This window comes from Ochotona curzoniae, unplaced genomic scaffold (genome assembly GCF_017591425.1).
Source record: "Ochotona curzoniae isolate NIBS_2020 unplaced genomic scaffold, NIBS_Ocur_1.0 contig_1855, whole genome shotgun sequence".
NCBI lineage: Eukaryota > Metazoa > Chordata > Mammalia > Lagomorpha > Ochotonidae > Ochotona > Ochotona curzoniae.
Window position 1 is genome coordinate 204,318 of NW_024465226.1, and position 72,089 is coordinate 276,406.

General features: G+C 43.8%; 1 protein-coding gene and 2 pseudogenes across 1 annotated transcript; 1 reads left to right on the forward strand and 2 right to left on the reverse strand.

The window, feature by feature from the left end:
* Positions 1–5,503: 5,503 nt before the first annotated feature.
* Positions 5,504–18,874, reverse strand: LOC121148898 (annotated as a pseudogene).
* A 14,276-nt stretch (positions 18,875–33,150) lies between these two features.
* On the reverse strand, positions 33,151–38,037 carry LOC121148902 (annotated as a pseudogene).
* A 3,947-nt stretch (positions 38,038–41,984) lies between these two features.
* LOC121148911 (protein FAM170A-like) lies at positions 41,985–46,691 on the forward strand. The gene is made up of 4 exons (XM_040969283.1): positions 41,985–42,054; positions 43,717–43,848; positions 44,899–45,039; positions 46,084–46,691. The coding sequence occupies exons 1-4, from the start codon at positions 41,985–41,987 to the stop codon at positions 46,689–46,691; spliced, it is 951 nt and encodes a 316-aa protein (XP_040825217.1).
* Positions 46,692–72,089: the final 25,398 nt, after the last annotated feature.

Genomic DNA, 72,089 nt, shown 5'->3' on the forward strand with positions numbered 1-72,089 from the left:
TGTCCATGTATATATGTATATAAATGCATATACATATATGAGTAGATGTTTTATATGTATTTACTTACTTGTCGGGGATATTCTTAATGTCTTCATCCTGTAATTCTAAGATTGAGATGGACTTTTTGTTTTTTTGAGAGAAATACTGGCTTTCCCATTTGTGTTGCTGGCAGTTCTGACACCCTTGACCAGGAACTTTCAGACTGGTGCATTTTCTCCTCCAGCAGATTCTTTCATTACATTGTGTCTGTCACTCCTAATTTTGTGAATAGATTTATTGTTCACATACTGTATGAACAGTTTCTTGTTTGTTTTTTACTTGGGATTATGTCTAACTATTTTGCTCATTGCTCCCGGGGACTTCAGCCTCAGTCACGGCAGGTAGTGCTGGCCTAGCTTCATTCCCAAGTCAAAGCCTTTATATGCCTAGCTTCTCTGTTGTGGGTTCGATAGTGTCTGGGATCATGGCCATTTCTGCCACTATTCTAATCAATGTTGTTTCTCTTCTATTACTCGATTCTTCTTTGAGTAGAGAGACTTGATGGGATTAGAAGTAAGGATTTGTTTCCCTCCCTTCCTTCCTTCCTTCCTTCCTTCCTTCCTTCTTTCCTTCCTTCCTTCCTTCCTTCCTTCCTTCCTTCCTTCCTTCCTTCCTTCCTTCCTTCCTTCCCTTCTTTCCCTTCTTTCCCTTCTTTCCTTTCCTCTCTTTATCTCTCACTCTCTCTCAAGTCTATACTCACTTCCCTTTATTTGTTGCTATCCTTACCAATGTCTTCTGCTGTGCTTCTGTGAGTTTCATTCAGATGCTGACACAGCACATGATCATTGTTTCACTGGTATCTATGATGTGGAGACAGGGCTGTGACTGATGTTAGGACAGCAGCAGAACCACAGAGCTGGATGCCAATTTGGCAGGGCCTCACTCTATCTTACCCCACCCACAGCCCACAGCCTGTGCAGCAACAAAGTCAAGCAGGTCAGTGGATTTGTTCATTCCTGCCTTTCCCAGGGGTGCATCAATCATCCATCTGCCAGCTGCTCATACTTCTCTGATCCCCTTCTGTGGGGTGCTGGACTACTCACATGCACTGGAATATCCCCACTGCTGATGCAAACTCCATATCCCTCCTTGCTTGCAATGCATTTGGGCTTTTGTTATGGCTTCCTCCAGAATTCAATTAGCTGATTCTGTACCAGTTTCTTCACACCAGTGTAGGGAGCCTGCAGCCCACACCCTAGATGGATGGCGCCGAACTGCTGCTTCCTCCTGTGGTAGAAAAAACAAGTCTCAGGAAGTCTGCTGTGATTGGCCCAGGGGTGCGTGGATGGCGCATGGACAGAGCATGATCTGAGTGAGGATTGGCCTGCCCGCTGCCTGCAGAGGTGACCTTTACGCTGATAGGCTGTGTTACCCAATATAAGGGAGCCAGAGAACCTGGAAGGAGAGAGCGCACGCCTTGTGATGCTGTGGCTGCTGCGTGGCTGCACAGCGGCTGCTGCGCGGCTGCCATGCGCCGGTTTTGCTGTGTCTTCTCCACAATAAAGGTTCCACAAAGACAACAAGTGTCCGGGTTTGACTTGCTGGCCAAGGGACCCTGACACACCAGGTTTCAGAATCCTCCACTAAGGTAGTCCTGGTGTCTTTCAGGGTGTTTAAAAAATGAACCTTTTGGGTGTGGAATGGACTCTGCTCTCGCTTCCTGGGTTCCCCCCTTGACTAGCTTGCAGTGGCTTACTCCCCAATGACTTGCTCCACAATAATCTGATTTCTCCAATGTGGGGAAAATAAATCAGGAACCTGTTGGATTTAACTCAGCTTTGCATCCTTTCACAGGTGTTGGAGCCAATCAATCAGTACTTTGTCCTACGACTTTTTACCAAATGTTATATCTTTGGAGGCACTCATAGGGGTCTGGCTGCTCTGGCTCCCTTTGTGCTGGGTCCAAATCCAGTAGGCTTTTGTGTGTGGGTTAGGCTGTGTTTTCATAGGTTGCTGTGCTCACCTTTCTCTTGTGCTGCAGGCTGCAGCCTCTGACATTTTCAACAATGTTTCTTTTCTCCACAGCTCCCAGTTCTCTCCACAGTTCCCACTTCTCTTCACCGGCCTCCTGCCAGCTCTGCTCACCTAGTGTGGAATTTTCATTCCTAGCTCTGCACTGCACCTGCTTTGCCCCTAATAACCTCTGTACTCCCATACAGCTCCTGCCCTAATCATTCATCTTGTCCTACCTCAAATACACATACTTATGCATTAACATATGTTAGTTTTTGTTTTCCATATACATTTCATTGACTTATTTGTTTTAAAAACAATTCCAAGCCTGAGGCTTACATAATGTGGAATTTAATTTTTGTTAATGTATTTCCTGTGTGAAAAATAATATAAAAATGGATTTTCACATGCGACAGATATCACCTTTATTGCTTGCAGGTAGTTATTATTTTTTTTCTCTGTCTAATCTGGATAAACTAGCTGGATTTGTCATTTTTTGATAATTATTTTATGAATTTAGAAATTTCTTATTTTGTTTCTTCAATAGATCATTTTGTTGATTTACTTTTTGTGTGTTTCTTTAATATAGTGAAATATCCCTTCTTATTTACTTATAGAGAATTTACTGGGTTTTGAGTATTTTAAACTTCTGCACTAAATGTTGTTCCATTGCATAATATTTTCCCCCAAAAAACACAATGTTCAATAGTATAAACCATATGTTAGATAATAAAGCAAGCCTGAGAAATTGAAAGAAAAATTAAATCTGTATTGCTACCATGTTTATTTTAGGACAAAAAAATTGAGTAGAGAAGCAAATCAACAACTTAAGTAAATATGAGAAATTCAAGAAAATTTAAGAAAATATTCAAACACATGAGAATAAACCAGAAACTTCAGAATGAACGAGGGTTTTCAAATAAATAAAACATGAAATAAAAAAAATCTTGGAAATTAATGAAGATGACAGCACAGCACATCAACACTCCTGGGTATAGAAAAGGAAATTTTAAGGAAATTCACATCAATTAGTGTCTACTATTGAAAAGTTGTCAATGTCTCAATGAATTGTGGATCAATGCTTCTCAAGCACCTGACAAGCAGCACAAACTCCACTCACAAATAGCAGGAGGAAAGAAAGTTAAAATTAGAAAAAAACAAAAAACCTAACAGCATTGACATCAAAACAATCAGGAAAAGATCAGTGATATGAACATTTGTGTTTTTAAAACAAACAAAAAACATTGATACATTAATGCCAGAAGTAACCAAAAAGGGACAAAATCTAAATCAGCGAAATCAAAGGTGAAAAAATTTGTAACAACAGAAATACAAAGAATCCGAAGGAATTACGTAAAGCATCAAATAACAAACTGTAAATCCTTAAAGAAAGGAATAGCTTTCTGGACATGTACAGCCGACAGCAACTGAGTGAAGGAGACAGAGAAGTCTAAATAAATCGATAACTAAGAGTGATTGAATCACTAAAACAGACCCTCCCAACCACAAACATGAATAGACTAGCTTTCCTCACTGCTAAATTCAATCACTTAAAAAAAATTAGTTTCACTTCTGAAGCTATTAAGCATTTGAAACTTCTGTGAGGCCACAATAACCTTAATTCCAATACAGAAAATCATAAAAAAGCAACTGTCAAACAATATCCCTCATGAACACAAAACGCTGTCTCAGAGAATTCATAAAGCACATCAGAAAGATCGCTCACTCACAGCAAGGGAGATTGATCCCTTATACACAATATGGCTCAATACATGCAAGACACAATACCAAACTGAAAAATAAAACCAGGATGGCTATGTCAAATTGATAAAGAAAAAAACGATAAAAAATACAACATAATTTCATCTCAAATCTGTAAGGAGGGGCTGTCACGTAGCAAGATAGTCTGCTGCCCTCTGATGCCAACATCCATGGTTGCCAATTTGAGTTTCAGCTGTTCTGCTTCCACTGCAGCTCTATTCTTTGGCCTGGGGTAACTGCAGAAGATGGCCTGAGTCTTTGGGACCTTGTACCCACAAGGGACATCTGGAGCAGCTGTGGGTTCCAGGTTTGGGTCAGCTCACTTTTGGCTGTTGCAGCCATTTGGGGAATGAATCACCAGACGGAAGACCTTCTCCCTGTCTCTCCTTTTAGCTCTACAAAATCCACCTTTCAAACAAAAATAAACAAATCTGTTAAATAAAACCCATTAAGCAAACAGTATAGAATAAATATTCCTCAACACAATCAAAGCAACAGATTAAAACCCGTAGCTAGCATCATACTGAATGGAGAAATATGGAAAGCATTTTATCAAAATCCGAAATGAGCAAAGGAGGCCGGCTTTCATGCCTCTATTCACTACAGCCGTAGCAGTTTTAAACACAGTTCCTTGGTGACAAAAGGAATGGAATTTGGAAAGGAGAAAGTCACATTGCTTATACATAACATGATTCCTTACTATAGGGGAGCAAAAAATTTACTACAGAGAAACAACTACAACTCACAGGAGAGTTTGATAAAATTGCAGTATATAAAATCAACATACAAAAATCAACAGACTTGTATAGAAAAATAATGCAGTAGTCAAGAAAGAACTGTTAAGAGCAGTCCAAAAAACAAAAATTAACCACAAGTGCAATACCTTGAAATAAACGTAGCCAAGAATGTGAAAGAAAAAATGGAACATGACAAAAGTAGAGAGTCTTCTATATTCATAAACTTCATCAGTGTCACTTAACATCCACATTACCCAAAATAATCTACAGGTCAAGTGCAATCCCAGTCAGTATATTTCGCACATTCTTCTCACCAAGCAGCTCAGTTGTGACCATTGTAACCAGCTGAATAGTGAACCAGCATCTGTCCTTCTCTGTAAAACTTGTGTCTCAAGTAAAAATACTTTAAAGATTGATGCTGAAATTTTAATTCTAGTGATCCTGAATTACTAAAGCAATCTTAAACAACAAAAACAGGGCCAGAAAATGCCACAACAGCTTACTTCAAATTCTAATACGTGCAGTTCTCATTCAAAATAGCTGGGTACTGGCATAAAAAAAAAATATCCCTGCAGATGAACAAAGCTGAGCAGAAGTCTGAGAAATCAACCAACATGTATCTAAAGCCAACTAACTCTTGAGAAGGGAATGGAGATCACTGGGGATGAAGGACACTCTTCAAAATATGGTGCTCCGAAAACTGCACATACACATGCAGACGTAGGAAACAAGGAGCTTACCTTGCACCGCATCACAAAAATCAACTCAAATGGATTGAAAATGCAAATCTGTGACTGGAGACCATCAAACTCCTACAGGAAATCCGTTGGGAAACACTGAAAGGCATAGGTACAAGCAACTACATCTTGAAAAATACACCAAATGGACAACTAAAGCAAACATAAGTAAATCGGGTTGCAACAAGCTAAGAAAATTCTGTACTGAAATGGAATTTTTTTTTCCTTCCAACGACTACTTTAAAGAGGCAGCCACAGGAGGAGAAGGGATGCAGGCTGGTGCTGTAGCAACTCCAGGAGTCACAGAGGAGGGACAGTGTGAGGCAGGCGTGTTGGGAAGGGTGGCACCAAGTCTCTGGGTGCTCCACGCGGCTGTCCGACAGTCCCTGGGAAATCTGCAGGGTGGCCAGACTGTGAACTCTCATGTGGGCCCTGGGCAGCCCTTGCGTCAGGGGCCTCAGGCCCTGGTCCTTAGGTAACCCTGACAACACGGGATGTAGTCAGAGCCCCCAGAGCTCAGAGGTCTGAGGGTCCAGTATGGCCTCCTTGGCTTGGAGCTGCCCGTACTCCTGGTAGGGCCTGTCTTCATCCTCTTCGTCATCCCCCAGCTCCCAAGGGTTCTGTGTGAAGGGTAGGGCGCCCTGGGCCTCGGAGAAGCGCAGGCGGTACATCAACCACACCCACTTGCCGAACTCGCGTTTGCGGGTCTCAGGCAGGTAGAAAGTGAGGCCCATGCAGAACTTGACCTTCAGTTGCCACAACCTCTCCTTGTGGATGAAGAGCTGGATGAACTGCAGGGGGAATCGTCTGGGCCAGGGAAAGGGCAGCCTCAGGGGCTGACATCTCCCTCTCCTTCCCCATCAGGAGCCATCCCTTCTGGGTCTTCATTGCCTTTGGCTCTGTTCCTTAAACAAAAACAAACACAAAAATGGGAGCCCGGTGTGGTAGCCTAGTAGTTAAAGTCCTCGCCTTACATCCACCGGGATCCCATATGGGTACTGGTTCGTGTCCCAGCTGTTCCACTTCCCATACAGCTCCCTGCCTGTGGCCTGGGAATGCAGTGGAGGATAGGCCAAAGCCTTGGGACCCTGCACCCATATGGGAGACTCGGAAGAAGCTCCTGGTTCCTGGCTTCAGATCAGCTCAGTTCCAGCCAATGTGGCCACTTGGGAGGAAGGTGAGCCAGGGACGGACGATCTTTTCTGTCTCTCCTTCTCCCTGTAAGTCAGACCAGGTCCGTCCATTTCTGGCCCTGTGGACCCCTTGGTTCCCCACCCAGGGCTGGTCGCGCTGAGGAGATCAGAGGTCGGAGGTCAGGCAGGGGCGGGACAATCACCATAGGAGCTGCAGCTGTCTGTCTTCCTTGGCGGGGCTGGCCAGCAGCAGCAGGTCTGGGAGCTCCAAGGCCAGGCTGGGGACTGCCACCTTCATGGTCACCTTGTTGGCGACTTCTCCCGAGCGGGTCACCGCTCAGGAGGTAGTGCTGCAGCGGCCCGGGGCTGGCCTGTGGGAAGGCTGCATCCAGGGGGCACTCTGCTCCATCCAGGGCTGGCTCAGCCTCCAACCCCGCTCCATCGCAAAGCCCCCGCCCCTGGCAAGCCACAGAATCAAAAGGAGTTTCAATGTTTGCACCATATAGAGAATTAATATTCAGGATCTATAACGAGCTGGAAAAACTCAACAAACATAAACGGTTTAGTTAAGATATAGGTAAAGGACATGAGCAGTCATTTTTCAAAGGATGAAATACAAATGACAGACAGATACATGCAAAACATTCATGCTCACTAGCCATCATAGGAAAATGCAAATAAAAGTGTCTCTGAGGTTTCCTTACATTCTATTTAAAATGACCATCTGCTGAAAATAATAATTTCAAAAAAAAAAAAACACAATAAATGCAGTCAAGAATGTGGGGGAAATGGCACCATAATCCACTGTGAATGGGGATGTAAACTCGAAAAACCATTATGGACCACACTTTGAAGATGTCTCAGAAATCTGAAAATACATCTGCCATGTAATCCAGCCACTTCACTCCTGAAAATTTACCTAAAATGAAATCGTCTATGAGAGGATATTTATACACCCAAGTTTATTGCAGCACAATTCATGATCGCTTAGACATGAAATCAACTCAGATGACCAACACTGATGACTGGATTAAAATATGTGTGTGTGTGTATGTGTATACTTGAAACACAGCTCAGTCATAAAAAAAGTCTAAAAGTCTATCTTTAATCAGAAATGTATTCAACTGGAAATCATTATGCTTAGTGAAATAGGCCAGTATCAAAGATAAAAAATCATGTGGTTTTTCTTTTTTCTGATTTGTGGCAATTAAAATAGAACATAATATAATGTAAGAATGAAAAGGTTATGTTATGATATGTTGTGATATGGTTTATTTTTTGCCATATATTTACACTTCATTAGAAATGTGGTGATCTGGTCTTATTGTTTACTCTTGTGATTTTTGGCAAATTAAGCTTCTGAGAAGAAATTGTATTAAAATTACAGGCTATTTAAGACATGAAAGAGAAGGTGATTTATTCCTGTGGAATGAAGACAGTGAGGGAAATGTGCTTGTCTTTCTGAATGCTCGCCTTCTATTATTGATGGTGGGAATGTAGTCTAGTTCAACCACATGGGAAACAGTAAGGAAAGTGCTCAGGTATTTGAACATGCCCCTTGTGATACAGTCATCTCATTAATGGGAATTTATACTACCTTAATAGAATCATCATATTAAAGTTAGTTATATCCCCATGTTTAATGCATATTATTTTCACCATAGCAAATATTTAGAATCAATTCACACTTCTATCAATGTGAAAATCTATAATGTGTCATAAATATGTATTTAAATACATAGATAGATATTTATATGTATATAAGTGGAATATGGAACACTACTAAATCATAATAAAAATGAGATTCTCTTGCATTTTAATGAACAAAACTGAAATCCATTATTGTAGCACTCAGGTATGCTTTCCTCATACGTGACAGCTGATATGCAATACAAAAATGTATTAGAATCAGGTAATCTCTTTGAGATATTATTTCAATTCTCCCCATATTTATATTCCAGGAAATTGTGACCCTTCTAGTTTTAGTTTTGAAATATTAAGAGCATGGGCCCGGCACGATGGCGCAGTGGTTAAGGTCCTCGCCTTGCACGCCCAGGATCCCATATGGGCGCCGGTTCTAATCCCAGCAGCTCCACTTCCCATCCAGCTCCCTGCCTGTGGCCCGGGAAAGCAGTCAAGGATGGCCCAAAGGCTTTGGGACCCTGCACCCACATGGGAAACCTGGAAGAGGCTCCTGGCTTCAGATCGGCATAGCACCGACCATTGCGCTCACTTTGGGAGTGAATCATCAGACGGAAGATCTTCCTCTCTGTATATCTGCCTTTCCAATAAAAACAATAAATTAAATCTTTAAAAAATATTAAGAGCAATCAAAATTAAGCCACTAAAACTGAAGTGGATTAAAATTACATGTTTGAACATCTGATGAAGATAGGAGAGGAAGAAAGAAGGAGAGTTGTAAGAAGGGTTGTTTCTTTCAAGGACTTTGCCTGTGGACTGCATACAATCTGTTTTGTTTACAAACGTTTTTGTTATAATAAAATGATAAAATTATACAGTATGATGTCACAAGAATGTTTTCCAATGTGCTATTCAAAGCTTAACGCAGTTAACAAGGAATGCATTCCACAGAAAGTACAAGTCAATCACAAAGTAAATGAGTTTGAAAAATACTAAAGTCTAGCTCTTCAACTAAGGTGGAGACAGACTTTGTTCAACGTGAAGCCTAACTGAAACTTGATCTAACTTTATACTAGAGGTTTTGGAAACAGAGGATTTGATCAATGTGTGGACATCTGCGGGGATAAATAGAAGCACTTGAACCTAACAAGGAGTGCCACTGATGGGCATTAAGCCTTTTCAGATTAGACTGAATGCAATGTGATGGCCCTATCACAACATGGAAACCCCAATATTCAGAAAAGTAACTGACAACATCTTCACCATGCCCTTAGCACTTAAAGTGTCTGTCCTACTGTTGGGTTTGTTCGTAGTTTTGAATTCAAATAATAGAGGTCCATAGCTCACTTATGAGATCTGATAAAGAGTGATTGTGAGAGGAGTAAATGGAGGTAATTATCACCACAAAACATTTCTTATGTAAGCATTTGGAGTCATTTCATATCCAAATTACATTACATCTCTCCTAAGCACACACACTTTGGTTTACCAGAAGGCACAAAAATGGTGAGTTAACTTCTTTAAAGTCTCAACACATTAGGTACATAGACAAAATTTAACAGATATTGAGATAAGACATTTTGATACAATTAAATACTTTAGAAGATAATGTTCCTGAAAGCCCATTGGACTCCCATTACAGTACACTGGAACAGCCTGCTGTTTACTGAAGTCAGGACTATCAAGGCAATCTCCCTGCTGTTGATGTAACTTAAGGATGCTCTCACAGAACTTGTGAGGTGAGGACCACCTGCTTTCCACGGTGAAATGCAGCCTTTTACTCTCTTCAAAGAAATATTGTTTCTGAAGCAGAAAATCTTGCTTCGTGTCTGTCTTTCTCATTCTCAGATCAGTGCAATCCAACAGAACTTGCTGTTACCCTTAACAATATTGATATGTTTGTTGCCAGTGTGCATGTCACCAGCCTCACACAGACATTGAACACTAGTACTGTGAATGTGACAGAAAATATAATGTTATTTTCTATTAGATGATTAATATTGAAGTTAAATTTGTCACATATGGTCTCTAAAAAAATGAAACATTGGATTTAAACTTTCAGGTGATATAGTATGTACACTCCCTTTGTATTAATGAATAGCTTGAACAGTATTTTATCAAGTTAAAAAACAAAGAAAGCTGCATATAAAATTGGTATAATTAAACTGCTTGTAAATTTTAGTGGTTTTTTGGTTGATTAGTTTCATGAATGCTTAAGTATGATTGTTAAATGATATACTTGCTGATGGTCACAATTTCATTGCTTAACTCTTTTTTTCAAATTTAATTTTTAAAAATATTTTGACAATCTTTATATAGTTAATTAGGGTAAAAAGTTTCAAGGGCTACAGGAAAGTGGGCAAGACTAATATTTTTTCCATATTGTTTCCTTCATCTTTAAAAGGGGGGTATTAAGGGCGAAGCACCACCCAATTTCCCACCCTCCCAGGTCCCGGATGTAGGGTATGTTCTGAGGTTCTTGCCCAAGTGGTTTTGGTATTCCAACAGTTACGAATCGCTGCCAATCTTGCCACTCTAAGCACTATGAGGTCCTTGAAGAATTCACTGATTGACATAGTCCATCATAGCTGAGATGGTTGACCTGTTCTGTCTTCTCTCTTTTCTTGGTTAGGGTTCTGAGTCCACATTGCTTAAATCTTAATTAACTTATACAGAATCCTCAACACAATAAATGTCAACATACAGCAAAGCAATTAATAGATAAGAAATACGTTATTATATATGCCAAATGTTCATGTCATCTGGTTTAATGCAAATCTTGTTTTGTGAGTGAATTTCTTTTTTCCTAGTTTAATGTTGTCAAGAGTAGGAATTACAAACACTTTCAGATATAACAACTGTTATAAATCCTAAAACAAGGATCATTTATAGAGAGGATTAGATGAGACAGATAACAATCTTATGTCTCATTTCCAAATTTCACAGGCACTCAGAAGATCCAGAATTGCTTTATCTATACACATGGTTGGTTTCAGAAAATTACTAAGCATTAATTCAGTTCTCAATTTTATATGTCACTAGAGAAAAGTATGTCCCAGAAGGCTAAAGCATATTATGGTGTTTGAGAGTCTGTTTCCCTGTCTTGAGCATCAGTAGCTCTACAGCTGATTTGACTCAGGGCTTAAAATGGAACAGATTTGCTGATTTCAATCACAGGAGGATAACAGGGAAAAAGGAAGAAACTTCAATCCCAGTGGAGAGCTGCAAAAACAAAAACAACACAAACAAACAAAAAAACTATGGTAGAATTGGTATAGGAAGCAGTGTGGTGCTGTGGAGAAGCCAAGATGATGAAACCGTTTATCTGAGTGAGGGATATCTCCAGTGATTCCTATAGATGCCACCATTTTGGATTAAGGTGAGAGGAAATTATGCAGTCTTTGTCAATGGTGATGTTGCCTGAAGTAGAATCATGGACCCCATTGATTTTAGGTCAAGCCTAAAGCAGTAGTGGAAGACAGATACCCACCTAACTCCCTGAAATTAGAGCATATGATTCCCTCCTTCACTCAACCCTAATGTACATAATTGAATTTTAAGGTAACTTATTAAAAATAAAATGATAGAGGCTGTTGTTGCTTCCCTCTGAATATGAATCTGGCTTGGGGGAGGTGGAAGTCAGGGCACACACTTAGAGCAATGAAGCACTCCTCTTCTTATTCCATTAAGGTACCTAGACTCTATTAGTCAAGGTGGAGTACCCAAAATTTCTTTAGGGCAGGAAGCTTATACTAGAATTTTCACACTCTCCATAGAAGGTGGAGGTTTATGTGGCAGAGTGAGTACAATGCACCTGCGACTGTTGCAGTATATCATTTTGTAACTGTCGGGATACATCTGAGTAGGTTGTGGGGCAATGTCTGTTTCAAATTTCAGAAGCTCAGAGTCTCCTGAATAACCTGAGAGTCCTCTGTGAGAAGGCTCTATGCTTATACTGAAAAGAACAAAGATCCTATGTGTGCTTCAGGGGGCTGCATGGGTGGGGTGCATAATCAATGTGGGTTCATGCTGTGCAGTCACTTCAGCTTAGAGGAGAGCAGTTGTGGGTGGGGCCCTATAGACTAGTGGCTAAAGTCCACACAATGCCCATGCCAGGATCCCATATAGGCACCAATTATAATCCCAGTGTTCCTACTTCCCATCAGCTCCCTGTCTGTGGCCTGGGAAAGTAGTCAAGAGCGGTCCAAAACCCTGAGACCTTGTACCTGTGTGGGAGACCCAGAAGAAGTTTCTGGCTCCTGGGTTTGAATTGGCTTTCACTCAAATGCGGCCACTCCATTGTGCAATCAGCAGATGGAAGATCTTCTCCTCTGTCTCCCCTCCTCTCTGTATAACTGACTTTCAAGTAAGAAAAAAGAGAGGAGTTGTATCTGATCATATAGGCTGACATGAGGATATACTTCTTACTGGTCATGACAGCAGAGAGCTACAACTAGCTTGGGTGTTGTCTGGGAACTTGTCCTACTTTCAAACACTGGCCATTGCTCGATGTCCACACCCAGCACACCTTTTTGAATACCCTCTGAAGTAACAGTCATCTTACTAGGCACAGAGTTATATTTCAAAGAACAAAGCAATCAGAGGACAAAAACCAGTAAGTGTTTCCACAAATGTCAATAGGAAAGCAAAAATAAAAGAAGACATTATGATGCCAGAAAGATAATATAAAAACATTTTAAAATGTGATGTGACATAATAGCATCATGGGCATAAAATGACTGCTCATGAAGAGCCACTCATTATAATACTAGAAGGGAAATCAACGGAGGGTGAAGGGAACTTGGAACTGTATCACAGAACAAAAAACTAGTATGAATACAAACAGATGAATGAAACGCCTGCAAAGGAAATCAAAGGAAGGATGATATGGTCACTCAACAATACAGAGAAGCAAGTGCATGAGCTGAAGAAACACATACATCACATTTACGAGAAATTCTCTTGGAACATATATTGATGTAAAAATAAAACTGAAATATTAGAAATAAAGAATTCCTATGTCAAAAATATAATGGCAAGCCTTCACATACACCATGGACAGGAAAAAAAAATGAAACTGTAGCTTACATATTAGAAAGCATATCAATCATATCAAAAGTAGAAAAGTCAAAAAAGTTATTTCCGATTATTTTGCTCTACCAAACATACATGTCTTAGGAGTTCCTTAATTGTGGATTAAGAATGCCTTAAAAAAACTATTGAAAGAGATAATAGCAGGTTTCTCTAATTTGAAGAAATATAAGCGTATCAAAGTAAAGGAAACATATTACACAGAACTCCTAACAGACATGACTAGAAAAGATCTTCACCGTGATGAAGTCATTTCAAAGCCTCTGAAAACATTTTAAAGTAAAATATAAATGAAAGATTTGAAGATATATGTAAATGAAATATTAGATTCTCTACCATGAGGCTCACAGTTGATTTCTCATAAGAAATTGTACAGGCTAGGAAAGAATGGAGAAATGCTGTCCACATACAAAAAGAAAAAAAGAAAACTGTCAACACAGAATACTGTACCTGGATAAACTGTCATTTACATACAAAGATTAAATAAACACCTTCCAAAACAATGAAATTTAAAGAACTTCTCATCACTGATCTAACCTTACAAGTGAATCTTAACAATATGCCTGAGACAGAAGACAATGGTCAAGATCATTTAAGGTGTGCAGGCAGTAGATATCTATATAAAAACTACCAACTACATACAAGGGAAGAATTCCTATACCTGCACAACTGTATTTCAGAAACGATTTAAAAATAAATGAGTAAGCTCAAAAAGTGGAAATGTTACTGTTTCTCAACAAAATGTTGTATATAAATAGCCTGAATTCTTAAATGAAAATATACAGACAGGCCAAATGGATCAAAAGAAAAGACCCATGGATTTGCTATAAGCAAGAAAATACCACACTAATAAAGACACACAGAGCTTCTTTATTAGTATACATCAGTGAATGTGAAAGGTTGGAAAAAGATGTTCCATGCTAGCAGAAAGCCAAAGTAAGCCGGAGAAGCCATCAAAACATCCAGCCAAACAGGTAATTATCAAGTAACTCTTATATTTACCTTTACCCTGAAATTACTCATGTTTTTCAAAAACCACTTTTTTGGCTTAATGGGTGAAGACAGTACATTTTGAATTTGGAAAACTTGCGGCTCACAATGCTAGATTCTTGAAAATAGACTCATTCCTCTAACCGACACTTGCCTTTGGTGAACTGCCTATCCAAGTGCTGAGCAACAACAGCCTGATTAAGTATCTGATAACACTCTCACATAGGAGACGTCACAATTGAGATGTCAGGAATCAATTTATTCCTGTTTCTACCGCAATAACACCACACTCTGGCAAGGGTGGCATGCTCATTCAGTTGTGTAAGAACGAACCTTTTGCTTTCTTATTACTCTTATAAAGAAATCCAGACATTCTAAAAAAAGCATACCACTGAATAACTTATCTCCAATCTTGTGGACATGATCTTCCATGTAATACAAGACAGGTTATGAAGGCTCTGAGAAACTTGAGAGAGAACGTGGAACAATGGTCTTACCCACTTTCCTGTAGCCCTTGACCCTTTGTGCGATAATCAACTATGTAAAGATTGTCAAAATAAAATAATTAAAAAAGAAAAAAGTAAATTGACCTAACTCAGCTCTAGGGGGCAAAATGGCTTGTGAAATCCACCCTGTTTGCACATTGCCAGTCTGTGATCTGCTGCCCTGTCTCTCTGCTCCTGATCAAATCAAATAAACCAGCAGGATAAACAGTTTTTATTTGGGTTCACTGACTTAGCTCTAGATAGACTTCCTTTCCCTCCTGTTTGCTGGTGTTATTCCGGCTGCTGGTGCAATTTGGATTGCCACTCACCTAATGCTGCTGGAGTACCAGCCACTGCAACATCACACCATTGTTTCTGCTCCTTCCCTGTCTTTCTCCAAGTACCCCTCTGCTGTTGTTGTTCTGTCCTCCCCTATTTCCTGGAATGTGCCCTCTCTGCTAAACACTGGCTAATATTTCTCCATCTTTTTAAACATGTCCTTACCCTATTCCACCATCTTGATTCTCTCAAATTGGGAAATTTAAGCAAGATCTATGTAACTCTACCAATGACCCAGATAAGTACATCAGCATCTGAGAGAGGATCTATGCCCTATATAATATGAACAGGAGGAATTTTAACTTGTCTTAAATGAAACTAACTATCTGATTGAGAGAAATAAGATGGGATGTGCAAATGGGATATGCAGGATTGCTTATGCTTTTGTGCATTCTAACCAAGGAGAAATATCCCAACTTGGGGAAATGTCACTCCAACCATTAACACTGAATGGGAGCCTAAGGAATCAGCTTAACAATTGGTGCCAGAAGTGCTTTCTCCCTTGTATTATACAAGGCCTGGAGGTGCTCCAATAGAACATGTGCCCAGCTCTCCTTGTGATATCAAGGAGCCAAAGAGCTGCTGTCGTACTCAAAACAAATATAAACACCATAACTAAATATACTCCGGAATGGGTCCCTGAAACCTCAGAGGGAGAAAATTTGATTAAGAGAAGATCCTAAACTAATCTTCCCCACATGTACAACACAGGCTCCAAAGATCTGTTAAAGGAAGGAAAACAGACAAGGTTTTCTTTTCCACAGGCACATTGTGGCTGCAGGGTACACTGCCTGCACCTGATTCTTAATATCCCTGTCACTTTGTGTAACACTAAAGACATCCTGTAGCTGTTGACTCCAGAGGGAAGGATGCATTCAGCATGGGCCAGGGCAGTGTCAGGGACACCTCTGGCTCCTCCTGGACAGCCCCACAGAGCAGCACAGGCCCTGACCTCCCTGCCTCAGCTCTGGGGACACATGGTATCCACTCAGGACCCAGTGATGTCAGTGATGTTTCTTTTTTTTTTTTTTCTTATCATCATTTTTATTTATTTATTTTTTTTTATTGTTGCTTACATTATATTATGTAGTAGAGTTTTATAGGCGCTGGGGATCCCCCCCACCCCTCCCATACCCCTCCCCCCATGGTGGATTCCTCCACCTTGTTGCATAACCATAGTTCAAGTTCAGTTGAGATTCATTGCTTGCAAACACATGCCTAGCATAAAGTTCAGCGTCTTATTGTCCAGATAAGTTCAGTGGCCTCTTGGGGAGACCTTCTATGGTCTGAAGATAGGTCTAACAGAGTAAAGATCCAGTCAGTTAAAAGCCCCAACAAGGCCTCAGTATCATTATACAACATTATGGAATTAGTTGACATAGTATTGGGTAAACAATATGTTAAAAATAATGCAAGTTCCTTTCTTCGAAACATCTGGGTTGAGACAGTATCAATGACAGGTTCAAAAAATAACAAACAACCAAACAAAAAATTACAGGTTAAATCAAGGCAAACATGTGGTATCTAATCTTTTGGGATTCGCTCATTTCCCTTAGCATTATAGTTTCCAGTTGTGCCCATTTAGCCACAAAGAACTGCATTTTGTTTTTTTTAATAGCTGAGTAGTATTCCATGGAGTAGATGAACCAAAGCTTTCTTATCCAATCTTCTGCTGATGGGCATTTCGGTTGCTTCCATGTTTTTGCAATTACTGATTGTGCTGCAATGAACATAGGGATGCATGTTGGTTTGTCGTAAAACAGGTGTTTTGGATATATTCCTAGGAGTGCTATTGCTGGGTCATATGGTATGCAGATTTTGAGTTGTTTGAGTGTTCTCCAGACTGATTTCCATAAAGGCTGTACCAATTTGCAGCTCCACCAGCAGTGGAGTAGGGTTCCCTTTTCCCCCCGCATCCTCGGCAGCAAGCGTCGTTGGTGTTCTTGTTTATGTGGGCCAATCTTACTGGTGTTAGGTGGTACCTCATCGATGTTTTAATTTGGATTTCCCTTATTGCTAGGGAGCTGGAACATTTTTTCATATGTTTGTTTGCCATTTGGACTTGTTCCTTTGTGAAATGTTTGCCCATTTCCCGTGCCCATTTCTTGAGTGGCTTGTTTGTTTTGGTTTTTTGGTTGTTTTGAAGTTCTTTGTATATCCTGGAAATTAGCCCCCTATCGCCTATATCGTGTGCAAAGATCTTCTCCCACTCTGTGGGTTGCTTTTTTACTTTGTTGATTGTTTCCCTTGCTGTACAGAAGCTTCTTAGTTTGATGAGGTCCCATTTGTTTATTCTGTTCTCAACTGCTATTGCTTTTGGTGTCCTTCTTAGAAAGTCGGTACCTACTCCTAGGTCTTGCAGGGTATTTCCTACATTTTCTTGCAAGAGTTTGAAGGTTTCTGGATGTAGGTTTAGGTCTTTTATCCATGTAGATTGGATCTTAGTGTATGGTGATAGATGTGGGTCTATCTTTTTGTTTCTACAGGCTATCAGCCAGTTGTCCCAACAATATTTACTAAAGAGTCCTTCCCACTTGCTTAAGCTGTCATTGGTCTTTTTGTCAAAGATTAATTGGCTGTATCTGTGTGGATTCCCTTTTGGTGCTTCTATTCTATTCCATTGATCTTCAAACACCTTACCCCCGGCTCCTGTGCCCCAACATGAGAACAGATGAACTGAGCATTAGTGTACCTCCTAGATGGCTAGAATGAAACTGACCCCTCAGGTGATGATGGTAAGAACTGAGACTAGGGGGCATAGATGAGGTCACCAGCAGGGTCCCTGGGGACAGGGGATGCTCTCCAGAAAAGTGGTGGCAGGACATGCCCTGTGTCTTTTACCCTTAGGCCTCTTGCAGCTGAGGACACAGTGCTGGACCTTTCTGATGGGAGATTCAGTCACCACCACCTCTCCCCAAGAGGACACATGCAAGGCACCAGCTGGGAGGCACAGCTTGGCTTCACCAGTCCCTGCACACGCCTGCACATGGGTCTGCCTCTGCCACTCCTACAACTGGACAAACTCACCTCTGTTCCGCAGGGCTGACCCAGTCTCAGGTCATCTACAGCAGCAGCTACTGTGCAGGGGCCCTGCTCATCACCACATACAGCAGGGTGGTGCTCCAGGTCATGCTGCCCTCTGTGCCCACAGACATATGGGCACCAGGTTGGGCCTAGAACCTCCACACTCAGCTGCACTCTGGGTTCTGCTTGGGTCCACAGTCCTTGCCTCTGCCCCTGCCCTGCTCACACATGTGAGATTGAATGCCCATAAAAGGGTCTTCTGAGCCTTGCTGGTGACCTCAGGTGGCTGGAGGGGATCAAACGCCCATCCAGGGGTTGGCCACAATCCCCGGGACAGTCAGGAATGTTGGTCATCTGCGTGGAAAGTGGGGGTTGCAGGTGTGCTCGGCTCCTGGGTGCAGTGAGCCAAGGGCAGCTGTTCAAGCTGGGCTCTGAAGCTCCAGGCATGGTCTGGTCTCTGACCAAACAGTGACATCAGCAGAACACCAAGGACTACAGCCCAGCCTGCCTCCCCACCAGACGCACATCTGGAGGCTGTTATCTCCCCACAAGAGCACATCTGGAAGCTGCCCTGCCTGAGGCTAAGCCAAGCCTTGTGATTCGAAGCTTTGGAGGCAGAACTGAGGAGAAGGGGAGAACAAGGTGATACAGGAGAGGTAATAGATCCTGCATGGGTTGGAAATTGGAAGGCCTGGGCCCTCCCACTGCTGACACATCCCTTCCCTTCTCCTGCCCCATGCAGAATGGGCCCACCTTCAGGAGGCAGGAGGCAGCGTAGTTTGGCTACTTCATGCTTGGAGGCCTGCAGCTGCTTGACTACGAAGTTATTGTCCTGGGCCAGGCCTGCTTCAGGGTCTCCTGGAGGAACTCTTGGAGGTGGCCCTGGAGCATTTTCAGCAGGCGCTCTAGGCAGGAGGGAGGGTGTCAGGCTGGGAGGGGCCATGGGGATGGTCTAGCACCCATCGCTGCTCCAACCCCTGTCCCTGTTCTAACAAGTGCTGGCTGCGGCCCTTCTCAGACACCTTCCCAAGGGGCCCAGAGCTTGCCAGGCCTCCTCATCCCCACCTAAAACCCTGTTCACTGTACATCATGGTACACTGGCTACTCTACCCCCAGCATCCTGGCATCTTCAGGTCCTGAGTACTTACTTCGGTTCAATTTCAAGGTCACATAGGCCATGGTGGTGAGCATGTGTGCCCTTTCCAGTATAAAGTTGTCCCAAATCCATAATGCCAGAGGGAACGGCACCTAAAATAGCAGGTATGAGAGGACCCCACCCATCCAGTCCTGAGCAGGGCCCCGGGGGACTGTATGGTAGGCAGTGACCCTGTTCCGAGCACAGGCAGAGACCCCAGGAGGCTGCCTACATGAAGCCATAGCTCCTATGTGAGGATCTCATCTCATCAGTAGTTGGGGCCCTGTCAGCCACATCTGAGCCCACTGTACATTGGGTGTGAAGAGCGTTCCTTCTGTGTCTACTGGAGCTAGGGGAGCTCAAACACACTGTGGGCAACTTGACACGGGAGTGGGAGAGCCAGGCAGTAGAGCAGGAGCTTCCTGTGCAGTGGGTTCCCCATGGACACTTACCACATCCAGAAAACACTGTGTAAACCAGGGTGCAGTGCATTCCTTGAGGATCACTCCCTGCTTCTCCCCCGTCACTGTGAACAGAACCCCCACTGGAGCCAAGGAGGCACTTTACTCACCAGGTCCTGCTTGAGAGCAGGGAGGGTGTACAAGATCTTCCAGGTGGTTCTGGAGCATCTTCAGTTTCGGGAGTCCCGGTTTGTAGAGATCTGAGTAGGATCAGCCCCCAGTCCTCGGATCAGAGCCTCTCCCCAAGAGGGCTGCAGAGCCACAGGCAAGGGGTTAGGTCTTTCTGAGCACCCAGGGGTGTGTGGGGGAATCTCAAGGGGACAGGTGGGTAGACACATGGCCAGGGCAGAGATGCCACAGAATGTCGGTGTGTGCAAAACTGTGTGGGATTGAATTCAGGCTGCCCCCAAGTGACCACTAGGAACTCTGCAGCCAGGCTGGGTAGATGATGATGATGCCAACATGCGGGAGCGAGGATGGGGTGAGCCACAGAGGATGTACTGGATATGGCTCAGTGGGTGGGAGTCTGTGTAGATCCATGTGAGACCTGAGTTACTTGGACACAGATGGGACACATTGACCTATAGGCTCCCCCACATGACAGCCTGGACAATGTTGCAGGGCTTAGATGATAGGGATGGGGTGTATAGCTCAGTATAGGTGTCCTGTGGCAGCCCCCACTTCTAAGGAATCCTCCAAAGGGAGAGTGTCCTCCACACCCAGGAGCCAGTGAGGGACAAAGACTCATTCATGTGGATTCATGACTATGCAGACTTGCATGCAGTGATACAGTTCTCTGTCCACCTACCGGACATCATTTATTTCTCCTTCTCCATGAGCTGGACCAGAGCGCAAAATGCATTGTCCTCACTGAGCCACATCAGCAACAGTGTCACTATATGGGTCAGGCCCTGGAAATGGCCCACCTCCTGCAAGAAACCAGAGCGTCATTTAGTGACCTCTTGGTTTGGGTGATCTCAAGTGGATTCGGTGACCCCCACGGGAGGGCTTGATCATCCACTGAAGGGAATACGGAGATGGAGGAGGGAGCACCTGGGCCTCTCTTGCCCCTGGAGGTCAGGTCTTTAAGAACTAGAGCATGAGCCAGGTTTCCATATTCCTGAAGAGAACCCTTCAGGGCCTCAGCTCAGGGCATGCAAGAGAAAAGACCAGAGGCAAGAACATGTGTGAACCCCCTGGATCTCAGTGTGGGGCAGGAATCCAAGTTCCAACCCATGGCTTCCACTGGAGCTCCATTTTAGATAGGAGGAGGAAGCACCAAGGTTAGGCTTAACAATGAAGGAATAGAGAATGGGCAAGTCTTGGATGTGGATCCAGGATGCCTGAATACTACTGCTATAGGCACCAGGCAGGGTGCATGGGAGGCCAAGATCTTGTTGGGGTGGACTGAGGAGTCTGGCAGCTCTGCTTTCCTCATGGGAAAGGTCTGAGTGGGTTTGTAAGGAAATGGAAATGTGTGGAGTGGAATTTAGCCCACTGTACCAGCCACATGTCTTATGAGTGCCATCATGCCATGGCATCAAACAGCCCAGACCACAGCAAAGTCACGCTACTTGTCTATCCTCTTGTAGAGTGCTGGTACTCAGAGTAGCATGCTTCACCTTGCCTGATCCCAGAGTGCAGAAAGCAGTACAAGAGGAAGGCACCCCTTCTGTTCTCAGAACTTGAGATTGAGTCCAGGGAGACCATTTGCCTGACCTCTACACTTGCTGTCTCACTTGCACATAAGAGAGCCACCCAACAAGCCAGCCTTGGCAATCTGTGACAAGGGGCATTCTGGACAGATGTCAGGAACAGGAACTGGGAAGTGCATTCCAGAATACTCACAGGGTTGTACATGCTGTAGGCCATCAAAATTCCAAACAAATCCTGCTGCCTGGAAGAGAGAGGATGAGCAGAGCTTCCTTCGCTGCTGAGGCTCTCAGTACAGCTCTGCCGCCCTACCCTGCCAGTCCACTGACGGCCCAGGTCAACTTTCTGCCATTTGTCCAGGGTGTGCTCTGGGCACCTGCTTGTTCTGAGCTGTCTGGGTAAAGCTGCCCACCAGAACACACAGACATTTCATGGTACATATAGTATGTACACTTTTATTATCCTTCTGGTGGATTTCCACTTTGCACTGCTGGACATCTCTGTTGAGATGCACTATGAGGGTTTTCCATGCCACAGAGAGTCATCACCCCGTAAGTCAGTTCAGCCATATAAGGAGCAGCTCCAGCACCCAACTATTTCCTGTGGGTTCTTTTGGCCATACTCTCCACATTCCACCGGCCAGGGTCACCCTTGCCTCATCCTTGCCTCTGGGACCTGGACTCTCTTAGGTGTCCCTGAGTGGGTCACAGATTGGCTAGGCTTTGAGGGCCAGCCTCCTTTCTGAGCATAATGTACCTGAGATCCATTCAGGTGAGCCTATGGCTTCATACTTTCCTGCTCACTGAATCCTGTTCTCTGATTCAGATACAGGACAGAATACCCTTGATCTTATCCAAAACGCTGAGAAGCAATAAGACAGAATGCTTATCAATTTCCAGCTGACCATCACCCAGGTTACTTCCACGTCTGATGATTGTGGACATATCAATGGATGCTAGCGTGAAGGATTACCCTTACAGTGGTTTCCTCAATGGTTGGGGAAGTGTGCATGTGTGGGCTGGGTTCATATGGCACATGAGTGTTTATCTTTGTGAAAATCTGCCCTGCTGTGCTGTTGAGTGCCAGACCACTGCCCCATCATAGCAATGACCCAGACTTGGGTCTGCATCCTATATTCCCTGGGAGCTATGTTCCACATTGTTTCCATATCACCCTTTCTAACAGCATGCACTGGCAGCCCACGTTGGTTCAGGCATTCAGCCTGTGTTCATATGTTGAAGCAATGAATAATCTGTGCTTTCTAGATGTGTCCCTCCTGAGCCTGTGTCCCTTGGGTGCTGAGGGCCTGTCCATTGCTTTTGTTATTAACAGTTCTTTGTGTATTCTGGAAGTAATATTGTTACTAGATGTGAGTGAAAATAAATTCTTTTCCCCTGTGTTCCTTTTTTCATGTAATCTTAGGAAAGTATATACGATATAAATAAAGGTCCATGGATAAAAAAGAATTTTTTTCTTTTTTTTTTAAGTAACAAATGACCTGTGTGCTGAGCCTGTACCCAGTCTCCTTAGGCCCCTATCTCTGTACCCTATCCCTTAGGCCTATCCATGTGCTGGGGCCACTGCCGCCCAGAGGCCTTAGTTTATTCCATAGCGGTCTCGGAACATCAGATGATTTTGGAAAGTACACTCTACCGTGGAGTTTGATTTCATGGAATTGTTTGGACTGCAGCCTGGCCTGCTCCTTTAGCTCATGCAGAAGGGACCGCTGTGGTCAACATCAGGCCAGGCAATCTACCAAGGTACCTATATGAACTCTCCTGCCTGCCCACAGACCTTCTCAGTAATAGCCTCAGCCTGGGCCCCAACCAGGCCCCAGATTTCCCTCCCTGGGGTCTCAGTCTCACCCTCATGAGCCTCAATGCTTCCCCCTCCAGCAGGGCCCATCTCCAGCCAGACATTGGAAGCCACTTTTGGCTTTGACCAGACACTGGGCAATTAATTTCTCCAAGCCCAGCTCCCAGGGGCAGCTACAAACTCATGATGTACATAGGGGGTGGCAGGGTTGGCAAAGCCAATCAGGCTCTATTTCTTAATGGTACCCTGGAAGGTGACAGTCAGTAGTTTTTGCCAACCCTCTGAAATTCTGACTCCTGCATTTCCCAGAAGCAGCTGAGTGCTGAATGTGGCAAGAGCACCAGCCACTTTGGGAGGGGGCATTGCTGGGGGATGCAAGGCCAAAAGGCAGGTCCAGGTGAGGGTTGGGTATGTTAACACAGATTCTGTCTAAGGTTAGGGTCTCATTCCAGGAACTTCCTGCCTATCATGGACTCAGCCACTGCTCAGCACCTGCTGTGTCAAGCAGCCAGGATATGCCCAACAGGGAGAAGTGCAGGGACCTGGTCAGAAGCACAGATGTCCAGGCCTATTTGGGTCTGGAGGTCCTAGAAGCAAGATGCAGAATGTTCAAGTCCAGATGATGAGATGGCCCTGGACCCTAATACTGGACTGCCCACCCACTCTCCTGTTTAAGACCTGAGCAGTGCAGGTTGCTTGCAGGAGGAGGTTGCAGCCATACCATGTACTTCCCCGGATTCTGGGCCTTCTTCACATCGACATCCAGCATGACCATCCACACTTTCCCCGCAACTTGCTGGGATGCCTTTGAAACTTCTTTGGTAGAACTGCAGGAGAGAGGAGGCTCAAGTGAGAGGCACCATGGCCACTCTAGGGAAGGAGTACAGGGTGGGGTGTCAGGACTCTATGCTGTGTCAGCAGAGGGAAGAGCTGCCTGAGCTTCATGGGATGCTGGCATTGTAGGTGGTGACTTGACCCCCTATACCAGAATGCCAGCTGCTGGAGTTTCTGAAACCCACCCATAACCATAGATGAGCTGGGGTGCCAATAACTCACCACAGGAACCCAAGCCTGTCTGGCACAAGGTCTTCACTGTAGTAGTTTCCTCATCCTCTATAAAAAAGGGGCCTTTGATAGGGTCGTTGCAGTCAAGAGAGCGGACCCAGGTCAGAAGTCAAAGATTGATGAGCCATCCCTCTTTCTGTTCCATTGAAGCCAGGATCAGTGATTATACACATAGCCAATAAGGCAAGGGACCCACACCCGTCCTCCAGAAACCTGGCCTGTACCTTTTTATATAGACAGATGACCGGACCATGCTCCTTGTCCCTCAGATTCTTCAGGATGGCCCAGTCATTTCTATAAGATACACAATCAAGTATGACCCAACACAGGTGAAACTACAGCACTCCAAGCCCCAGGATTTGTCTCCATAGACAGAGGCAAGGACCCCAGGCTGAAGGCACTTGTTGGCCAGTTCCCAGAGGACAGGGCAGAGGGGAACTGATGCAAGGACAGCCTCTGTCTGGCCTCCTAGGAATGAAACTCCTCTTCTAGCTGGGCATCCACAGCCAGGAGTCACCCCGCCACTCTCAGGCTTCCTGCATCCCTGGGGATCTCAAAGCCAGACCCACTGCCCTCTACTGTACCCCCCGCTGATGATAAGAGTGGAGCAGAATAGGTGATTTTGGACCCACCCAGACCCACATGCACACACATCCAGACTCAGCGCATAATACAGTGTAGAACTGAGGTGGCTGTATACCCACTCTGCCCATAGGGGCACCAAGGGCTCAGTAGTATAACCCATGGACACAGGATTGGGAGACCGAGGACATCTACATGGAAGTGACTGTCCCCATACCACAGCACAGGCAGAGAGGTAGTCCCCATCACCTCAAATTAGAATCCATCTGGTACTCCAAATATGTCTCCTGCTTCAGCCACCAAAACCTGTATAGGTCGGCAGTCAGCAGGCTAGAGGCCACTTTGGCCTATCCACCCAGAGGGTGCACCTCTCAGTGACTGTGACATCATAGAATGCTGCCAGCCACTCCCAAGTGGTGTCTCATGTGGTATGAGGGCCAGGGTTTTAACTATCACTTTTATGAAATGCCACCAGGGATTGGCCCTGTGGCTTCTCCAGGGCCAGTGAAGAGGAAAGAGCTGAGGCTGGGGTGCCATTGAACCAGTGTGCCAAAGCCTCCTGACATCTGTTGGAAAGGTCCCATGTCCCATTAGACCTGCCCCTCTCTCACCTCTTCCTCTACAGTTTGATTCCAGAACAGCTGTGAAGGCATTTTTACTTGAGTATATGGTAGTAGAGGGGGCCCACACGTGCCTGTGCTCCAACTGAGGTCCTCTCACCCTATGCTTATTGTTGCAATGACCAGAAGTGGGAAACTCAGGGTTCCACCTCCTGTCCTATAACTGGCTCCACCCCAGCACTGTCAGCTCCAGCACTTTCTTCTCCTCCTCCCTGGTGTTTCAGGTGTTGGGCAAAGGGATTCCTGCTGGGCTAGAAGAAAGGGGAGCAGCCAGCTTACCATTGCTTGCCTGGACCTCAAACCAGTCTGATTTGACTATGTAGAGCAGGAACCAGGGCTGGTCCTGGACACTGAGTAGGGGCTCAGCTATGAACAGCTGTGACTGCCCAGTGCCAGTCCTCAACCCGTAAGCAGGTAACATTTACCAGGTGCTGTGCACAAGGACAGGTACAGCACATGTGTGCAGGAGAGGCCTCAGGCCTGCCGTTTCTGAAGTGCTCACTGCCAGGATGGCCATCCATGGGGGATGAAGTAGACAGTCAGCAACAGCTCAGCCCTGTCAGCACTAGAGAAAACATTATGATTTCATGTCCCATATTGGCTCCAGGATATGCCAGATACCCCAGCAGATTGTGCGCAGACTCCTGGGCTCTGGTTTAGCCTGGCTGCCTGATGCTTCCTCCTGCATGCCCTGGGTTATGTGGCTTCCTCCTGCCACACTGGCTGACTTCTATGTGGGTCCCCCTATGTTCCTCTGCATATGTGACACAGGGGTGAATGGGCCTCCCATCTCAGGGGTTCCAGGGAAAGCTAGGTGTTTTCTTTTCTCAGCTTGGCATAGAAATAAAAATTTGGGAAGTAGGTCATGTTTCTAGCTCCAGATTTATTTCATAGTGAAAGTAAAAGCCCCTGATAGGACAGAGCCTAGAGGTGGGGTTCCTCGGGGTGTGCCCTGGACTTCTGGAAATCTTGGAGGGTTAAAGGCTCTCTGGCCCTCACTCTGTTGCTTCACTGGGAAGCATTGCTCTGGTGGATGCTTTCCCAGTTGGGAACCTAGGAAGGTCTTTGGCATTGCTGCTGTCTCATCAGTTTTGAATTACCTAAGCAATTACTGTGTTGCCTACTTGTACATTTTATCTTCTGACAACAGATAAGAGACAAATCACCACCCTCCTAACACATTCATAGCATGTGCCAACATGGGACAGTGATGATATACTGACCAAGAGGGGTACAGCTCCATAAAGCTTGCCTCTGTGCCTGCCCTTTCCCTCCCCTCCATCACAGCTGAGCAGAATACTTGCTCATGATTTCATGTCCCACACTTTGCATCTACATTCACACCTGTCACACAGCACAGTATAGCAGTGAGGGCTCAGTGGTGTCACCCATGGACACAGGATTGGGAGATCAGGGACCCCCACCTGGGAGTGACTGTCCCCATACCACAGCACAGGCAGAGAGTAAGTCCCACTCACTTCAAATGAGAATCCATCCGCTACTCCAAATATATCTCCTGCTTCAGCCACCAATATCTGAATAGGTCAGCAGTCAGCAGACTACTGACCACTTTTGCCTAACCACAAAAAGGGTGCAGCTCTCAGTGACTGTGATGTCATAGAATGCTGCCAGCCACTCACAAGTGGCATCTCATGTGGCAGTAGAGTTTGAAGTTCTGCTAGGGAAACTTGGGGAACTCCCTGCTAGACTGCAGCTCTGAGTATTGAACACCAAGACCTGCGGATAGGACCAGGCCAGGCCAGGCTGGGCTGTACCAACTGTTGACACGTGTGTGGGCTGTGTCTTAGAGCATGCTGGCCAGGGTCAGTCCAGAGAACACACTGACACAAGTGAGAGCCAGGTCAGGGTGCAGGCCAGTCTGGGTTGGACCTCAACACCTACCAACTGACATGAGAGTTGGGAGTGGGTCAGCCTGGGCCATACTGCTGCACCTGCCGTGAGAGCTGGTACCGGAGGCTGGCAGGGATGAGCCAGGCTGTAACAGCTGCTAGCAAATGCTGAGACTGGTGATTGGATGTTGCAGACTAGGCTGCAGCATCTGCTGGCTCTCAAAAGACCTGTGGTGAGAGTTAGCCTGGTGGAGGAATTTTGGGGACTCTCTTGTAAGGCTGCTAATTCCACATCAGAATGTGAGAGTTGTGCCTGAGGACCAGCCAGTCTGGGGACAGGAAAGGCTGGGATAGGTCTCAGCACCCCTGATGTCCTCAAGAGACAGGATGGAAGTGGGCCAGCCAGGCTAGGGCACAGCATGAGCTGGCAAATGCTTGGACTGGGTGCAAGTCATGGCAGGCTGGACTGCAGTACTCCCCAGTAAGTGCTAGCTCTGGAGCTGGGAACAAGCCTGGTAGGGGAACTATGAACACTGCCCTCCTAGGCTGTTCCACCGCTGGTGAGCACAAAGACCAGGGCTGGGGGTGGGTCAGGCTGGACAAGGTGGTGGAACCTGTTGTCATACGTGAGTGCTGGATGGTGAACTAAGCCACAGCACCTTGGGTGTGCATGAGAGCCAGATGGGATGTGTGTTGGGATGGACTAGGCTGCAGCAGAGGCTGGCATGCACAAAAACTAGGGCTTGTGGAGGTTCTTAGGGGTCACCCTGTGTAGGCCACAGTACCTGCTGATATGCATCATTCAGATTTGGAAACAGCCAATCATTTAGTTAGCTTAAAGCTGATACACAACTCTTTTGGCCCTAGGAGATTAAGCTTTGGAGAATGTTCAGCATCCATTTAATCAACCAAGCACTGATTCCTACATTAACTCATGGAGTGTCATGTTGTTGTGGTAGGGTTTTGTACTTTATTTCTGAATGTGAGTATATATTTAGAGAGAAACCTTTTCAAACTGTTTGAAAAATCAAATTAAAATCACATTGTTTTGTTGCAGATTTTAGACTTTAAATTTTCAAAAATGATAAGTACTGACAAATGTTCACATTTTATTAAAAACAGTGCAGAAGTTTTATTATCAATATTTTTACTAAATATTTAGTTTATTAGAGGGTACAATCGAAAGGATAATTTTTACATGATTTTCATATAAACAAAACCGGTTTCCTTGAATAGGTATCTGAAATATTTTCAAATATGCTGAGATGAACAAACATGTATTTATGTTATCACAAAAAGTGCATGTTTCCAAGCTTTTATTGTTGTCTAAACCTATAGCTTCTTCCTTGTATTCCACATCTTCACAATCCATCATATTCTAGGTCTAGACCAATAGACATGATTACTTGTGAGCTGGCTTTCGTCCATATAGTGTTGTTACTTATCACTCTAAATATTTCATCGGCAGACATGTTCAAATCCCTGGGATTTCCAAAAGAATTAAAATGTAAAGTTTTGTCTACATGAGTAGAGTGTCTAGGAGGTCTTTCCATCTTCACCACCTGTCTGCTGAGCACTATTCAGGTCATCACCATCAGTCCCAGATTTTTCTATTTGTCAAGATTTAAACATAAATGCACAAAACATGTTGCCATTGTTTTCTTCTGTGTTTGTTGCCTCAACCTGGGTGTGCACACACTTGTGGGAAATGTTTACGTCAGTCCTTTTGTACTTATTACTTTTGAGATGTGAACAGGTGATATTTTGAAAAAGTAATCAATATGTGCCAAACATTTCAAGAGTTGATAAAGTAAGTCAGAAAGAGAAAATGTATCATAAGTGATACATTCAAACATCCAGAATTTTAATGTGATAAAAATATGGGAAATTCTACTAGAATCTCTATTTATTTTCACTTTCTCAGTACCAATATCTACATGCCTGTCTCATTTCAAAGGTTTCCACGTATTGAAATTTCTTCCCCTTCTACTTTCCTAACTTTGTCAAGGAAAACATTTTCAGAGTGTGCTAATAATAAGTTTTTTATAACACCTAAACCTGAATTCTCCTTACTTCAAAAGAAATCCAAATTCACCTTCGTGTGTTGAATACTTAGTAATTATGTGCTGAATTCTAGCTGTAACTACTCTGTATCTGTTATATGATAATTTTTATTTCAACTTTGCCACTGTATATGCTCTGGGAAGTGTTTTTAAATTGGTATGTCTTTTTCACAAAGTCTTGTTTCTCCTGGATGGGATAGTTACAACAACAAAACTATGTGCCAGAGGACTACTAGCAATAGCTTAAAACTCAAAGGACTTAGTGGTGCTTTATATTCCCTAGAGGAACCTGTTTTATAGTCAATAAACCCCACTCTACCTCACCACCCTTTGCCAACTCAGCCTGTATACCGCCATCTTCAGCAAACCCTAAAAGGTATAATAGTATGCTCAAAAACCCTCTCTAGGTCAAGGTGTAGCCTATAGGGTGGAAAGCAATGGGCTACATTTTCTTTCCAAAGAATAACACAAAAGCCTTTATGAAAACTAAGGGCCAAAGGTGGATTTAGCAGTAAATTAAGAATAGAGAGCTTAATGGAACATGGCAATGAAGCACGCACACACCGCCCGTCACCCTCTATGTCCTTAAATAAATATAGCATATCAACAGGTACTAGAGTAGATAACTCCTAACAAGGTAAGTATACTGGAAAGTGTGCTTGAAAAATTCAAAGCATAGCTTAACAAAACCATCTGACGTACACTCAGAAGATTTCACATCATGGGACCACTTTGAGCTATTCCTAGCCCAAACCAATAACCCCGCATAATTAAACCAGTCATTAAAATAAAACATTTACCACCCTTAAATTATAGGAGATAGAAATATAATTCAGGAGCTATGGCGATAGTACTGTAAGGGAAAGATGAAAGACTGACTAACAGCATAAAAAAGCAAAGATGAACTCTTGTACCTTTTACATAATGAATTAGCTAGAAAACACTTGGCAAAAATAATTTTAGTCAAAGACCCCGAAACTAGACAAGCTATCTGTGAGCAGTTTTTAGAACGAATCCGTCTATGTGGCAAAACAGTGGGACGACATACAGATAGAGGTGAAAAGCCAAACAAGCCTAGTGATAGCTGGTTGTCCAGGCCAGAATTTTAGTTCAGCTTTATGCTTGCCAACAGAAACTCAAATCCAAATGTAAGCAAAAAACTTAATCTAAAGGGGACAGCCCTTTAGAACCAGGGTACAGCCTGAATTGGAGAGTAAATAATTTTATCACCATAGTTGACCTAAAAGCAGTCACCAATTTAAAAAGTGTTCAAGCTCAACAGCGACCCAACAACTAAACGCACACAAATTTATAAACTCTCAATACACATAACACTGGACCAATCTATATCTATATAGAAGTGATGCTGCTAATATGAGTAACAAGAACCCATTCTCCTCTGCAAAAGCTTATATCAAATCGTATAAACACTGATAGTTAACACTCAAACATAAACACACCATGCCTAATACTTACCTATATTATACTGTTAGTCCAACACTAGAGCACATTCAAGGAAAGATGAAAAGGAGTGAAAGAAACTCGGTAAACCCTAGCCCCACCTGTTCACCAAAAACATCACCTCTAGCATCACAAGTTAGAGGCACTGCCTGCCCAGTGACACAAATTCAATGGGCACGGTATCCTGACCCTGCAAAAGTAGCATAATCATTTGTTCTTTAATTAGGGGCTTGTATGAATGGCAACACGAGCGCTTATTGAAGGTGAGCACTATCTCTCACCTTCAATCAGTGAAACTGACTTTCCTGTGAAGAGGTGGGAATAAAATAATAAGACAAGAATACCCTATGGAGCTTTAACTAACTAACTTACACAAACAAATTTCCCCCCTATTTGAACCCAACAAATTATGCCCCTAGGTTAGAGATTTTGGTTGGGGTGACCTTGGAGTATAACTCAACCTCTGAATGGATCCAGCTACGACTAACCTAAGCAACTAGACCATTAATTGACTCAATTTATAGATCAATGGGACAAGTTACCCTAGGGATAACAGCAGAATCCTACTGTAGAGTCCATATCGACAATAGGATTTATGACCTCGATGTTGGATCAGGACGCCCAAATGGTGCAACCACTATTAATGGTTTGTTTGTTCAATGATTAAAGTCCTAGAAGTGATCTGAGTTCAGACCGGAATAATCCAGGTCAGTTTCTATCTATTTATTTACTTCTCCCAGTATAAAAGGACAAGAGAAGTAGAGCCCACTGTACACCAGCACCCTAAATCCAATAAATGAAAGAATCTTAATCTAGTAAACTACACACAACCTGCCCAGGGCCAGGGCTGTTAAGATGGCAGAACCCAGTTATTGCATAAAACTTAAAACTTTATACTCAGAGGTTCAACTCTGCTTCTTAATATGTTCCTGGCCAATATTATCTTTTTAATTCTCCCCGTACTTTTAGCCATAGCATTTCTCACCCTAGTTGAACGAAAAATTCTAATCTACATGCAGCTCCATAAGGGCTCTAATTCCATCGGGCTATACAAACTCCTTCCTCTGGGGTTTACTGATCAGTGTGATCATTTTAAATTCATCTAGTAATCCCTCTAGGAGATTTTACCTTATATTTTTTCATGACGTTTCATGATTGTTGCTGGTTTCAAATGAAACTGCAAATCTGACATCTTTTAATGTGAACATTGTTTTAATGTGAGCATGTTTGTTCATGCTTTTTTTTTTATTTTTGGTCTTGTTTTTCTGTCTGAATGTCTTGAAAAAAGAAAGTCCTTGGCCCTGTTTTGTCTTCAGATCATCTCCCTCCAACACACAACCATTCTATGTTCATTTCAATCAAGATGCTAACCAAGTCAATTGGAAGTTCAGATGCATTGGCCTTATCTCTGCATATCATACAACTGGCAGTACATTTTTGTGCAAAAAATTTGGAATTATTCTGGGAGAGTCTTCCATTAAGGTTAACTGTTCTTATCAGGAGGTGTAGGGAAAGTCATGGTTTGAAGTGTCAGGAAATATTAGCTATTTCTTTTGTACATGTATGTACCTAGGAGCTTTGTAACAAGATGTGTTAAATAATAATGTTTAAAGTATTCTCCTTTTTACTATTTTAAACTTAAAACTGTGCTTTAACCCCATTTCCAAAGACTAAATTATAACGCTGAAAAAAATAAATAAACCACAATGGGGCAGAAATGGTGCCATTTGAGATGGATATAATAGAGAGAGAGCAGTTGCCCAGTGGGTTTTCAGCAGTAGAAAAGAAAGAACCAAAAAAAAAAAATGTTCCTTGTCACTCCCTGCGGAAAAAAATGTTGGATTTTCACACTAACTCCCTTGTCTGCTCATACAAAGACACAGAAACATCAAACACAGGTGTCCAGCATTTGGCCAGAACTAGAAAGGGCCAGGACACCATGATGTGCAGGCCACACCCACGAAGGCAGGTCAGAAACCTACCCAACTCCCCCTTTTACCACCACCACCTGCTTCATTCCCAAGAAGATTCCCAAGAAATGGGACATGAGCACCCAGTCCCTTCCCAGGTCTCTCTTCTCCATTGAAAAAAAAATCACTTAAAGACAGCTTCCATAGGAAACTGGCCAGGATTCTTGAGAAATGGTCCAAGAATTAAATGAGTGTAGCCTGCACTTAAAAGAAAGGAGAAAAGTAACCACGCATGGAATAGAAGATGGCAGGAACCAGGACAAGAAGGTGGAACCTATTGCCACCAAGAAAGCCAGAAAGTATTCTTCCCAGGAAGAGGCCGGAGCTGGTGCGAGCCTGGCACATGGAACCTTCCCTTTTAACCCCCAACCATCCTCTGCCATTCTTAACCCACCCAACCCCCAAAACACCACATGTCTCTACAATCCAGGTGTTTGTTCATTTGAACGCAGCTTCAAAACCGAAAACATAGGCAGAAGCATTGCCCAGGCCAAAGAGGTTGGCAGAGCTGCAAATGTGCCAGCGCTCAGGTTTCATGGAGCCCTCACAGCCCACTGCTATTCAAGTCCCAATGGAGGGTGTTCTGTGCCACCTGGGGGCTCTGACAGCAGGGGAACTGGGTGCAGCAGTAGTCCCTGAGCTCCCTATTGAACAGGAAGCACAAGACAGCATTAATGCTGGCCTGAAGAAGGTGAGCCCCACGAGGCCACCAGGTAGGCCTGGGGGACAGGGCTTCACCAGGACCAGCAGGTAGCTGGCCACAAAGTAGGGGCCCCAGAGAAGCATGAAGCGCAGCGTGATGGCTTAGAACATCCTGCAGAGCCACTTCTCAGTCTTGAACTCCTCCAGCACAAGCAGGAAGTGGATGCCACGGCCAGACTCCGCCACCAGGATGCCCATGAGCACGGGTGGTGTAGGTCCAATGCCAAAGTCTGTCTTCCAGTTGGCAGCTGCCTGGCCAGTGGTACCAGGCTGTGGTAAGTCCAGTCGTGAGTTACAGCGGGTACTAGGCTCTCTGGCCTCATCTTATGGCGGTCATGAATGAAGAAGTGCAGGCAGAGTGAAATGAGATTTGTGGCACCCACCACTGTCCTGAAAAACGGCAGGATGCCAAGCACCAGCGATGCCATTGGGCCACTGCTCCAGAGCACACAGTGTGTCATCCTAGTTGCCGCCTGCTCTAGTAAAGGTAGGAAGGCCTTGGCTAATGCCAGTGCCCAGGAGGTGCACACCAGCATAGTGGTACACGGCCAGCCAGACAGGCGCTCAGTTTAGAAGTGGTGGTGTTTCATGCCCAGGTAGCGGGTGACACCCATGCTGAGCAGTAGGAAAGCGGCACGGAAGTAGAAGAATCCGATGAGGAAGGAAAGCAGCCTGGTGCCAGTGTGTCCAGCAGTGCCCCCTTGGCAGCCACAGCTGGGCATGCAGCAAGCACAACTGCCAGGAGGCAGGTGAGCATGCCCTGCCTGTCTGCCAGTCACAGGTCCAGTGGCAGGCAGTGCGGGGTGTGGTGCAGGATGCGCTTCTGCATGAGCAGCGCGAACAGCACGTGGCCCCACAGGCTCGTGCACAGCAGCAGGCTGAGCGTGGCCAGCTTAAGGCCCAGTTCAGTTGCCACTGGTCCTTTAGGTTGGCCTTGCAATCATGGCCTCTCCTGGTATGTGTAACACACTGGGGTAACCCCGACCTTGCAGCTCTCTCTGGCTGCCCAGCCTGCACTCAGGTGCTTCTGCCACTGCTGCTGGGCGGGCCCTGGGAGAGCTCCCAGCCTTAGCACCCTGCATGCTCCTTCTCTTCCTCCATGCTGCTGCCACTATTGCAGCAGCAGAGCCCCATCACTTCTGCCAGAGTGTGCAGAATGCCTCCCAACACCATACTGTTCTTACCATCTTCACGTTGTAGTTTTTTTTTTTTTTTGAAGATTGCAAATTCAGCATGACAGAGAGGAGGAAAGACAGGAAGATTTTCCATCCAATGATTCATTGCCCAAGCAACCTCAATGGCCATAGCATGCTTGTCCGAAGCCAAGAGCTTATTAAGGGTCTGCCATGGGCCAGGCGCCATGGTCTAGAGGCTAAAGTCCTGGCCTTGAACACTCCAGGATCCCATATGGGCACCAGTTCTAATCCCAGCAGCTCTATTTCCCATCCATTTCCTTGCCTGTAGCCTGGGAAAGCAGTTGAGGATGGCCCAAAGCCTGGGGATCCTGCACCCATGTGGGAGACCTGGAAGAAATTCCTGGCTCCTGGCTTTGGATTGGCACAATACTAGCAGTTGTGCTCACTTGGGGAGTGAATCATCATTAAAAGCACATGCAAGGCCAGCACTTTAGCTGTTAGACCACTGTGCTGGACACTCACTTTGTAATCTTTACCATCAGTTCCATAGGCTTAGACTTACGGGTAGGCCTTAGGCTTTAGGCTTATACTTACAGGTGGGCCTTAGACCATAGGCTTACTCTCAGGCTTTAGGGTTATGGGTAGGCATTATGCCTTAGGCTAAGGCTTCAGTTGATGTGTAGGCGTTAAGTCTTAGGCTTAAGTTTATGTGTAGAGTTTAGTCCACATTCTTAGGCTTAGGCTTAAGGTTAGGCCTTAGGCTGTAGGCTTAAGTTTACACTTATGGCTAGGCCTTAAGCCTTAGGCTTTGAATTGTAAGTAGGCTTTAGACCTTAGGCCTTTGGCTTAGGTTTAGGTTTAGGATTAGCCTTGCAGGTAGGCCTTAGTCTTTGGGGAAGCAATTAGGTTTTATCCTTAGTCTTAGAACTATGGGTAGGCCTTAGACCTTAGGCTTATTCATGGGCCTTTGTCCTTAAACCTTAGGCTTAGGTTTAGGGGTAGGCCTTGGGATTTAGACTTAGCCTTTGTTTTAGGCTTACTCATAGGCCTTTGGCATTAATCCTCAGGCTTAGGCTTACTTGTAGGCCTTAGGCGTTAGCCTTAGACTTCAGCTTAGAGGTAGGCCTTAGACCTTAGGCTAAGATGTATATGTAGGCTTTAGGCCTAGGCTTAGGCTTATGGGTAAGCTTTAGGCCTTTTGTCAGGCTTATGTTTATGGGTAAGCCTTAGGTTAGGCTTCAGGTTAGGCTTAGGTTTACAGTAGGCCTTAGACTTAGTTTTAGCATTAGGCTTATAGGTAGACCTTTGGTCTTAAGCTTAGGCTGAGCACCTGGGGGAGCGGCCACCTTCTCCTGGCCATCCCTTGGCTGAGGGTCTTATTGTGGGTCACTCCAACTTGGCTGTAGCTCCCACTGCTTTGTGTGAGGGCTGAGTGTATGCTGCTTAAAATCAGACTGGACTGCAACACCCATTGGTTCCAGTGGAAGACAGGGCTGGAAATAGAACCGACACAATCACCAGCATGTCCATAAGCTGACTGGGGCAATGGAATCAGATTGTCCCCATATTGGCAGGCACACAGAAGAATTTGGACTGGGTATCACCTCAGACAAAGTTTTTTTTGTGTGTGTGTGTGTGTGTGTGTGTGTGTGTGTGTGTGTGTGTGCTCTCCCCAATGGAACTCCCAGACTCGGAACTCTAACCATGAAGCAAAGTACAGGTTCCATGTTCTGCCATGGAGTGCAAGTGCCAGAGCCGAGACTCCTCAGAGGCTCAGACGGAGCAGTAGAAAGTACAACCAGGTGCACATGAAGATATGGCAGTCTTTCCGAACCTGCAAGAGGACTTCTGGTACCACAACATGGGATGGAGGACAGAACAAATCATTTAACCACCCCAACCATGTGTTGGCAGTGAAAATCTGGGCAAACAGAGACTCTAAGGTGGACTATGTCAACCAGGGGATTATAGTGACCTCATCTTGCTTGAAATGGCAAGACTGGCAGTAATTCATAACTGTTGAAGTATCGAAAAAACTGGAGCAAGCCCCTTGGAGCATGCCCCACATCAGGGACCTGGGATGGGTGGGAGACTGGGTGGGGCTTCTCCCTTTTTCTCCCCCTTTACCCCTGATACAGGAAAAATAAATGTGGAAATAAGAATCTTATAAACATCCCTGTAGCCTTTGAATCTTTGTGCCCTAGTTAACCATATAAAGATTGTCCAAAATTAAGAAAAAAAAAAACTAAAAAAAATAAAATAAATAAAAATCACTAGCTGTTAAAAAAAAAAAAAAGACCCTGCCTGGACTGGACATGACAGTGACCGAAGTCCCTGCATGGACACGAACCCATGAGCTGGGGACAAGCATTACCATGACCCAAGAATGTGGTTCCTGAGTGGACACAATCTGAACACAGGAGACAGAGGTGGACACAATCGAGGAGTTGGGCCAGACATGGACATGGCACAGGAGTTCAGGCCATTTATGGACACAACCTGGGCAGTGGGCCAGGAGCCTCTGGACACTGTGCATGCGGGGCGCCAGTGAGCCCAGAGCCCAGCCTGGACCCCGATCATCTACCACCCACCAACCTGCTGGTGGCCATGGCACTTGCTCAGTCTGCCCCCTGGCCTCACGCTCCCTCAGGCTGAGTCTGCCGGGTCTTCAGACTGGACAATGGCCCCACCACCTTGGCCTCCTACCTGCTGGCCTGGGAGACCATAAACTGTCCACTCCATGACTCCTGCCTTGGAAGTGACCTAGGTCAGGCTGCAGTGGAGAGTGTGAGTCCTGGAGGCCTGGGGGGGAGGTGCAGGACTCCGAGATGTCCCTGAGGACCCTGTTTTCTTTATTTTCATTACAAAGTCAGATATACAGAGAGGAGGAGAGACAGAGAAGATGATTTTCTGTCCGATATTTCACTCCCCAAGTGACCTGAACAGCCAGTGCTGCGCAGATCCAAAGCCAGGAGCCAGGAACTTCCTCCAGGTCTCCCAAATGGGTGCAGAGTCCCATCTTCAGGCTGTCCTCAACTGCTTTCCCAGGCAACAAGCAGGGAGCTGAATGGGAATCGGGTCCATCAGCATTGGAACCAGTGCCAATATGGGATCCTGGTGCGTGAAAGGCGAGAACTATAACCTCTATGCTATCACGCTGGGCCCAGAAGTATTGTGGCAGGTGTCTGAAAGGTTCCTGTAAGAAGAAATGGCCATGGGCTTGCTTTAGCAAATAGCCCACCTTGAAGCATATTTTGGGTTTTTCAATTTTTAGCCTGTGGCCCATATAAGTATTTTTAGATCTATGAGGTTATAGGTTTGTCTAAATGTATATTAACCAGACCAGAGAAAATTTTCTTCTTGGTTAATGAACTGGAAGACTCTTTTGAAGGGGGACTGCTAATCTGTCAGCAACTCCTCCCTTCTTCCCTGCAGGAACCCCATTTTTAATCATCTTCCCTGGCACTTAGCATTTCTGCTTTCAGAATTGCCTTCATCTGCCAGGTGTTCCTGGCGATCACCTGACCTTGATGGCCAAAGGCTGTTCTGTGACCAGAGCACTGGTGAATGGATTCAGTTATCCCATTGTCCATTCCAGGACTCACTCCCAGATTAAGACTATGTCAAGAATTAGAGGACAAATCTGTGTTCCAGCTCTTACTTTTCCTGAGAGAGGGCATGCTGCTTCTGTACTGGCTGTTTGCAGAAGCAGAGCTGATGGTGACTTAGGAATGGTAGCATTCCATCTGGGGTGCACAGTACCCTAAGGAAGGAGTTTGTGTTGTGGAGTGCAAGAACAATAACACTGACCCAAGTGTAGGATGTTAGAAGAGTCTTGATTTCCCAAGCTTGGTGACAGCAGCTCCTGCTACACTCAAGCAGCCACTTCACCAAGCCACTAAAGTCAGGCTTTTTAAGCTTTCCTCCTCAAGATCAGACTGAGAGCAATGCAGGAGAAACAAAGTTTCAGGCCAGCAGGGAGTTACCAGAGCCCAAAGTTACAATGCAGTAACCTACAGGGGGCAGGAGGCAGGAGGCGCCAGGTTTCTGGGCCCTGTGCACTGTAAATTAACCTGATGAGCGGGTGCCATCAGTGGTGTCGCCCCATTACAGTTTGCTTACTGTGCCTTCAGTGGACTTGGGCCTGTACACCTACTCATTAGTGTGTCTGATTTAGGGTCTCTGGATACATTAGTGCAGGTTAGAACTCCTCTGTCCAATGCCAGCCTTGCTCAGAGAATTGCCTGGTTGGCTGCCAACTCTTGCTTCAGGGGTTGTCCTTCAGGAATCCAGATGCATGTGAACTTGGAGTTTGGTGTTTATTTATTTATTTATTTATTTTGTGCTTGGGCAGGCAGCTATGTGTGGAAATTGCTTTGACATATGAAGGAGTTGTGAGATCCTAACATGTAACAGAGTGTGAATTTCCCAAGATGAGTTGGGGTTCCTAACTAACGCCACTGGGAGAGGAACTCAAATCCTTTTGTTCCTCAGACTTTCTCACCAAACTCTCCACTTTCTGTTTTTCTAATATCTGCTAACTCCACCTACTTAGGATGCCGTCAGCACCTTAGTAGAGGGACAAACGTGATGATTTCAGAGCAGAAAGAGGCCAAAATACTGCAGCGTTGAGGAGGCTGGATTTAGACAAGTGATGTTTATACACACATCCAAATTAGAAGAGAAAACATATTTTCTTAGATTTCAAACACTAAACTTGATGTAAAGCAAAAATAAAAACAAACAAAAAACGTGCTACAAAATTGAATGCAAAACAACAGAAAAACAAAACATGAGAAACAAGATTGAAAGCATTGACACGATCCAGGATGAGCTGAGCCACTGATGAGCAAAGCCGGCATTCTTCACCATGAAGCCGGGATATTCACAGTGTGCTAAATCCCACTGCCCGACATTCAATACAAAGGCCTGAAAATCCCAGGAAGCAAGACACTGTTCCCCACCTGCAGAAGAATGATTGGTGAGTGCATTCAGCTCCATGAATGTGAGAGATAATAGGCAGAATTGGACACAGTAAAAGCTAAACCAGTAGGTACAACTGTTTCATACAAAGTCGACATGTAATGAAACAGAAACTTAGAAACAGACTAACCTGGGCTGTCGGGCTGTTGGCTGTCCCAGTAGCCTAGAAAGAGCAAAAGTCCTTGCCTTGAAAGCACCTAGATACTAGATGGGCGCCGATTCTAATTCCAGTGGCTCCACTTCCCATCCAGCTCCCTGCTTGTGGCCTGGAAAAGCAGTCAACCATGGCCCAAAGCCCTGGGACCCTGCAACCACATGGGAGACCTGTAAGAGGGTACTGGCACCTGTCTTCTGATCAGCTCAGCTCAGGCCATTGCAAACACTTGAGGAGTGAATCAATGGCTGAAAATTCTCCCACTCTGTCTTTCATCCTCTGACTATATCTGACATTCCAAAGAAAATAAATCAATCTTACAAAAAAAAAAAAATAAAAGAAAGAAACACAGACTTGACATGAAGAGTTCCCTGGAAGTGATTAACTCTAATTAGACTTTGGAAAAGATATGTAAACTTTTACAGAGAAGCTTTAAGAATGTTGCTTGTGGCTACGGTCCTCATCTTGCACACACCAGGATCCCATATGGGTGCCAGTTCTAATCCTGGTGTCCCTGCTTCCCATCCAGCTCCCTGCCCGTGGCCTGGGAAATCAGTTGAGGGCAGTCCAAAGCCTTGGGACTCTGCATCCATGTCGGAGACCCGAAAAGGCCCCTGAAGCCTGGTTTGGATGGGCACAGCTCCAGCAGTTTTGGCCACTTGGGTGGGTGGTTGAGTCAATGGATGCAAGATCTCCCTCTCTGTCTCTCCTCTCTGTAAATATGACTTTCCAATAAATTTTTTTTTTAAAAAAGGAAAAAAACAATGTGGAGCATTGTTTCCTGGGGAACATCAAGAGAGCAATATAACCCCGAGAAGGAATACAAACCCAAGAAGGAAGCAAATGTGAGATGAAAATATATTATTTTTGGAGTTTCAATGGCTGCCAAATCCTAAAATTTGAGGATAATTTTAAATCTACAGGATGAAAATACTCAATAAATTCCTAGTTCATCTCTCTCTTTCTCCCTCCCTCTCTCTCATACACACAAACACACACCATACAGAAAAACAAAAAGTCACATATTATTACAATTACCTAAAGTCAACAGTGACAAACTTTAATAAGGGCAAGTATTTGACAAAAGAGTTAAAATTCTATATGCATTAGTAGAGTGGACTCTGATCCTGGTACTTGGATAAAACAATTTCAAGGCTTTTGAGTAAAAGTTCAATAGTAGGATTACATGACTATGTTAAATTTCATTTCTAGTTTTTAAATTAAGTTCCAAATTTTTCCACACTAACTAAACCAATTGATATTTCCATCAATAGTATGTAAAGATTGCTTCTTAGCAAAATCCTCACCAGCGTATGTTACTACTACCTATATTGTTTTTCACAGTGAGAAAGTGTATTTACAAGTTGAGAAAGTCAGACACACAAAAACATTCTAGAAGATTTTCTTCTGTGCTTATGATCTATATATGTAGTAACTCAGCACTATTTATTTTCATCTAACCATATGCTAGAACCTCAGAAATTTTTTATCCTATGTATATGCAACCTATTACTCATGAATCTACTTGATCATTTCCTCCCTCCCGACTTTCTGAGTTAACATTTTTGAGGATTTTGTTATTTTCATTCTTCTGTGCTTACCTTATTTCAAGAACATAGTTCCCTCTGGGTGCATCAATTTTATTGCAAATAATAAGGCTGCTTTTTTATGGCTGAATAGTATTCCACAATAGAAATTATATAAAATATGGGGTAATATTATATAACTCACATATATTATTATACACAATTACATGTGAATATGTAATACAGTTCTATATAATAGAGTATACAATATAATCATCATTATGTAATTAATATATTATTAACAGGTAACAATAATATTGTTAGCAGATAAATTTTATTTCCCTTCAGTTTATACGTTGATGGTGATTTTGGGGAGATCAACCCGAGTGTAAGCCTAATCCTCATTTGCATTGTGTCATATCCTTGCTTTTGAGAGACTGACACATGCAATTTTCTTATGTGCAAGGAATAGTTTTCTTTGTTTAATTCAATCCTCTGTCTGCTACAAGTCCTTATGTCAAATCAAGGCCTGAAAAATAAGTTCACAATAGAGTTACATTTGGACAAATCAAGTCAACATAGGCAATCACCTGTGGCAGCCCTCTATCCCTTTAAATACTGGCTGAGCCCCCTGGGCTGAGTGATGTCACCAGGACATCCTAGAATTCCGAGGTCTTCGTTGTGATTTGAATCATAACAGTCCTGCTGCCATACTGCGTACCAGGCAGGACAGTGCTTGGGAGCCGCGAGCGTCTCCTGTGATTTGGTGTCCTCGGATTTTCATATTCTGTCTTTTCTTGATACCACCAACTACCTGACAGTAGAGTTACAGGTAGAAAGCTTAGCCTTTTTGAGTAACTCTTTAAAGAGTTGAACCATGGAGCAGAGAGAGAAAAGGAAACATCTGGAGCGTGAGTACAGTCCTCCAGCTGTAAAGAAATCAAGAGGTACGTGGAGAAGTGTTGTTTTTGGAATATGGTAACCAAGAATGCCTTCCGCAGGGGGGAAGAGTAGGTCCCTAGTAGTGGAGAAGATAGTTAAGGCAGGTGACTGGGACAGTGAAGTGAGGAAACAGGGAGTGAGGAGGAGTTGTCTATTCGTGGCTCTTTCTGAGAGCCCAGCTCGCTTTCAGGTGTCCCAGGGACAAGGTCTATGTTGTTTACACAAAGTTCAGGCGGGCCCGAATTTGGCCATTGGCAGCCAATTAGGGAGTGAACTGATGGATTAACGATCATCTTTTTCTTTGTAACTCTGATTTCAAGATCAATATTTTTCAGATGGTTATGGATAAGTACAAGCATATAAAATGTATTCCTTACTAAGGCGTAAGAAAGATGTTCAAGCATGAACATAAACTCATAAAGAATTGTTTCTTTACTAAGGGATAAAAACAAATTATTTGCTTTAGTCTATGCAAATGTAAATTGGATCTTTTAGGTTAATGTAAGACATAAAATAGGATGGGGCCAGTACGCTGGCTCCGTGGATAAATCCTCACCATGTAAACATTATGATCCCTTATTGGTGCTGGTTTGTCTCCCGGCTGTTCCACCTCCCATTTTGGCTTCCTTTTTGTGGCCTGGGACTGTAGTGGAGGATAACCCAAAGACTTGGGACCCATATGGGAGACCTGGAAAAAGCTCCTGGGTTCAGATCAGCTCAGTCCTGGCTGTTGTTGCCACTTGGGGAATGTAACAGTACTTGGAAGATCTTTTTGTCTCTCCTCTCTGTGGATCTGTCTTTCCAATAAGGGTGAATAAATCTTATATAAAACAGGAAACAAACATACATAGTCCCATTTAGACACACTGATTACATGGGAAGTGGGGTTTGACTAGGGAAATATAGGCAATTGGCAGTTATGGTTACCATGGAACCTAACCAAAAAATAAACAACTCATTAGACAGGGCAACTGCTCAGTGGGGGGAGCTGCAGACTGAAGCCAACTGCAACATTCAAAACTCTAATTCATATAACATAGGAGTATTTGATATTTTCAACAAAATTTTGAGTTTTCCATATTCTGATGCTCACTTTGAGAGGGTATCAAGAGTGAATGACTTTATTTCAACTTCACTAAGATTAGCGCATATTAAAAGATGTCATTGAGTGTAAACAATGAGACCTGTAGAGCAAGGGTCATAACTTAGATGCTGTACACACAACTATACATGCATAAGATGCATGAGTAAGAGGGACAGAAGTGTGATATTGAATATATTTGTTTACATGCTGTCTACCCATTGTGATTATCTGACTCTCAAAAATGCCATTAGAAATTAGGCAATGATAATTTATACATGATTGATCTATTTCTTTTCTGTATAAGAATTCAGGGTTTATGTGCGGGTCAAGTGGGCACATTTCCTCCATATGATACTTTATAAGCCATCAGAGCTGAGTCACTCCAACATCCCAAAACAGGAGAAATGCTTCTGTAATAGGAGTGCTAAGGTTTTCAACAGTATATAGACTTTATTTTCTGAACTAATAGGCATGCCTGTTCTCAACATTTAGCATGTGATATTCAGAATATGTATAAGTTAAAGAAATGAAAGAAACACATTGTTCATCGAATGACTGTTGTTCCATTCTCCATCAATCACAGATTTACAGAAGAGGGAGTCACCACCTGGGAGCGTTTTGGATGACAAGATCCTGGTCCAAGAGGAAGAAGATCCATCTGGCAAGTTGCAGTGCTACACCCGTGACTCCAGTGTGTGCACGCCTTATGATGTTGGTAAGGAGGCAGGATGCTCAGATAAATCAGGGAAACGGGAGGGAGAGCAGATCTGTAGCCACTAAGTTGATCAACATTTCTCAGAGAAACTCAATGACAGCAATATATGTATAAGGTGCAGTTTCCAAGATGAACTGTAGTACTGTCAAGAGGGGTTATCTACATTTTTTAAGATTAAGGTGACGAGAAAAATGTAGAACCATTAGTGGAGTAAATCTGTTCAGCAAAAATACATTCAGAGGAATGAAGACCAGGAACCAACTCTGTGCAAAGAGCTTAGTAGGTATGAGATTGAATACTAAAACACCTCTACAAATAAGTGCACTTGTACTGACAATAGTAGATTAAATAAAAAGCAATGTGTGCACTTGGTCATCAAGTTCAAGTGAACTACATAGCCCAACCATGATTGGCTTCACTTTCCCTCAAATATGTGCAACTGCTTCCCAAAGAAAGGCTAATATTGATGTCTTGAGGGAAGGACAAATAGGGGCCATTCCTCTAGGAATAGGACACAGCCCCTCAGTACAGAGTCACCACATTTGATGTGATCGTAACCTCCCCAGCAAACTGAACACCTGCCCACATGTTCTACTGCTTCTCCCCAGGAACCCAATTTCTCCTCCTGTTAATTTGCTCTTTCAAATTAAGTAGGAGTAATTACTACAAAGCGTGTACTCCATGGCTTTCCCATACACCATTTCTCCCAAGGAAAAGGAAGCTCATCATGGATATCAGACTTTATTAACTGACTTCATCTTCTGTTTGGGCAAGCTTCCCACTTTTCAATATTCTGTCAACATCCTCAGCAATGTCACATAACAGATACTCAATCCTACGGATGTCTACCACATACACAATTTTAACAACTTCTCTATCGGTAGCAATTTGCAATATGGTTCAGCTAAGTGTGAGAGCAAGTCCCATGATGGGTGGTGGACAGGGAGGAGACAGTAATGCCTGAAGCAAAACAGCCACTTAGTATGCTCCTTTTAGAATAGACACAGTTAAGCCATGACACAATGTGTTTTCTTGTAATTTCCTTCTCAGACTTCCAGCTGCTTCCACAAGATGTGCCTGAGCCATGTGAGGTCGTGGAGATTGAAACCCGCAGCCAGGCACCAGGAGTCAGTGATTCCAGCTCCAAATCAGTCTCCTCTTCAAGCACATCCAGAAATTCTGATGAAGAAGGTAAGACAGATGCAAATGGAATGTCTGAACAAACATAGGCTATTCAGTTAATATTCAGGACACCCCCTAATTACCTCACACTTACTTCAGTTACACAAAAGAACTTCAGGAAAGAGTAAGACTGAAGCCTTGGGGTGGGACAAACAGACAATGTGTTCCCAAGAAAGAGCACAGTCCTTCAGCACAGCATTGTCCCAAGTGAGTCCTGGGAGAGCTGGCTTCATTGGCTGAGAGTGCCAACAGGTGTATGGAAACTTGGCTGGAATTTCCCCATGCAGACTGGCACACACTCATGTTCAGAGATCTCTACAGGCCTCTTCAGCTCAGACCAAGATGATGATTTCTCCTTTCCTTTAGCTGTTCTTTTCATGACACTTCTCATGCCCTGCGACTCTTATTCTTTCTGTAGACTCATTACATGGGTACATCTTATATCATCCCCCTTGCAAACAGATTTTCAGGCCTAACCTGTTACTGACTAATCCCTTGAATACCTTTCATACACTCACAGGACACCTATCTTCACCAGCCCTGGGACTAGACGAGACTAAAGAAAATGCTTGCAATTTGAGAGAATTAAGTTTCTGAGGTAGCCTTTCTCTTATGTCGCCACATTCACAATATCTGCAGGCTTTCAGAGCTGCATGGTTTGAGAGTCATGTGTACTTCCTATGACACTGTCTACTCTCTCAGACAGCAGCAAAGCTAACAACCATGCCTGTTCTTGCTCAGCTGTGCTGCACATTAAACAGTGCACACACACACACTACCTTTTACTAACACTAGAAAAATATACTGAGTTTGTACAAGATCACAGAATCATCTCTGGCAGATATACCATGCCCCTATTGTCACATACAAGCCTTACCAATTCCATTTCATACAGGACATATCATTTGAAGACATCTGTAAGTGTAGAATCACATTTGTGCACGCACCCATCACACACATCCCATGCGCAGGGATACTCAGAGTGCCCCAGAAACACTACATCTTTATGCAAACTTAATCACGTTTTCTAATGGTTGAAACTTTCCTTCTTAGAAATGCATCAAAGCCAGAAGGAAGATCTCGGTGTTAGACCCTCTGACAAGCCTTTACCCCAGGATGTGGGACAGAAGAGCTCCACTACCTGGAATGATATGTGCTTTCATGTGCACTTAGCCAATGAGCCCTGCTCAGATGCATTACATATGAGAAAGGAGCGGGCCATGAAAATCTATTACATGTATGTCAAAAGGCAGAGAGAGGCCAACACTGTATATAACACACAGGAAGGCTTGTTGCCTCCCAAGAAGAGGGCAAGAGTGCAAGAACTGAGCTGCATTGGCAAAGTCCCTTCGGAGGCCAGCTCTTCTTCTGTGCTTACAGAAGATATGATCATCGACAATGAGGCCAGTTGTGACACCACAGATGAAGATGATTTCAAGGCTGAGGGCCCAGCAGAGCTTCTAGCCCTGGAGGAGAAGCCCAGAATAAAGACCCCTGAGTGGCTCTTGTGGCCAGAGCATGGCTTTCAATGCATGGCCTGCTGCCGAGTGTTCCCCAGCCTGGACATCATGGAGGAACATGTAAAGAATGGAATCAAGGAGGGCTTCAGTTGCCGCATTTTTCATCTGGCCTTTGCCTGGATGAAATCAAAAAAAGAATAAACAAGAAGACAAAGAAAAGGAGAACACAGAAAAACCAGGCAGAGTACACCTATGTATGCAAGGCAGAAATGTTTCTACATGAGGAAAACATCAAGCAAATAAGCAAAGTGCTTTCAGCCTGTGAGAAAGAGGACAGGCAGTAGCTTCACTGTGCTGACACAGCTGCATCCACTCCAAGCAGCTGGAAGACCTGCTTTTCATTGCACAAACCCACCAGCTAGTGACCCACAGGACCATGGAACCCTGGCAGATGCCATGTGCAATTCTCTACAGAGAGAAAGAAAGGTAGGCAGACCCTAACATGAAGACATTATGCCCTCCAAACAGTAACAAACACCCTGATGTTACCACCAGCCCAGGTGAGAGGAAACTCACACTCGGGAAATACAGACTGCTGTCATCTGCAATTAAAACAGGTGAGAGTTCACAGGTAGGAAAGCATCCCCAAACACTCAGCAGTCATGGTTTGAGACAAGTGGGATCAATAGGATATCTGCTTGGTTGACAACACTAGGGCCAGTGTCCTGTCCAGGTCCTGCCAGGGAGTTGCAGCAAAGGCTATTTTAGCAGCTCAGCAAAACAGAGCAGCCTGCACTCTCTTTCTTAAAGGATGCAATATTTGGAGTAGCCACACCTGCTTTAGCAACAGTCCTTGGCTCAATTCTGTGAAGAGCAAGACAGACGAGAGGGCTCTCTGACCCTGAGGAAGCGTGCATGTGTGCACCAAGGATGGGGCAACCCCTTTCCTGAAGGTAAGGCCTCAGGCTCTGTTCTCAGATGTTCATGCCCAGGAGCAGCTGAATAAGAAACTAAGACCCCTTCAAGACCCAACACAAGTAGGATCTTTATTTGTTTCTTGGAGAAACTCTCCATGACATAAGCTAAGATTGAGGAATGAACCTTCTTTCCTCAGGGTGGGCAGGGGTCAGAGGACAGAGAGGCACAGGGGCTCCTTGCCAGGCAGCTTTGTTCATGATTTTCATCCTGGGGGTGGGGGCACATGTATTCATCCTCACAATGCTTATAGATACTTTCTGTTACAGAATGAAGTATTCTGTTATGAAACAGCAGCAAAGACACTTGGAATGCAAACACCACTGCAAAGAGTTTGCAAAACCAGCTTTGTACTGCAACAAATGTGTATTGGGTTAGCTGGTTGTCAAACAAGGAGCTTTTGATCCATATTCTGAATGCTGTTGATAGAATGGGGAAAAAGAGTCTTGAATTCCTTGATCATGCTGGGGATTCTGAAAGAGACTAAGTCCTAGTCATGTCAATATCTTAGACTGCCTTCCTCAGAGAACTGATAGTCTTCCTTGTTTTGATTTTCTTGTAGTGCCACAGGTTCACTTGCCTGCATCAAAGGTGACTGTTACTACCTAAGACAGCCTTCTTTACACCCTGACAGCATCATGTGAGGGCTGCTCTCCAGAAAGAAGCAAAAGATCCTTCGTTGCAAATCCCCAACTCATTGGTGAAACTGTGGTGCCAACAGGAAGGAGAATATCCAGGCATTCGAAGCCCCTAGGTACTGTGAAAATACATCCTCCTGAGGTATCTGCCTGCCAACCCCTCAGGAGGCCATGGCACCATTGATGACATCTTACAGACTATCTTGTGGAGACACACCAGGACACATAGGACATAGATGAAGATCATGGGAAGTGAACTTTACATTTCAGAATCCTGGTAACAGCTCAGCAGGAATTTGGAATGGAGATCGCTCACCTCACTGAACATTTAGGATATCCTTGTTTATCTTCCCATTGAGCCCTCTACCTTAAGACCATTTCATTTCATGTGCACTTGAACACCTGGTGCAAAAGCTCATGCCCCAGAACAGACACTGCTCTCTGTCCTCACCTTCACTACCTCTCCTTCTGCCCTCACCCACAGGCACACCACTATGTGCTTGATGCAGAAAGCAAAATCATCTAGGACCTGAAGGATGCAAACTGTAACATCCAATCACTGAGTTCCATTTACTCTTTGTGTTCTTCAGCAACAATTTGATACATGTTTCTGCATCCTTTTTAGCACAGACCTTATCTCACATTCCTCCTAATATTCTTATCGGTACATTATCTGGCCAAGGACCAAGATTTATTATCAGAAGAGGGAAATCAGATGCTATATGGATGAAACCAAAAGCAACTGGCACCTAGTCCTTGGCTCTTCTGAGCAATGCACGCACAGGGGAACAAGTGCTGCTTCTGCACTCGCAATGGAAGGATGGAACACATCATCAACCACTCAAGACACTGAAATCTATGGCTCTCTCTCCTTTCTTTAAACTGTTCTTTTCATGACACTTCTCATGCCCTGTGCCTCTTTTCCTTTCTGTAGACTCATTACATGGGTACATCTTATAACATCCCCCTTGCACACAGATTTTCAGGCCTAACCTGTTACTGACTAATCCCTTGAATACCTTTCACACACTCACAGGACACCTATCTTCACCAGCCCTGGGACTAGACGAGACTAAAGAAAATGCTTGCAATTTGAGAGAATTAAGTTTCTGAGGTAGCCTTTCTCTTATGTCGCCACATTCACAATATCTGCAGGCTTTCAGAGCTGCATGATTTGAGAGTCATGTGTACTTCCTATGACACTGTCTACTCTCTCAGACAGCAGCAAAGCTAGCCACCATGCCTGTTCTTGCTCAGCTGTGCTGCACATTAAACAATGCACACACACACACACACACACACACACACACACACACACAAACACTACCATTTACTAACACTAGAAAAATATACTGAGTTTGTATAAGATCACAGAATCATCTCTGGCAGATATACCATGCCCCTATTGTCACATACAAGCCTTACCAATTCCATTTCATACAGGACGTATCAAATGAAGCAGCACATTTGTGAATAGCAGAAGAAGGAAATCAGATGCTATATGGGTGGAACCAAAAGCAACTAAAAACTACTCCTTGGCTCTCCTGAGCAACGCACACGTAGGTGAACAGGTGCTGCTTCTGCAGTCACAGTGGATGGAACTCAAATCTTAAGTCCAAGCATGTGTCCCTCCAACCATGTTTCCATTTCAAGCTCAGACACCTAGGATCGTAAAAGCTAAATATTTTTTTGGAATATCTCATTGCATGTTTCATTTGTTCGCTATTTCTTATTTCACTCTGTGTTCACACACAAAAAGTGTCACTTCTCACCTGCACAAAGCTATAGAATGGACTAGAAATGGGAATAACTCAGCTTTCAAATGATGGTTTAAGCTTTTATCCTTTTAAAATTAGTAAAGCTTGAGACTGGCAGGTGGGCATCTGTGGGGATACATACATTTGGTTATCTTGAATTGACTGATCATGTGTTCCTTCCTTCCTTCCTCATATTTGTGTGTATGAGAAGAGTAAATGAACCCGTGTGTGAGAGCTCATCAGGGATGAGAGGTGGACTGCTCTTGCTTTTGCTTTTGTCTGCCTACTGGCTTTCCCCTCTTCTTTCATACAAATACCTCCACTGCAGCTCTGTGCATGGGCAAGTGAGCAGTCCAAAGAGTGAGGTCTGTTCTCCACTTGGCTACTGGGACTGACCTAGAGGTAAACATCTGTCTGTGTCAGACCACTCCAAGCTGTATAGTGACATTCAGAAAAAGAAACATACTACATCTTTAAATGCCAAAAAACACAGAACAAGCAGTCCTGACTGAGGCTGTGGGCTTTTGCTTTGGGTTACCTTTAGTCTCTGAGTTTCATGGTTCTCTGCTGCTGAACTTGAGTCAACCCTCTTTTCTCATTTGCCCGGATATGATAACTGCTGCTGCATTTTGCTAAGCATCCTACTAAACATCTATGTTGGACCAATCTATACTACATCTTTTAAGACACAGACAAGAGAGAGATTTTGCTGGTTTTTCCTAAGTCATTATCTGCCACTTGCATTGAGTTTCAACAATTCTCTGCCCTTGCAGTTTCTCCGATTACTTTTTTTTTAAATATCTCATTGTTTTGTTAGTTGAATTTACTTCACTTTCAGTAAACTGTCATGTTGTGTCTGTTATCCTGAGTCCTTTACTGTTGTTACTTATGCACATTAGCTTTAACATGGTAATTTCTTTCATTTTAATCACTGAAAGCCTATATTCTACAAAGTACAGCAAAGCAAATTCCTTACATATTATGTTAAAGCAGTTGGGTTTTCTTGAGCTTAGAGGACATGGTATGGCCTTAACTGAGTAAGGATTTAAGAGTCAAGATATTTCAACATCTAAATAAAAAGATGTGGTTTCAATACAGTAGAGCTGGGGTTAAATTGCTTTAAGAAGAGCCAGATCTCTTAATGTGAAAGCTGATAGTATAAAGTATGATATTTAAATAATACAGTGATAAATGTTTGAGGCAGTTTTTGTGAGTGCAATAACACAAAGAATAGCACACAATGCGGTCCCTGATATCCATAGCTATTCAGCACAGTTTTTTTTAAAATTTTTACTTGTGTTTCACATGCTGTGCCCATCATCTAATGACTTCTGCATTACAGAGGATGAGATTAGCATTCAGAACAGTGAAACATCTTAAATGCAAAATCCAGTGTGGCTCTACTCTGTCACACTCTAGACATTCATGACACTTTTATCTCAATGTGACACATACATCATGCCTAGACATATTTTAAACCCAAGTTGGGCTCTGCTGAATAGTAACAACACCTGTGTTGATGGGCTACTGTGTGACATTTCAGTACATGTACACAGCATGCACTGATAGATCAAATAGGAGTAAATGGAAATTTTCCCTTTGACAAGAGTTTCTGGTTCAAGGCTTAGAGCCAAAGAATTTCTGCTCAAAAATTTTATAGAGGTTATTGTGAACTAAAATGTTTCCACTATGCTATATAACACTAGGAACTAATCTTTTAATCTGATTCTGATTTGATATTTATAATCCAAAATTCCTCTACGTCTTCCATCCCTCCCAGCCTCTACAAAATCACAATTCTCTATTCATCTTGAGGCTTTCATTATTTTATTTGATAAGTACTTATTTTTAAATGTTACATAGGTGAGTGGATTGCAGACACATACAAGCCTCTGGGCAGGATGGGAAGCGATGTGGAGGTAGAACATGGATGAGACAGAAGACCCTGCCTTGGACCCTGCCCAGGAAAATGGCTCAGTAGCTAAAATTCTCACCTTACTAGTACCAGGATCCCCAATGGGCACTGAGTTCTGTCCTGGCTTCTCCCCTTCCCATTCAGCTCTTTCCTTGTGGCCTAGTTAAACTTGGGACCTCCTCACTCACATGGGATTCCCAGAACAAGCTCTGGGATCCTGGCTTCAGATCAGCTCTGCTCCAACTTTTGCAGCCATTTGGGGAGTGATTCAGTGGATAGAAGGTTTTGGTCCCTGTCCCTTCTTCTTTTTTTCCCTCTGCCTTTCCTATAAAAATAAACATAAATCTGGGCCAGGCACAGTGGCCTAGCAGCTAAAATCCTTGGCTTGAATGCACCAGGATCCCATATGGGCACTGATTCTACTCCTGGCAGCTCCACTTCCCATCCGACTTCTGCTTGTGGCCTGGGAAAGCAGTTGAGGATGGCCCAAAGCCTTGGGACCCTGCACTCAGTGGGAGACCTGGAGGAGGTTCCTGGCTCCTGGCACAAATTGGCGCAGCACTGGCCTTTGTGTCACTTGGGGAGTAATTAATCTGACCCCAGTAATTGCCACAGCTTAGCAGGAATGTCCCCAAAGATCCCCTATCAGAACTACTCTCAGTCCAATTGTTGCACATTCTGATTGGTGCTGTAGCCCAGCTCGCCTTGGCCCAATCTCATCCCCATCATTCGTTGGTAGGTGCTGTGGTGGTCTAGCAGCAATCCCAAAGAACCTAACCAGCCCAAGAATGGCTCTCCTGAGGAGCGTCATGTGCTGCAACCAAGCCTGGCCTGGACTGCCCCAAGCCCCAGCTCTTGCACTTATAGGCAGGTGCTTTGGCCTGACCCAGGGTGGCCTTCGGAATTTCTCCTTCTGGTCCACTTCATCTCAGCTCCCTTGATTAACAATGGGTTTTGCAGCTGGGTTCATGAAAGTCGCCAGTTGCCCATTCCTGCTTGCTCCAGTCCCTGAGCCTCTAGCAATGCATGCCTTTCTTCCATATGTGCTCATGGTGGTAACTTGGTGTTTGAGTGGCCCTGGCTGGCATGCACTCATGGTGGCATTGAAAGCAATCTGTTCTTTCTCCACAGCTCCTTGAAAAAATAACAGAAATATACATAGGCAACTGTTCTGGACACAAGTATAGTTAATGCAGAGTTGGTAACAACCAGGCCCAGAATGACCACCAGCTTTTGGATCATTTTCTCCCAGCAGTGTAACACTTGTCCATCTACAAGGCAGCCTACAGTTGGAACATACTGAGTTCTGAGGGAAGAGATGTAGTTTTAAGTTTGTTGATCTTTCTATGTCTTTGTATGTGCTGCAGAATCGAGCACAATCTTTCTATATCTGGACTGTTTCACGTAACATGATGTTGGTCAGTTTCTCATGCTGCTACATGTTAAAGGATTTCATATATTATCATCACCAAATATGCCATTATGTATTGTGATCACGTTTTCATTTTGTATTCAATTTATTTTTAATTGAGCATGTATGTGAAAGGCAGAACATCCAAGAGCATGAGGAAGAGGCGGGGAGAAGGCAGGGAGGTAGAGAGGCAGAGAGGGAGCAAGTGAGAGGAGGAAGACTTTTTCATCTGTGGATTCACTCCCCAAGTGACTGCAACAGACAGGCAGGAGCAGGTGGAAATCAGGGGCCAGAACTCCATCCAGTTCTCCTACAGAGGTCTCAGGGACTCAGGCGCTTCACCCATCAAATGCTAACTTCCCCCAAGTACATCATCAAGAAACTGCATTGTGAATAAAACAGCCAGAGCTTGAATCACTGCAGCTGGAGATATTATTGGTAGTTTATTTTTAAATTTATTTTAAAGTTAGAGGCACTGATTGAAAGTATAAGAGAGCAAGAGCTATCTTCCACCCACTGGCTCACTCCTCAGTTAGCTGTAAGGGCCAGGACTGGGACAGGTTGCATCCAGGAGGCAGGAGCTTGCTCACACATGGGTGCAGGAACCCAGGAAATTACCCATATCACTCCCCGCTACACCAGCAGGGAGTTGGATCAGAAGTGGAGTTGCAAGGAGTAGAAATAATGTAAACATGGGATGCTAGTGTTGCAGTTGGCAGCTTCATGTGCAGTACCTCAATACTGGCCCCAACTGGCACTTCACTTTCATCTGCAACAACACCTGCCTTGCATTATTAGGAACAATAGGTGTTTTCACATCTTAGTTTGTGTGAACAGTGCTGTAATAAGTATGACAGAGCAAATATCTTCTTGCTACAATATGTCATGTATTGTGGCTGGGAATGGAGTAGGGTAATTGCTGGGTCATATACCCATTCCAATCCCAGTGTTTGATGGGATTTCCATACTGCTTCCCACAGTAACTGCACCAGTGCACATTCCCGCCTACAGTGTGTGAGAGTTCTCTCTCCACATTGCCACCAGCATTTGTTTTTGCTGACAGCTATTTTGATTTTAGTATGTACTCAGTTGTAGTGTCCTCTTTTTGTTTTTCTTTTTCTTTTAATATTTATTTTCATTGGAAAGGCAGATATATAGAGAGGAGGAGAGACAGAGAGGAGTATCTTTGAAGTGGGCCGCCAGGAGTAGAATTGGAACCTAAATGGGATCCTGGTGCATTAGAAATGGGAACTTTAGGTACTAAACAACAGTGTCTGGCCTTGAATCAAAAATTCTACTAGTGGGCCTGGCGGCATTGCCAAGAGGCCAAAGTCCTCACCTTGAACACCACGGGATCCCATATGGGCACCAGTTCTAATCCTGGCAGCTCCACTTCCCATCCAGCTCCCTGCTTGTGGCCTGGGAAAGCAGTGGAAGATGCCCTAAAGCCTTGGGACCATGCAACCGCTTAGGAGACCTGGAGGAGCTCCTGGTTTTGGATTGCAGTCACTTGGGGAGTTTATCATCATAGGGATGATTTTCTTCTCTGTCTCTCTTTCTCTCTGTGTATCCACCTATCCAAATAATAAATGAATAAATAAATTTCTAAAACCAAATGAGAAATTAAACTTTAAAAAATAATGAATTGTTTATCTCTACATATTGCAATTGCTTCTCTTTCAATATTTTCTGCCTTAGGAAAAAGCTTAGGCAACTCTCCACAAACTTAAGTAAACACCTGGGAGGATTGTTTTGTCCTATTTTTTCCCTCTCTATCATCAACTCAATTCTTATTCTGTTACCTTATAACCTCTAAAACATCACACTTGCATCCATTCACTTATTCATCCTCTGGCATATTTCATTTGCTTTTAAACCAGAAGTTGGCCTTAGTTCCATGTGATATAATTAGCTGAGCTGTGAGAACCATTACACTAGGTATGAGTATATTAAAACACAAAGAGTATACTTCAAGTGTCCACAGTTTCTAATCTGTCAATCATACCCTGTTATGTTGGAATAAAATGTTAAATTTGTTTCTCAAAATATCTGCAATGTATTACCATTAATTTTGCCTTTGGGAGGCATTGGAAATGAAGTTCAAAGTGTGGAAGGTTCTCAACTTGGTTACTATCTTCACTTATCGAATCCTATTTTCCCCACCTAGGATCACCAGGAATGGAGAGCTAGAAATGTAACTCTTCAGAGTGTTTGTGTCACCCTTGCTCAGGGGCTATACTGATCGTTTCTGTTCCGTTCCTGCTTAGGATACTTACCTGGGCTGCACAATTGGGCACTCTTTTTAATTTTTTTAAAAGTTTCAAATATTTATGGATGGCTTCTTTTGTAAAATATAGTGATTATCAAATTCTAATAAAATAGAAAGGGATATGCATGCAAAATAAGAGCTCCAGTAGTTAATGATTAGATTTAATAAACATAGAATTGCTTCGCATTTTATTGTAAAAGTTTCTAAGTGTTTTGATTTTTCCCTATTTTATTGTACACTGGTAAAGTTTACAAACTGGTGTCTTCCATCCATGGACTTTGAGGAGTACGAAGGAGAGACAAAGAGAGAGCATGAAATTGATCTTAATTTTAAAAATACACTGAACAACCAAAGGCAGTACTGCATACTTGCCAGAACAACCAAAATACAAAGCAATAAGCTAACAACACCCAAGGTTAATAAGCATGTGGAACAGCAAAGACTCTCGGCCCTTTCCCTTTATGACAAGGGACAGTCATGTCAGAAGATGGTTTGGCAGTTTGTGACAAAATTAAATGCACACAATCAAAAACCAGATTATTTATTTCCTAAAAGAGATGGACGTTTACATTTTAAGCACAAAAACAGCTGCAAGTAGATGTTTCTAATAAGTTTCATTATACATTTCAGAAGTTATTACAAGACTTGCAAGCAGTCAAGACAATTTCCAATAGGAAAAATGATAAACAATTGAAAAAATACAAAAGGAAATTTGATTCTAAAACCAACAAGCTGCCAAGCCATGAAAAAAAGTCCATGAAACTTAGATGTGCTTAAATTAATTCACAAGGGTATTAAGCAAATAGGAGCCTTAGAGGATCTCTCATACAACCAAAATTTACAGGTGCAAAAGTTAAGAAAAACGAGACTGACATGAGTGTGTGCAACATGTTCTCAGCACCAAGCTTCAGGCTTGGTTCCAACCCCCAAGGTCAACACACCTGGTTTTTGTACATGTTCCTCACACTGGGTCTGGGGTCTCTGAAGATTCCATGATGGGGTCTAACACACAAGAGTCTAAGACCCTCAACTGATTCAACTCAGTGGCTTTAATTTTTATGTTTTGAAATATTCACATAGAAGAAGGGGCTCCACATTAGAAAAATAATCAAACCATGCCGCTCTGTTATTACCTCTATAAAGCAAATTGACCTTAAAACATTTTTTTTTCCATATTAGATCTAAGCTATTTGACATCTAGATCAGAAAGACTGTGGTCACATGGTGTCTCCAGTTCTTGTCAACTGTCCCCAGAATTCATGTCTTTCACTTTGCTTTATCCCACAGCACAATATTAAATGATATTTATTTTAAAAGTTTATTTATAATGATGTATTTACTCATTTTATTTGAAGGGCCGTTTTTACAGAGAGAGAAGTAGAAACAGAGAGAGAGAGAGAGAGAAAGAGAGATCTTTCATTCACTGGTTCCCTCCCACAAGAGGCCCAATAGCCAGAGCTCAGCTAATCCAAAGCTAGGAGCCAGTAGTTATTCTGGGCCTCCCATGTGGATTCAGAGTTCCAAGGACTTGTCCATTCTCTATTTCTTTCCCGTGTCAGAAGGAAGGGAGTTGAATCAGAACTGAGGCAGCCAACATATTTACCAGCATCCATAAGCTATGCTGGTCACAGCAGGCAAAGAATTATCTTGTGCTGGCCCCACAAAGTCTGTGCTTATAAACAGCATGTGTTGTGTGATCCAGACTCTGACATTGTAGAAAAAGCAAAAATGTTGGGATATTATAGAGATCAATGTTTGCCAGGGTTCAGGGAATGGAGGAATGACGATGCAAGCAAGATGGCTGTGGCAGTGAAGCTATTCTCAGAAGTGCCAGCATGATGCACTCACGTCATTACACATTTGTCCCAAACCACAGAATACACAGCACAACATGTGAATCCTAATGTCATCTATGGCAATTAGTTATTGATGTTGTGTCCAGGTATGTTTATTAATAATAATCTGTATGCAGCTCCGGGGCAGGTATTGTTGAGGCTGGAGACTGAACATGGTTGGGGCCATGGGTAAGAGGGAAATCTATTCCACAATCTCAATTTTCTCTGAACTTACAGCTGTGAATATATATCCATTGTATATAATATAAAATATTTGTATACCTATGTTATATAAAATATATGTGTATATACATATGTGTGTGTGTACACACATATTCCTTAGTTTGTATTTACAGAGGAGAATGTGAATAATGAATAGAATGTGAAGAATCAAACAGCAAAGACAGTCTAAACAGAAAAATCAGGATGCCCACATTTCCCCTTTCCAAGGCTCCTTAGAGAGTTTACAGTTTGTGTGTGTGCATGTGTATGTGAGCTCAGAATATATTTTAAGTATATTTACTTTAGTGTAAAACAAATGCCATCACAGAGGGCACACTCTTCTATAACTTTATTTTTCATTGAACTTAACATACTTTTGGACATTTTATGAGCACATACAGATCACTGTTCTTTTAAATTATTGAACATTTTGTGTATGAATCCACATGAAATTGCCAATATATAATTGGTTTTTTACCCAGAAAAGGTCAATTCCTTGTAGACTAATGGTGTACTTTGTCTTGACCACATTTTTATAAACATTTGCTTGATTTGAGTGTCTCACTTGTAGCATCCTTGCAAGCTATGAGTAAATTCTGGTTTTCGCATTTTTCCTGGGTGTGACTGCAAAAAATAATCTTCAAGTAGAATGCATTTTACAAAAGTAGCCTTGTTTTGCCTCTCAGTCTTGAAGAGCCTGGATCTTAAAATTACTTAAAGGATATCATCAATATTACAGAAGGTGAAAGCAACTTTTAATGATAAGCAATTGTTTCACACTTATAAATACACGTAGCTTCAAAGGGCAGGGGTCGTACTCATAAAATCCATCACTGCCTGCTCACAGAGGAAATACAAAAACTAACTGCAAGTTATACTCAAAGTAGCTGGTAAATGATTAGCAATAAAGGATGTCTGTATTATAAGCTTGTGTTTCCACTTGCTAGCAATGAAAGGGCCCAAAATAATTGTCTGAAATAATCGCAATATATGCTATTTTCTATTTAAAGCCAAAAGCTAAAAGAATACATTTACTGTATGAGCAACATGAAATGGAACAAATAAAACTTGTGTCTTTCAAACCATGAAACCTAGATTCCATATCCAGATATGAACTCAGGCCTGGAGCAGTACCATAGCAGCTAAAGTCCTTTCCTTGAATGCCTTGGGATTCCACATGGGTGCGGGTTCTAATGCAAGCAACCCACTTCCCATCCAGCTCCCTGCATGTGGCCTGGGAAAGCAGTCGAGGATGGCCCAAGCCTGGGGAGCCTGCACCTGCATGGGTGACCTGGAAGAAGCTCCTGGCTCTTGGCTTCAGATTGGCTCAGCTCGAGCTATTGAAACCACTTGGGGAATGAATCAATGGACAGATCGTCCTCTCTGTGTCTCCTCTTCTCCGTATATCTGTCTTTCGAATAAAAATAAATAAAAAACAAAAAAGAAAATATGCTGTCATTGTGACTGTTAGTCACCTGAGATTCAGAAGTTAGCATGGTTTCTTCATAGAGATTACATAAGGGAAGAAGATAGGCAGCTGCATTGTTGTGCAGAATGAACAAAAATATTTTAAGATTTGCAAGTAAAGCAGATAGCTCTGAAACATAAAGGAGCATTCTTTGAGGTAGTTCTGCTTCTAGGATCCTCTTGCCCCTCTCAGGACTGTGTGGGTGCCTGGAGGCATTCCCCAGGGACACTCCTCTCGCCTAGAGCAGACTCTGCAGGGCAGATTTCTGTTCTTTCTCTCTTGCCCACGAAAGGAAAATCCTTGGAGAAGCATGTGACAAGAAACTGAAAAATGTCAAGCTGCTGCGGTGACCCCTAGGAACTAAAAGCAACCTTTCTCAACAAGCGCCCAAGAGAAGCCAGGCTCCAGGATCCCACAGGACCAAGGACAGGCATTCCTCTGATATATGTGTCATTTGAAAGAGTATCTGCTTCATCCTGCATCTAGATAATATCCATTTTCTAAGCAATGCCTGAGCTATCTTATAGATAACTCACTAAGTCATAATTACCCACTGAAACTGTGAGATTATACTTGTGTGTTGTGAAACTGCAAGTTTCAACTAACTTATTATGCAACAGCAGAAAACTATTCAGACTTTTTAAAATTCTGTGCAGAAATATGTAGGGTATATAACTGTTAAAAATGAAGAGAACAGGAAACTTTTAATTTAGCTACAAATTTTATAATATTTATAACATGCCTCAAGGCTATAAATGACTAGTAGCTAAATCCTCACCTTGCATGTGCTGGGATGCCATGTGGGCACCTGTTCATGTCCTAGCTACTACCTGCTTGTGGCCTGGGAAAGCAGTAGAGGATGACCAAAAGCCTTGGGAACCTGCACCCATGTGGGAAACCTGGAAGAAGCTCCTAGCTTCAGCTCAGCTTGCCTCTGGACACTGTGGTCATTTGGGGAGTGAGCCACTTGATACAAGCTCTTTCTCTCTGTAAATCTGCCTTTCCAATAAAAATAAATAAATCTAAAAAAAAAAAAGGTTAATTTGCTTCTTATAACGTATAAATAGCCAGTCACAGAGTAAAAAAAGAGAACAAATCTTTTGGCATTTTCTGTTTTTGTTAAAAATATTTCATTATTTTTTTTTTTTGAAAAGCAAATTTTCAGAGATGAGAAAGAGAGATGCACAGAGATCTTGAGTTGGATGGTTAACATCCCAAACGGCCAGAATGAGCCACAACTGAGCCAAACAGCCAGAACTGAGCCAATCCAAAGCCAGAAACCTCGTCCAGGTCTCCCATGTGAGTGCAGGGGCCCAAGGGCTTGGGCAATACTGCACTGCTTTCCCACAAGCAGGAAGCTGGCTGGGTGCAAAGTGGAGCATCTGGAACATAACCCAGTGGGCACATGGGATGCCAGCACCTGCAGGTGAAAGGTCAGCCTGGTGAGCTATCGTGCCATTCCCCCTGTTCTTATTTCAGCTTTGGTAAATGGTCAATCAGTTTACACAGAAATAGAAAGCAAAATACACAATCATGTTTTAATAAACTGTTTGCATCCTAAAGCAGTGTAACAATACCAGATATGCAAGATAGTAGCTTCAGAATATACAATCCGTGAGCACAGTATAATACAGCATCTTCTGTGAAGTAAACTGACATTTAGAATGAAAGGGTTTTTTTAATTTAATCAAAAAGACATTCTTTTTTTTCTATTAAAATTTAGGCAAACTGCTAGGCATGAACTGAGATTAGACTTTGAAACATATATGTCACCTTAAGTGCCTTTTCGGTCATGGAACTTGATCCATTTATCCTGTGAATACCTTGTAAAAGCTAACTCTAAATATTAACATAGTGGCCAAGGCTAACTCATATTCCAAACAATTTCCCTGAAATAATTTGTTTTAGATTCACCAACTTTTGACATTTTTCTGTCTAACAGCTTATGTAAGTTTACAAATATACCTAAACACTGTATTTCCTGAAAGAAGGGAAATTTGGAATATCCTAATGTGAACTGATGTTAGATTGCAAAGGGAGTGCCAGGCACAGTGGCCTAGCAGCTAAAGTGTTGGCCTTGCATATGCCAGGATGCTGTATGGGCACCAGTTCTAATCATGGCAGCAGAAGTTCTGTGCTTATGACCTGGGAAAGCAGTTCAGGACAGCCCATACCCTTGGGACCCTGGACCTGCATGCGAGACCCAGAGGAAGGTCCTGGCTCCTAGTTTCAGATTGGCTCAGCTGCGGCCATTGCAATCGCTTGGGGAGTGAATCGTCAGATGGAAGAGCTTCCTCTCTGTCTCTCCTTCTCTATGTATATCTGAGTTTGCAATAAAAAAAATCTTTAAAAATGTTTAAATGTATGCAGATTAGTAAAATTAACGCAGATTAGTAAAAGTCACTAAGAAAAGGAGAAATGCCACATGTATAAGACAGTTCTGCAATCCAAACAGCATAATCCAAACACAAGATGAAGGATTTCCTGAAATATTTAGTGGTAAGATATTTTACTTTTTTTAAAAGATTTACTTATTTTTATTGCAAAGTCTGATATATGGCAAGGGTGAGGGTCAGGGGAGAAGATCTTCATTCCCATGGTTCACTTCCCAAATGACCACAATGACCGGAGATGTGCCAACTTTAAGCCAGGAGCCAGGAGCCTCTTCCGGGTCTTTCTCACAGGTGCAGGGTCCCATGCCTTCCCATGCCACAATCAGGGAACTGGATGGGAAGTGGGACTGCCATGATTAGAACCTGTCCTTACGGAATCCTTGTGTATTCAAGTCCAGGACTTTACCTACCATGCTACTGTGCAAGACCCAGGGGTAAGATATTTTAAAACAGAAAGCAAAAGTCAACACATTCTGGAACCCAATCTATGGAAACATCAATATCTTATAATATAGGAAACTCATTTATGTTTAAGGTGAGGACTTTAGCTGCTAAGCTATCAAGCTGTTTCCAAAACTGTTACATATATCTTAACAATAGGGTGCTGGATTTGGCAACATTGTCTCTACTTACAATGCCATGATACATTTAAGTAGCAGAAGGAGAGATTTGTGACCATTGTGAGGAGGAGCCTAGCCTCACCCAAATCAGAGGCCTCCATGGGCATGCATCCATCTTAACCATGCAGGTATCAAAGATAGAAACAGAAGTGTCATTTCTGAGTTAGCTCCATGCTGTAGGCTAAATTTCCACCTGTGGTGCTAGTATCACATAGAAGCATTGATTTGTGCCCAGGATCCTCCACTTCCACTTGGACTCCCTGTTTATGGCCTGGGAAATCAGGTGAGGATGGCCCAAGTGCTTGGGTCCATATACCCCCATAAGAGACCTCAGAGAGGCTCCTGGCTTTGGACTGGCTCAGCTCTACCCACTGTGGCCATTTGAGGAGTGTATCTTCAGATGGAACATTTGTCTGTCCTTCTCCCTGTAAAATCTGCCTTTCAAGAAAAAAGAAAAATGCATTTAAAAAAATCAGTTACTGAAGCCACCTTTAAAGACATTGTTATTGTTAGCACATTTGTGCCTACAGCTAGGGCCAGTTGTCCTATGCGGCACTATCACTCATTCTGATCAATAATACGTCATTTTTCAGTTGTTAGACATCCTTTTGCATTTTTAGATTTATTTAATCAGTTGTTGTTGCAAAGTCAGATTTACAGAAAGAAAGAGAGACAGAGAGGAAGATCTTCCATTTGCTGGTTCACTCCTTAGAGGTCACAACAGCTAGAGCTGAGTCGATCTGAAGCCAGGAGTAAGAGCTTCTTCCAGGTCTCCCAGTCGGGTTCAGGGTCCCAAGGCTACGGGCCGTCCTTGACTGCTTTCCCAGGCCCCAAGCAGGGAGCTGGATGGGAGGTTGAACAGCTGAAACTCAAACTGGTGACCATATGGGATCCCAGTCCCTGCAAGGAGAGGATTTAGCCACTAGGCTATCACGCCCTGTTTTACCTCCCTGTAAATATTTGGCACTCTAGTATTTATCCATTTGTAAAATTAAAATCCTCTTATCCATACTGCAGCAAATGCAGCATGAATCAGCGTGAAGTGGGAGAAGACACACAATAAGTAAAAGACACAGAGACAAGATAAACATAGTAAAAGTGGTGATGGGAGTGGGCAAAGATTTCCTCTCTTTAAACGGGAGAGGAATTCTGTTGAACTACTCCTTGCAGATTTTTTTTAAGATTTATTTATTTCTATTGTAAAATCGCACATATAGAAAGGAGGAGAGAAAGAAGGACAATCTTCCATCTGATGATTCACTCCTCAAGCGACTGCAGCGGTCAGAACTGAGCCAATCTGAAACCAGGAGCCATACGCATCATCCAGGTCTCCCACATGGGTACAGGGTCCCAAAGCTTTAGACTCATGTCAACTGTTTTCCTAAACCACAAGCAGGGAGCTGGATGGGATGCAGGGCCACCAGGATTAGAACCGGTGCCCATACTGGATCGACAGCATTTGAGGTGAGGACTTTAGCAACTAGGTCATTGCACAGTACAAACAAAAAAACAAACAACAAACCTGAACATGCAGTATAGGGAAGTAAGTTTGGAGGCAAGCATCAGTGAACCGCCAGTTGAAAAACTCCACAGAAAAACAAAAACAAAAACAAACAAATAAACAACAAAAAAACAAGGAAACCAGCTTTTAAAGCAGGTTAATGGCCCTACACAGTGGCCTAGCATCTAAAGTCCTGGTTTTGAACGTGCTGGATTATTATATGTGCACAGGTTCTAATCCCAGCAGCCCCACTTCCCATCTAGCTCTCTGCTTGGGGCCTGGGAAAGCAGTCAAGGATGGTCCATAGCCTTGGGACTTTGAACCCGAGTGGGCCTTGACCCAGAAGAAGCTCCTCTCTCCTAGTTTCAGAATCACTCTCAGTGCTGGTGTTCTAGGGTCTCCTGGGGGAGTGAAGAAGCAGATCTATGTCTGTTTCTTTCTCTGCCTCTCAAATAAACAAACAAATGCTCTCAAATAAATAAAAGGATGTTGATGGGGTAAGTAGTAAATCAGAAGTGCTCCTAGAAATCCTCTCCTCCATGTGGCCTGTCATGGCCACCAGCTCTGTCTGGAAGAGCACAGAGAAATTCAGTTTGGCTATTTCCTGCCCTGCCACCACCCTCCACTGCCTTCACAAAAAAGAGAGCAAGGCAGGAAAGGAGGGAGGAAGGGAGAGAGGATGAAAGAGGATGTTAGTTCTGCCTCATTATCTTGATTGTTAGTTTGTAGCCCTGGGACTAGCCTGGTAACTGACATCTTTGTATCTTGATACTTTAAACATTTATCTCTTCAGTCTGAAAGAGGTGCACCCAGCAGGCAAAGAAAAGCATTTAGCTCTGTGTTTTGTTTTGTTTTGTAATTCTAGCGATGTTTATATATTTGTGAGAGAGTTACAGAGAGAGACAGAGATAAAGATCTTCCATCCACTGCTTTATTCCCTAGATGGGAATTCCCAGCTGGGGCTGGATAGGCCAAAATTAGGAGCACAGAATTCCATCTGGGTCTCCTATGTGGGTGCATGGGCCCAAGGCCATCCTTCACTGCTTTCCCCAGTGCCATTAGCAGGGAGCTAAATCAGAAATGGAGCAGCCAGCACTCAAACCAGTGAGCATGAGTGATTACAGAATGCTATGTTGGGGCTTTTAATTGATTGGGATGATACTTTGCTGGCTTTACCTTCAGACCAGAGATGGGCTCACTAAGAAATCATTGAACTCACTAGGATAATAAGATGCTGGACTTTATGCTTGGTAAATACTTCCAATGAAAGAATTTCACCTGAATTTGAACTGAGGTAATGCAAGAAGGTGGAGAAATCCACCATGGGGAGAGGTTCAGGGAGGGGAGGGGGGAATCCCAGTGTCTAGAAGACTGTGTCACATAATGCGATTAATTAAAAAGACAGAAAGACAGAAAGAAAGAGGGAGGGAGGGAGGGAGGGAGGGAGGGAGGGAGGGAGGGAGGGAGGGACAGGAGGGAGGAGGGAGGAGAGGGAGGGAGGGAGGGAATAAGTGGGGGGGGTATGAGAGAAGAGAGAGGAGAGAACAGAGAGCTGGGCAGCGGTGGGGGAACAGGGGGGAAGAGGCATAGAACAGAGAAGAACAGAAGAAGAGAAAGAGGAGAGAAAGAAGAAAGAGGAGAACACCGAATACCACATTTCTCCTCCTCCGGGCTCCAGGAGAAAGCAAAGGGGTGAAAGGAGGGAATAAGGGAAGAGGGAGAGGGAGGAGAGTGGGGGGAAGGAATGCGGCGGGGCACGGAGGATAGGGTAGGGAGACATCGGGGGGAGAGGAACGGGGGACGGGGAGGTAGGGAAAGGTCACAGGAGGTGAGGGGATAAGGGAGGAAGGGAGAAGGGCAGGGAGGCAGGGAACGGGAAGCACACCGCACAGAGGGTGGGGGAGTCAGGGAGAGGAGAAACCGAGGGCTCTCAGAGAGGAGAGGGAAAGCAAGAAGGAAGGAATAGGAGAGCAGGGAGCCACGAGCGTATAGAGATAGCGGGAAATGGCGAGGGAAACGGAAGACTAGTAGGGTGGGAAAGGGAAGGAGGGAAGAAGGGGAAGGGAAAGGGATGGGTAGGTGAAAGGCAGAGGGATAGGGAAGAGATCAGAGGGGGGAGAGGGACAGGGGAAAGGATAGGGGGGGAAGAAGGAGAGACGCAGGGGACAAGGGAAAGAGAAGTGAAAGGCAGCTGCTTGGGGCAGTGGTAATTTCCAAACTGCTGATTTTCTCCCCAAATTGCCATTGCAGTTGGGACAAAACCAGTAAAAACCTAGAAGCCTGGGTCTTGAGCCATCACCTGATACGCTGGTGGCCAGGTGGGATACCCACGCTAGTAAAGGATTAGGCAATGCCACACTGTGCTGGGCATGTGTCCATTGTTTTACTCCAACAGCTGTCTGTGACCCAACAAAGCCAGGAACCTGGGTCTCAATCCAGGTCTGCCATATGGGTGGCAGGACCCCAGTCACTTGAGCCATCAGCTCTAACAGAGTGTGGATCAGCAAGAAGCAAAACTGAAAAACTGCAACCAGGGACCAGATCTATACCTCTTCAATGGGACCTGGTCCCAATGCCTGAACCACTGAGCTAACTCCCCACCCTATGACTCTGCTGTGCACACAGTCCCCTCATCCAATACCAGAACCAGTGGGCTAACCCCTCACCCTGTCTGTTCCTTAGTTCTTTCTCTGCATGTTTTTATAGAACATAGAGAACCAAGAAGCAGCTCCTGGCGACACCCAGCACCAATCAGCTCAGCATTGGTCAATGCTGGAAATTTGGAAATTGAACCACAGGATGGAAGACCTTCTCTCTTCATTTCTCTATGTCCTTTCTGTAAAATATGCATTTCAAATAAAATAAGTTAAAAAAAAAAACTCAAAGTAGTTCCTGCTGCCTATCCTGTGCCCAGACTCAGCATGTATCTTCCCCTGCTTTCCAGGCCATCAACAGGGTGCTGGATTGCAGGAGGAGTGCCAGGACACAAACTCGTGCCCATTGAGATGCCAGTATTTAGGTGGTAGCTTAGGCCACTATACCCTGTTGCCATCTCCCAGGTTTCCTGAAGTTCATCAATGTGCAGGCATAAGCTGGGGTATGAACAACTCACCATGGCAAGTCAAATTCCTCATCCTCATCACCAATATCAGCTATGAGCCTTTAGCAGGCTCCCTGAAGCCAAGAGGGGACCCCAGTCAAAAGCCAGGGGTACTCAGAGTCCAGGACAGCTGAGCAGCCCCTCTCTGTTTTGTGTCCACAGAGATGCCAGGGCTTGGCATCACAGGCACAGTCTGAGGCAGTGACCACCTCTTCCCCAGCACCGACCCTGTACCTCTTCATACAGGGAGAATATCTGAGCTATCACATTGGCAATCAGGGTCTTCAGGTCATCTGGATTGATTCTGTAAAACACACACACCCACCCACACCACACACACACACCACACACACCTTAACCCAGTGCTGGTTAATTCCCCATGAGGTCTGTCCCCATGACAGAGAAGGGAACAGCCTGACAGGCAGGCAGGCAGCACCTCCTGTCCCCCATACACCATGTACCAGGTGAGAGCAGAGCAGAATAGCTGCTGTGATCCCACATGGACACACACAGAGACGCGTTCACACCCACTGTGCAGATGCAGCAGAGCACAGTGTTTGAATGAGGCGGCTGTTCCCACACCCTGCACACAGGGGCACTCCTCAGGGCTCAGTGGCTCACCCAGGGACAACAGGACTGGGAGGCCAGGGCAACCCACCTGGAAATGGTTGTCCCCATGCCACCGCACATTCAGAGAGCAAGTCCTACTCACCTCCTTTGAGAAGCCATCTGGTTTTCTAAACGTGTCTCCTACTGTCACTTGTACCACCTGCACAGTTTGCTAGTCAGTAGACTACTGAACACTGGTTGCCTCATCTCCCATGGTGCACCTCTCAGTGACTGTGACATCATAGAATGCTGCCAGCCACTCACAAGAGGTGTCTCATGTGGCAGGAGGGCCAGAGTCCTAAGCCACACCTTCACCCACAGTCACTAGGAATAAGGCTTGTTGTCTCTCAGGGCCCAGGTGGAGTGGGGGCAGGTAAGGCTGGGCTGCCATGGACTAGGGCTGCCTGTACCCTCTCTCTGCTACCTTCTAGGAAGGTCCCCATTCCAGGAGACCAGCCCTCATGTCCCTCCTTCACTTCCTCCTCTGCAGCTGGATTCACTAACACCTGGGAAAGTCCCTTTACCAGAGTATATTTATCACAGAGAGCTCACCTATGGCTGTGCACACACCAATGTCCCTCAACCCCTGTGCCTCTCAATTCCATTAACAGACTTGGGGACCCAAGGGGAACACCATTTGTCCTACAGTAAGCAACCCCTCAACCACTACCCAAACAGTGGCAGGAGAGCATGGCAGGCTGACTCCAGGCTCTGGTGCTCTGACTCAATCTGCCTGCCTGGGTCCTTCTACTGCCCACCCCGTGGAGGGAAGCTGCCACCCTGGAGAGGGAAGCTCCCATGTATGTGGGTGCACAAACATTACCCGTGTGATACATGTGTACCCAAGCTCTGCTTCCTGGATCAAGAGACTGCCCCTGTCTATGATATGCCAGGGACAGCTCTGTGTTTTCTTTCATCAGCTCACTATAGAGATATTAAAACTTGGGAAGCAGTGATGAGCTCAGGGCAAATTTTATTTGCAAAGTCAAAGTGAAAGTGGAAGGCTGGTTCACTTCCCAAGTGGCCATGATGGTCAGAGCTGAGTTGATTTTAAGTCATTAGTCTCTTCCCAAGGTGTCCCATCTGGGTACAGGTCCCAAGGCTTTGGGCCATTCTCCATTGCTTTCCCAGGCTGCATGTTGAGAGTTGGATGGGAACTGGAGCAGCCAGGACATGATCTGGTGCATATTTGGCCAACATTCGAACTAGGAACCAGGAAACACATGAGTCCGGAGTCACAGGTGGTGGCTTAATCAACTTTGCCATGATTGTAGTCCCCACAGAAAGCTCCTCAGCACACTGATGTCCCTGCTTCCAGTCATAAGACTGCTGGATCCTGGGTTAGCGTTCTTGTCTATTTCTGATGGATCCTTCACAGTATTCTCTTATCTAGCTGGGCCAACTCCCATCTACCCACAGTGGTGGACTCCCCACTCAAGCACCCCACTCCAGCTTGCTGCCTGCCACTGGAAGGCTTTAGGGTTGACTCCAGTCCTGGAGTCCTTGAAAGCCACATAGAAATCCTTCATAGAGTTCCCAGCTGAAGGCATTACAGGAACATGGGGGAGTAAATCAGGACAGGAAAGCTTGTTTGCTCTCTCTCACACATTTTAATAGGAGAAATATAGCAGAAGAATTCACCCCAGTCTTGTTTCAGGGTTCCCTTTGGTTTTCTCTACCACCCAAGTAGAGAACATCAATAGCCTGGTGCCTGCCTGAGGGGTCCCTGCCCAGCCCCTCACAGGAGGGGACATTCCAGGAACTGGGAACCAGGAGCTTTTTCCAGGTCTTCTACATGAGTGTAGGATACCAATGCTGTGGGCAGTTCTGCAGCTTTCCCAGGCCACAAGCAGGGTCCTGGATAGAAGTGGAGCAGCCAGAACTAGAACTGGCAGCCATATGAAATCTGAGTCTTGCAAGATGAGGACTTATTCACTGAGTTATCCTGCAAAGTTATCTTCCTTTACAAAGTTTTATTTTATTGTTTAATTTTTTAAATTTTTTTATAATATGTATTATGTTAGAGCTAGAGAGAGACAGAAAAAGTTTTCTGTTTACTGGTTCATTCTTCAGATGGCTGGGCAAGCTGGGCCAGCCCAAACCAGAAATTGGGATCTTCTTCTGGATTTCCCATGTTAATGACAGGGCCCAACCAAAGCCTGGAGAAGCAGTGGAGGATGGCCCAAAGCCTTGCGACCCTGCAAGTGTGTGGGAGACCCGGAGGAAGCTCCTGGCTCCTGACTCCTGGCTCCCAGCTTCAGATCAGATTAGCTCCAGCCATTGCTGTCACTTGGGGAGCAAAGCAGTGGATGGAAACTCTCCCTCTCTCTCACTCTTGGTCTCCTTCCTGTGTAAAGTGTATCTTTCAAATAAAAACAAGTAAATATTTTTAAAAGTTAGCTTATAATTACAGGATGGAAGGATTTCTGAGATGTTTATTTTCCTTGAGAGGGAGACAGAGTGAGCTGCTGCCAAATGCCCTCAGTCGCTGAGGCTGAACTAGGGCCAACGCTGGGAGCCAGAAACTCAATCGATATTCAATCCAGGTATCCTGTGTGAGTGGCAGGAACCCAGTCGCTTGAGCCATGACCACTGCCTCCCGGAGTCAGGAGCTGGAATCAGGGATTGAACTCAGGTCCTCTGATTTGTGGAGTAGACATTCTGGTTGCTAGATCAAACATCCACTCCTGAAGTGATTTTGTCCTAAAACTATTAAAACTATTAAAACTCTGAGAATGGAACATTTTGTAAAGGGAGGAAAATCACATAAGAGGATGGTAGAGTCACTTCAAAAATATTTTATTTGGAAATTGGAGTCACCAGAGGTGAGGCAGCATAGAGTCTAGGAGGTTTTTTTTTTTTTTTTCTTCCATCAGATCTATTTCCACCTTTTTGATTCTTCCCCCATTGTGGTAGATAAAGTCTTCCAATTTTGAGATTTTTTTCTTTTACCTCACCCATTCAATTATTGAGATTTTATATTGAATTTTGAAACATTCTACTGAAGAAGAACTGCAGACAGATTAACACAGATGCAAAACTGTTCAACAAAATACTAGCCAACAGACTACAACAACAATATATCAGACTGATCATTCTCTTGGACCAGGTGGGATTTATCATTGCCATGCAGATCAACAAATGTGATACACTGCCACAACAAAATGAAGAAGAAAAGTCATATGATCATCTCTGTAGATGCAAAGAAGGCATTTGACATATTCCAACACCATTTCATGCTAAAAACCTTAAGCAAGACAGGCATAAAAGGAACATTGTATAACACATTGAAAGCAATAAACAAAAAGATCCCAAAGCCAGCATCATACTGAAGAAGAAAAGACTGGAAGGTTTTCCATTGAGATGTGAAACTAGACAAGGATGTCAACTCTTACCACAGCTATTTAACACAGTACTTTCCTTCCTAGTGCAATTAGGCAAAAAAAAGAAATTATGGAAATTCAGATTGGAAAACAGGACAATTACTTGTTTGCAATGACATGATTCTCTACATAGGAGAACCAAAGGCTCAATAAACAAACTACTAGAATTCATAAGAGAATTTGGAAAAGTCACAGAATACAAAATCATTGAACCTAAATCAATGACTTTACCATCTTCAAAACAAGTCCGTTGTTGAAAAGACCAGTCCCATCAAAAATAGGGGAGAGAGCTTTACATGCCTTGGACTAAACCAAAGCTAACACATGGAAGACCTCCACTAAGAAAATTAATAAACATGAATAGAAGGAGACATTAAATGATGGATTAAATTTACCATGCTCCTGGATCCGCAAATGTCCACATTACCACAAAATTTAAAAAAGCAGATTCAATATGATCACAGTCAAAATTCCAATAACATTTTTCTCAGAGCTTGAAAAAAGGATACAAAAACTCATCTGGAAATACAAGAGACCACTAACTGCAAAAGCTGTCTTGAAGAATAAAAATAAAGCTACACAAATCCTAATTTCAGATTTTAAGATATACTAAAAGGAACTGGTCAGCAAAATATACTGGTTTTGTATAAAAATGAGGAGAAGATCAATGAACAGAATAGAAACCCAGAGTGAACATAAAAATGTACAGACAAATAATCTTTAAGCACAGATCACCAAGGAAATAAGGTTGTTTTCTTCAACAATCACTGTTGTGATAAGTGGATATCCACTAGCAGAAAAAAACAAGATTCTCATCTCTCACTTTTATACAAAAATCAACTCTAAATGGATCAAGGACCTAAATCTACAGCCAGAAACAATCAAATTATCAGAGGACAACATAGGAAGCACTCTACAAGACACAGGCACTGGTAAAGACTTCTTAGAAAAGTTATTGAAAACATGGCCAGTCAAATACAAAAACAAAGCAAAACAAAACAAAACAAAACAAAACAAAACAAAACAAAAAAACCGAATGGGACTAAGAAGTGTGTTACAGCAAGAAAAAGATCAACAATGCAAAGAGGCAATGAACAGAATGGGAGAAAATCTTTGTAGCATAATATCCAGGATTTATAAAGAATTCTAGAAACACAACAGCAAAGCCAACAACCCTTTAAAGAAATGCACCAAGGAGGGTGTGGCGAGATGGCTCAGTGGCTGAAAACCCTGCCTTGCATGAGCCAGTTCCTCATGCAGGCACCAGCTCATGTCCCCACTGTTCCAGTTTCCATCCACCTCCCTCTATGTGGCCTGGGAAAGTAGTAAAGGATGCCCCAAAAGTGTTGGGGCCCTACACCTATATGGGAGACCCAGAAGAGGCTCCTGGCTCCTTGTTTCAGATTGGCTCAGCTACGGCCATGGTGGTGCTTGGGAAGTGAACCAACAGATGGAAGACCTTTCTCTTGTTAGCTTCTACTCTCTCTGTGAATCTGCCTTTCA

Excerpts from the sequence above, each read along its gene's own strand:
- LOC121148911 (XM_040969283.1), top strand. The coding sequence starts at position 41,985 with ATGGAGCAGAGAGAGAAAAGGAAACATCTGGAGCGTGAGTACAGTCCT. Across the intron at positions 42,055-43,716 it reads AGCTGTAAAGAAATCAAGAG|ATTTACAGAAGAGGGAGTCA; the intron begins GTACGTGGAGAA and ends CATCAATCACAG. Across the intron at positions 43,849-44,898 it reads GTGCACGCCTTATGATGTTG|ACTTCCAGCTGCTTCCACAA; the intron begins GTAAGGAGGCAG and ends TTTCCTTCTCAG.